This window comes from Sinohyriopsis cumingii, unplaced genomic scaffold (assembly GCF_028554795.1).
Source record: "Sinohyriopsis cumingii isolate HCF-2022 unplaced genomic scaffold, ASM2855479v2 utg001711l, whole genome shotgun sequence".
NCBI classification, from domain to species: domain Eukaryota; kingdom Metazoa; phylum Mollusca; class Bivalvia; order Unionida; family Unionidae; genus Sinohyriopsis; species Sinohyriopsis cumingii.
In genome coordinates this window covers 235,230-307,318 of record NW_028316038.1, presented here as the reverse complement: position 1 = coordinate 307,318, position 72,089 = coordinate 235,230, and the positions used below count along the sequence as shown (strand labels likewise).

General features: G+C 35.1%; 2 protein-coding genes across 8 annotated transcripts in view; one reads left to right on the top strand and one right to left on the bottom strand.

The window, feature by feature from the left end:
* The window catches only part of LOC149771697 (dual oxidase maturation factor 1-like), a 24,641-nt gene extending 3,588 nt beyond the window's left edge, over positions 1 to 21,053 (top strand). Inside the window, exons 2-10 of one of the 3 annotated variants that reach the window (XM_089948211.1) lie at positions 1,515 to 1,645; positions 10,934 to 11,096; positions 11,485 to 11,542; positions 12,254 to 12,388; positions 14,009 to 14,062; positions 14,689 to 14,842; positions 16,844 to 17,055; positions 17,635 to 17,789; positions 18,668 to 21,053. In XM_089948211.1, coding sequence (XP_089804337.1) covers positions 10,935 to 11,096; positions 11,485 to 11,542; positions 12,254 to 12,388; positions 14,009 to 14,062; positions 14,689 to 14,842; positions 16,844 to 17,055; positions 17,635 to 17,789; positions 18,668 to 19,138 — 1,401 coding nt within the window. In that variant the 5' untranslated portion in view covers positions 1,515 to 1,645; position 10,934 and the 3' untranslated portion in view covers positions 19,139 to 21,053. The other 2 variants (XM_089948213.1, XM_089948214.1) reach the window with 2 other exon arrangements.
* An 11,059-nt stretch (positions 21,054 to 32,112) lies between these two features.
* On the bottom strand, positions 32,113 to 61,001 carry LOC149771696 (glucose-6-phosphatase catalytic subunit 1-like). Of its 5 annotated transcripts, none has more exons than XM_089948206.1 (8): positions 60,914 to 61,001; positions 59,374 to 59,446; positions 54,791 to 54,948; positions 52,077 to 52,174; positions 46,388 to 46,469; positions 41,302 to 41,420; positions 37,005 to 37,247; positions 32,113 to 33,373 (listed from the first exon to the last, which is right to left on the bottom strand). In XM_089948206.1, exons 2-8 carry the CDS (start codon positions 59,431 to 59,433, stop codon positions 33,114 to 33,116), a joined length of 1,020 nt encoding a protein of 339 aa, XP_089804332.1. In that variant the 5' UTR covers positions 59,434 to 59,446; positions 60,914 to 61,001; the 3' UTR covers positions 32,113 to 33,113. The 5 variants fall into 5 exon arrangements, with proteins under 5 accessions (XP_089804332.1, XP_089804333.1, XP_089804335.1 ...); XM_089948207.1 differs by having other exon boundaries at positions 59,374 to 59,411; positions 60,914 to 60,981; XM_089948209.1 differs by having other exon boundaries at positions 54,802 to 54,948; positions 59,374 to 59,411; positions 60,914 to 60,981.
* Positions 61,002 to 72,089: the final 11,088 nt, after the last annotated feature.

The window sequence follows — 72,089 nt, the reverse complement described above, 5'->3', positions numbered from 1 at the left end:
AACAATCATCATTTTAGTCGTTATCGTTAATGGAGTCGTCATCGTCGTCGACTGATCACTATCATTATTATCGTTATCATTATCATCACCATTACTACAAGCACCTCATTGCGACACATCAAATACATCTGTAACGATTCAAAGCTAAACACCATACCTTTGATGTTTGGAATGCATGTTTACATACATCGCATTTGTTCATAGAGGCAACAAACACGGTTCAAAATTATTTGGGGATGCGATACACAAAGCACGTAGAGATTTTAGATAAGTAAATGTAAATAGCCTTTGAGCATCTGAAGGGATGAAAGCCTAACAAGCTCTAATGGCTTCAACAGAAATTTAAAAACTGAAATAGAAAGTTGGTAATGAAACCGCGGTTATAGTAATAATTTATATAAGTGTATACGATTAGCTAAGAGGATGAACATTCATTCATTCATTCATTCATTCGCACGTTCTTTATTTATTTCATCTTCCAGACATTCACAATATTTCATTGCATTCTTATTTTTACTTTAAATGCATTTTCAGAATTAGAAGTGATGTTTTAAGATGAACATATTGGGTTTATCAAAATCTTATCAAACAAAATTTATCGGAGAAACGTTGGCTGCACTGGTATAAATAAGATGTAATAGCTTAAAATATGAGAGAGAGAGAGAGAGAGAGAGAGAGAGAGATGTTACCACACGTAAAACAGTACAAGTCTGTGATTCATAAACTCATATAGGAAGGTGTTGTGTTTCATTGCACACTCCATAACCCCCAACTCACACATCTGTTTTGATTAAAGCACAGCAAGTGTGCGCCTCCGAATGAGGCTCAGTGATAAATATTTTGAGAAATTATGACGTGTGAAATCGTCAAATATTAGATTTGATTTCAAAGCATGTGCCCATTAGAAGTTAGCTGTAAACAAAATAAGTTTGTCGTTTGTGGAGAAATCAAATCAATGAAAAATGTACACTGAACTTATATTTACCGCCCATTGCACAGCAGATGTTTATATATTTAAATGAAACAGACGCCGGATGTGTTGAGCCTCACCGAGAGAGAGAGCAATAAAATATAGACAAAAATTTGCTGGATTGCAAAGTGTCAAATGTTACCCAGATCTTGTATTTCACCAAAGGCTCTGCATGATTACACTGTCACACTTCTCTTCATCTGTGTACCATATCGCCTAGAATTAATCAACTTTTGCGGTGTTATGGGCTTTACTACGTTCTTTATATTTTCGTTGCTGTATACACTGATTCTAAGTACATCTTCCTGATCTTCTTTGTTTTCCTCGTATATTCATAATAATTATTTTTTTGATTTCATGCTATTGAACACGCTTATGTAAAAAAAGAAAAAAAAAACCCACAAAAAAACGTGCTATTGCTTGTGTATATGAATCAGCCGCACTCAGCGGGATTCATGTTACGACAACCATAAACGGGTCTAGATTATCACCGAATTGCGCCACTTACAAGATCGTTTCCTCATTACTGATGTTAACATTACAGTTACCGCAAGCGATGGAGATCAGTTGTGATGCGACTGAGCCAAGTTGAAAATGGAGCATACTGGGGAAAAGGGAGATTGATGATTTTCTAGTCGAGACCAGGATAACAACTGTCTCGCATCTTGATTCTAGGTTTGGTTTCTTACGTTTTCTTATATGACTCATCCTCTCCAATACATACTCATTCTTAAAATTAAGTTATCTTTCCAGTTTTCATTTCAGTTTTTCGAACTTTTTAACAGTTGACAAACTCAATGCAGGAATTAAAAGTGCAAAACTTCCTGTCGGGTGTGACAGTACATTTAATTATTTTGCTAAGATATTTCTAATCAAATTTGCTAAGGCAAAACATACATTTGTATAGCTGTTAAAACTAGGTTGTACATAAGGTTTAGCAAACGTATCTCACTATTAAAGATATAGCAAATATCAAAGGAAGGATTACAAATACTTTTTACGCAGATGATTTGAGTAATCAAGAAAAACATTTTTTTTTTATTCCAATTTAATTAGCTTAGTGTATTTTATATTAATTGTTTAAGTTTGGTTTAATTATTTTGAATGTTTTAGAGTACTATCAATCAGTAACATCGCTTTATTTTTAATATTATACGTGCTTTCACGCATACCAGGAACTCCAATGCACCCCTAGCCTCAAATGTTGGCCGCTAAATTTCAGGGCTCGTGTCCATTGTATGCAGAGTGGACATTTCAGTACGTTAGAATACTTGCTTGCCATTGTCAATGTCTCCTTAAACGTAATCTCTTGGCGCATGCGTAATGCTTAATTTTAAGCGGGGAAAAGTCCATTACTCAAGATTACATCTGTGTTTACCTGCATCATAGAAAGATACCGTGTCACCATAGTGGGACTTTTATCGGTGAGTTTCTTTTTTTTGTGTATTCGTAGTGCGTTTCAAAAATAGCTCATTCTCAGCTTTAGATGTATTATAATGGGTGTTGGAACTTAAAACCGCGCATTCGGAACTCTAAATACATTTTAATATTGTTTGAACTTACTTAAAAACAGCGCATTCAGAACCTTATGTGTATTTTAATAGCACTGGGACTCGCTTCAAGTTCATGTGCAGTTTAAGACATTAATTCTCTTTCCGATCTAAACTTAATAGTTCCATTCATGTGAATTCCACATGTCGTAATATCCAAATCATTTGCAGACATAGGATCTTCAGGTTAAAATATCCAATTAATGCTGATCTTGCAAAACAAATTATTTGATTAATATGGCTTTTGATCCTCCTAGGTGTTTCTTTGCTTAATAATGGTTAAGAAGTGTTTGTTTACCATATATACTCATAAAATAACAAAATAATGTGCACGGTTCATAAAGGAAACACAAACTATTACAAACATGCAGGTATTGACAGTTCTAAACAAGAACTATAAAAAAAAAATGTATGTTATTATATGCGCTAATTGAGAAACGTATTGATATTTTGGCCTTTTTTTCTTCTTATGTGTTCTGCCGTATAAAGTTGACATCTGACTAATAAATCTATTTACAGTTGTAAACAGTGCTATGTCATATTTCAAGTCGATGATTGATGTTGTGTCCAGTTATGTACATAATTGTATTATACAAATAAATTGGTTCTATGCGTTGAGATAATCAGTTTGGCGATTTGTGCTGTTGTAACTTAGATCAGTCGACGGGACCCCGAGTGGCCGAGTGGTCTAAAGCGCTCTCCGTTACGGATCACTGCCATCTCACCTCTGTCTACGTGGGTTCGAGTCTCGGATTCGGCTAATGTTGGTATGTGAGAAAGCTTGCCAGTAGCTTCTCGTGGGTCGGTGGTTCTTTCCGGGGTTTTTCCGGGTTCTTCCTCCACCATTAATACTGGCCGCCATGTATAGCCTATCGTGTGCTGAAAAATGGCGTTAAACCCTACAACAATAACAATAAGATCAGTCGACACGCGTACTTATGAATTCCTTAAAAGGTTATGCTAATTATTAATCCGTATGTTCACCGCAAACCTTAATTTGTTTTCAGTACGCGCACATTACCTCAAACAAAGCTTTATATATTTCGTGGCCGAAGGCTTATTTTCAGTGGCAATTTTATACATTCCTGATTTTTGCATATCACCTCTCTCTCTCTCTCTCTCTCTCTCTCTCTCTCTCTGTGCATATATCCTTCTTCTCTCTCAGAAAGTATTGTCATTTCATTATTGATATTGCTAATGATGCCATCATACCTCATCTGCCTGCATTAATGAAAACATCATTATCGTCATCATTCTCGTATTACCGTATCGTCCTTGTCAGACAACGTTGTCGTCGACATTGCCATAATCACCATCTTGTATGTGCTGAAACATGCATTTAAAAAAAATAAACTCGACACTCTCTAGGACATTTGAACGCGCCATGTTTAAAACACCCAAATACCGTGTATTCATTGAAACAAATGCTAAACTCTTTGACCCTGAGGATTATTGTTTGTGTGGTTGTTTCGTTCTGTATTTTTCGGAGTAAACGGGCTTTTTGTTGGGCTTTGTGGTTATTGCGACCTAAATAATTGCAGAACATCAAACTCAGACTTTATTCACAGAACTGCAGCTTAACAGCAATTACTTCTGACTGAAATCTCAAACGTGAGGTGTGGGTTTAGGATGTGGTGTATGTGCATGTGTGTTAATAGCACTGATTTTGTTGTATGTACTAATTCTGAAAATTAATGTGCGGCAAATATTGCGTAATTAAAACATATATGAATAAACAAAGGTTACAGTTAAACAATGCTCATCTGAAGCAGTAGGGAAAATTGTGTCATTCAAACAAAGGTTATATCTATTTACTGCAAATTTTTGTTTTTATTTTCTCCATGGATAGTGTTAATTGTGTCATATAAGGACATCAGTGCTTCTAGCAACAGAGTGTAAAGAGAAGTGATATCCTGTAATGTCATTTCCCAATGTAATTAATTACACGGGTTAGTAGAAATATGTTACAAGTCACTTACTGTATATAAAACACGTTTGACACATAATCTAGGTTATTATCTAAACTTTTGATACGATAATAACTTTCCAACTTTTAAGTAGTAAATTAACATTAAATATAAACAATTAGAGGCCAAAGTCTTCTTGTCAAATCCGCAAATTTTGTTGTCTGACAGCTGTTTGTGTGTGCGTTTATGTATTTGTTTATGTATTTGTTTATGTTTATTTCCAAGAGATTTCTATATGGTTTTCTGTATTTATATATCTCATTTTGTAAACGCATTAGTTGACGATGTATATATCATGCTTGCGTTCTCGTCTATGATGTGTCTCATAATTCTATGATATGTATAATATGTATCTTAGCAACCTGATATACTCTTTGTTGTAGAGGTTACTAAGTCATTTAGACAGTCAGTCATAGATAAATGCATGCACGCACGCATACGCGCAAACAAGTATATATATGCATAAATACATGCGTCATATGAAGAAAAGAAACTACATATAGAATTACACTGTTATAAGTTTTACATTTCATTTTCTTTGCTATCTCGGACTTAACGTTAAGCACATAACACTATAGACGTATTAACTTTTCGAAATATTATCATCATCAAGCAACTGTTAAAAGATCAGTGCCATGCTCCGCCAAATGATTGCAGATTTGCATAATTGCAGGTATTGAGATATTTCGTTTTGTCAATACGGTAGCTTACACAGTATTACAATTGTATTACTACTGTATCTATGTCACTTTTCTGTTCTATTTTATGATCTTGTATTATTCTGAATTTGTTTAATCTGATGTAATCTCTTTTTAAAGAGGAAATAAAGTCAGTCAGTCAGTCAGTCAGTCAGTCATACATACATATCATATCATGTTGGTGACCGCAAACAGGATAGCTTAATTCTACAATAAAATGTGTGCCCTACTATCAACTAACATGCCCTAACATGATATTAAAAGTAAGTAGTAAATTAACATTAAATATAAACAATTAAAGGCCAAAGTCTTCTTGTCAAATCCGCAAATTTTGTTGCATGACAGCTGTTTGTGTGTGTTTATGTATTTGTTTATGTATTTGTTTATGTTTATTTCCAAGAGATTTCTATATGGTTTTCTGTATTTATATATCTCATTTTGTAAATGCATTAGTTGACGATGTATATATATATCATGCTTGCGTTCTCGTCTATGATGTGTCTCATAATCCTATGATATGTATAATATGTATCTTAGCAACCTGATATACTCTTTGTTGAAGAGGTAACTAAGTCATTTAGACAGTCAGTCATAGATAAATGCATGCACGCACGCATACGCGCAAACAAGTATATATATGCATAAATACATGCGTCATATGAAAAAAAAAAACTACATATAGAATTACACTGTTATAAGTTTTCCATTTCATTTTCGTTACTATCTCGAACTTAATGTTAAGCACATAACACTATAGACGTATTAACTTTTCGAAATATTATCATCATCAAGCAACTGTTAAAAGATTAGTGCCTTGCTCCGCCAAATGACTGCAGATTTGCATAATTGCAGGCATTGAGATATTTCGTTTTGTCAATACGGTAGCTGACACAGTATTACTATTGTATTTTTGTCAATTTTCTGTTTTATTTTATGATCTTGTATTATCATGAATTTGTTTATTCTGATGTAATCTCTTTTTAAAGAGGAAATAAAGTCAGTCAGTCAGTCAGTCAGTCAGTCATACATACATAACATGCATGCTTTTGTTTGGGATTTAAAGGTACTTTTCAAAACCATTATTAGCTATATCATGCCAAGGATACATCTAAGCAAATGTGATTGCGTGTGTGCGTATGTGCGTGAGTGCGTGTGTGTGCGCGCGCGCGCGTGTTTGTGTGTGATTTGCATTTTAACGGCGCTTTAAAAAAGCTTCAGTCACATCGCTACGTCTGCAATGTGGCAGTTTATAGTGATGTCTAGCACTGGGGTATCATGCCGCAGACTTGTAGCATCATGTCCCATCCAGTTACATTATCCTGAAACCAGGCCAACCAGTCCTAAAACTAACCTCGTAACGCTGAGCGCCAAGTGAGACCGAAGTTATTACCATTTTTGATATAACTCGGCTTGGGTTCTAACCCGCGACCTCTCGCATCTGAAGCGGACTCCCTAACCACTGGACCACCGGAGCGGTCCCGTTTACCTCGTTCTTTTATGCATAATTTACAAATTCCATTAAGATTTTTATTTTAAAGCCTCTAATTCAACATTTATCTAGAGCAGTTAAATATACATAGAACAAGCTGTCAGATTTTACTTTGATATATATATATATATATATATATATATATATATATATATATATATATATATGGTACACTTTCTACTTACGTACGAAACGTTTTCGGTACTATTTCGTCTACATGGATTGATATGCATGCGCAGTCAGCTCTTCCCTCCATCCTTCGTTCATAGAATTGTCATAGGAAAGATCGCAGGAACAACTGATAAAATCACTGTCTTAGATTTTATTGCTGACAATTTTGTTGATAAATAGTATTGGAAATATGAGCACGCAATTATTTATCGGTAAAGAACCCTTTTACAATTTCTTAGAAAGAAGTCGGGGTGGAGGGGGGGCAAGGATCAAAATAATTGTCGATCAGTACTGATCAGGAGATCGCACCTTTCGTTACTAAAACATAATTAGTGAACACCATTGAAGAAGAAATAGGTCTGGTCTAAGCATTTGTTAATTATTTGCAAAATACGAATGTTACATGTTATTGTCAGTTGTCTGCCGGTTTATTATTGTTTAACACGGGGCGGGAGATATTTTTCCAGTATGAAAACAAACAAACAAACAAAAAAAAAAAAACAAGACGGAGCTGGAAAGATTACTCCAGTACGTAAATACACGGGGCGCGAGAGCTTCTTTCCCATATGGAAAACACACGGAAAATTGCGGGTATGGAGATATTTTCCAATATAGAAAAAAACGGAGCTGGAAATGTTTTTCCAGTACGGAGAAACACGGGGCTAGAAAGATTTTTCTAAAAAGAGAATACATTCAGTTTCTTCTTGTCTCACCGGTCATCGTGTCTTGCCTTATTTCAATGACTGTCGAATTTCTCATTATCAAGAATGGAAAAACGATAGCAATAAATATTATTGTTCTAATAACTGTATATTTAATACCTAAAGAAAAAAAAAAAAAAAGAAAAAACAATAACAAAAAAAAGACAACAACAGCAACATAAAATTTGAAATCTGGAGGAATTTATGATCCAGGTTAAAGCAATGAAAGCGATTAAAAAAAAAAAACAAGTTAAAATTATATATTCATGATTTCCGCGACCGCTTTGGATTGGTAATTGATTGCATGCCAATAATAACTTAATGGTAATGTTGTTATATTTTGCTTCGAAATTTGAAGAACTTTCCTTTTGAAAATATGTAATGCATGATGGAACCAGCTGCATCTAAAGTAAAAGCTAGTTATTGACTTGCCTTTTTGCTTCAGATATTTAGAAATGTTTCGTTTTGAACGTCTTGAATGAATCAACATTGTTTTGGAAAGATTTGTTTTTATCCGCAATACTAGTTCTTGACTTGCATGTTGTTAATGGTTTGTACGGCACATTTAACACATTCACTGTATCGTGGAGAATAAATGGGAGCTACGTGTCTTGGCATAGCTCCGAAACACCCATACAATCACGTGTGGGTCGGGGGTGAGGGTGGGGGGGCTGACTCATAGTGGGATCAAAGTATAATGAGTGATAACATATTAGGCGAAATGTTGAATCTTCATTTTTAAATAAAATGATCTTGCCGACTCGGCAAGTTTTACTTATGCCAAATATAGAATCAACTTCCGTCCGAGGTACACGAAAATAATAATCATCATTACACTGCTAGAACAGTGGTAGCGGAAATGTCTTTGCACAGTACAACGTGACGGTTTGCTTCTTTAGTGATATATACATAAACATGAAATGTAATTGTGCATATATATATATATATATATATATATATATATATATATATATATATATATATATATATAAATTGTGCATTGTTTGTTAGCTTTGTATATATTATATGCTATGTTTTTATATGAAATTGTATTCTGTAGCTAATCTTGTCCTAAATCAGTTAATTTTCTACCTGACCAATCATTGTTCTTTTTATTTTGTAAACAGCTAATATATTATAATATTTTTTCTATAAGTTTAGATTTAATGTTAGGATCATTATTAGAAAAAGTAAACATTTATCTTGGCCTGAGTCAAGGACATTATGTTTACCATGTACTTTATTATAATTTGAGTAAATTTATCTTGGTCTGAGTCAAGGACATTATGTTTACCATGTTCTTTATTACTGTTTTAGTAAATTTATCTTGGTCCGAGTCAAGGACATTATGTTTACCATGTTTTTTTTTTAAATCAATGTTAGTAACAGACCCTGTCTAATTGCAGCATGGATTGTGCTGGAAATGAACTTTTGTCCTACATCCTGGCTCTTCTTTTGCGTCTTAGTTTTTATATAATCTTGGTTATTTAGAAATTATCCATTTGTGCTCTACGATCGTGAGGCAGAATCATTCGATGTGTTCAGTGTTTGAATTGGGCTGAAAATATCAAATTCAGATTATTCTTCTCTGAAAATACAAAGTGCTCTTTAATATTCTTGCAAAGAGACTTAACTGGGAATTACAGTGAATTCGAACAAGGACAATTTTGATTGTTTTACTGTGATTCATCAAAAGACTGTTGGCTTATGATTGCAATTCAGACAATTGGTACATTATTACAATAGTGACTACAGACCGTTACAGGCATTAATTCGCAATACCGTAAGTTTCTTTTCACATTTTCACTTTCAATTCTAGCAAACTACATTATTTGTTGAATTTTACAATGTATGTATGTATGTATGTATGTATGTATGTATGTATGTATGTATGTATGTGTGTGTGTGTGCGTGAGTGCGTGTGCGCGCGCGTGTGTGTGTGTGTGTGTGTGTGTGTAACATGTTATATCGAAGTGAGCCTGTGAAAGTTTACAGGATATTCTGAAAGAAATGATGTTAAACACATGAGGAGGTTGTGTCTCTAGAAAAATATAATCATTCTAGTGTAATGACAACTGAAATAAACCTAACGCGATGTGGAGTAACCTCAAGTAAATAGCGGACACATGGGCATGTAATAAGGCTTTAATTAATAAAATATTATTAAATCAGTCAATCAATGAATCAATCAATCATTCAATCAATCAATTAATGAATCATCAGTTTAATTAAAGTTATTCAGCTAACAACACGGCGTAGACATCAATCGCATCATTGCCATAAATTAAAGGCAACGCGTGCACATATATGTTGTATACGTGAGTTTTATCACTCCGAGAGTAGAAAACTGCTTAATATGGAGCCCTATCAGTCATTTGCGATACATTTACTTGGCATTTCATTTTGGAAACGACTTCATCAAAATCATGGATAGTATGTGCATTAGTGTAAGCTTCGATTTGCATTAATGTGACATTTTACGAAGGCGTGATTTCTGTGTTTGAAACCTACAGCTTTCAGATCTAAGCGTGAAACAGGTGTGATTCGTAAATTATGACACCTGTGGGCTCTCACCGGGTAAGATGGTTTATATTATTTAAGGCACAACCTTTAAAACTACATAAATCAACTTTAGTCTCTGTATTGCTTGTTTTGTTGTTATTGTTGTTGTCTGTCGACCTGCGTGAGTAATGCCGACGCTTTTAAATTGCACCAAAAATTGAGACAGACAATGAAACAGTTAAAAGATAGACTGGATGAGACCGACACATAAGCATGTGCATCGTAAATTATCACACAGGTTGGCTCTCATCTGCTAAGATGGTTTATATTATTTAGGGCACAACCTTTAACTTTAGTCATTTTATTGCTTGTTTTTTGTTGTTGTCTTTCGACCTGCGTGAGTAATGCCGAAGCTCTTAAATTGCCAAAACAATTGAGACAGGCAATTAAACAATTAAAAGGTAGACTTAATGAGACAGACAGACAGATAAACATGTGGATAAAGACAGCCTTGGTGGATCTGTGACCAGAATTGAGCGGATTCGAGTCGAACAACAGAATCAGTCCTAATCGGTTACCGTGGTTTGTCCTTGGGCAAGGTACTTTACCATGTTCACCATGGTACGATATAGCCTTAATGTGTTGCTGTGACGTACACAGCAAAATCAAAACAAAACAGACAACGAGGACGATAAAAGTCAGATAGAGGTATAAGCCACAAAGAGACGGACAGTAGACAAACGGACAAAATACGGAGACTTTTTTAATACAGAAACTGAAGTTGAACAAAAATATTGCTGACATTTAAAAGTCTTCTGACAATAAAGCTTTGAAAAGGACAAACACAAAAGGTACTTTACATTTGTTTTCTTTTTGTTTATTTAGAATGGCGTGGTTCAGTGCGTTCAGAAATGAATTTGGTTACGCGAACTATGGTGAACAGCGGATGCCAGTTATAGTGGATGTTCCCTTAACTGTAGCCGTCTACGTTTGCTTGTGCATATCGGTTGCCTTTCTGATAGCCGCTGCTGGAATACGAGGAAAAGAGGTTATTTAACCGTATAGACACCAAAAAAAAAAACCAAAAAAAAAAACAAAAGAAACCAAACAAACAAACAAACAACGACAAAGCAACTAGCTAAGCAATCCACAAGACAACTTAGCACACATTGCAACCAAGCAACCTACCCTACCGATCAATCTATCTACTAAATTACCTAATAATGTGTACAAGTAACATAACAATGGAGGCTAATATCATAATATTTTACATTGATTTTTTTATGTGTAGGCATCTAAACTGTCATATTAAAATAAAATATTCACCTAAAGGTATATTTGTAGAGAACATTTGATATATTAATATTCTGATATCCTAAATTCATTGATCTTTGGGTATGACATGTGTTTGTGTATAAATAAAATTTTTATTGCAGAGATGGTACACTTTGATTCGCGTAGCATTCAGTTTGCTGATTGGATCAATCATTTTTGGTAACTCTCTCTCTCTCTCTCTCTTCTCTCTTCTCTCTCTCTCTCTCTCTCTCTCTCTCTAAAAGCAGGACCTCTTTCCATGATGATTGTGATTTTACTTTGTATAATCACTGGTATTACAACGACACTATTCACTTTAACTCAATATATTTCCAGAAGCTATGAAGCAGACAAGATGGAACAAGATCCAATTACGTTCAATCTCAGAAAAAAATCGATTCAAACCGAATGCTTTTGGCAAAATCTATGTAAGCAGCATTTTAATTGGTTGAATGATTTTGTTATGCTTTAAAATATTGTCATCTTTATCAGCATACTTTTCTTTTACCTCGTCTGTTTCTATTATTATTATTATTATTATTACTATAATAAGGGGCCCGAGTGGCCGAGTGGTCTAAAGCGCTCTCCGTTATGGATCACTGCCATCTCACCTCTGTCTGCATGGGTTCGAGTCTCTGATTCGGCCAATGTAGGTATGTGAGAAAGCTTGCCAGTAGCTTCTCGTGGGTCGGTGGTTCTTCCTGGGGTTTTCCGGTTTCTTCTTCCACTATTAATACTGGCCGCCATGTATAGCCTATCGTGTGCTGAAAAATGGCATTAAACCCCACAACAACAACAACAATATTATTATTTATATTATTATTGTTATTATTATTATTATTTTATTTTATTATTATTATTATTATTATTATTATTATTATTATTATCCAGTGAGCATTCATGGGTACTGCTGGCAGATTACATATAAAGATATCAAAGCACCGTACATCTACAGATCGGATAGCTATATTGACGGCAAGATTGGCATCAGGATTGGTCTTTATACAGTCAACATAACTCTCTCAGGTACATTTAATTGTGTGCACGTAATACATTTGTTTGTTACATATTTAATTTTATATATATTGAACATCACTGTAACGCGGTTTGTTGCTACACTCATTCCGGTATAACGCGATCAGACTCAGCTATATAGAAATATAGTACTGTTTATAGCTAATGTGTGTCATTACATATTGAGTTAGTGGTATTGTTACCAGCTAGTGCATAATAACGTGTATGTTTGAATTAGAGGTATTATTACCAGCTATGGTGTGTTAGTGTGCATGTTTCAGTTAAAGGCATTAATTTTTAGTTATTTCGTGTTATCACGTATGTTCAGGTTGGAGATATTGTAATAGGTTACTGTATGCTAATGCGTGATTTTTGTTAGAACCATTAACTTCCCTCGGTTCGGTGGTCCCTGCTGGGGTTTTTCTCGGTTCTTATTCCTCCACCAGTTGTGTTGTCCGCCACTATATCTATCTATCTATCTATCCATCTAGAGTATATATATATATATATATATATATATATATATATATATATATATATATATATATATATATATAGAGAGAGAGAGAGAGAGAGAGAGAGAGAGAGAGAGAGAGAGGGGGGGTTCTGCTGTGCAATCGGTTCTTGAACATGTGGGGACCCCCTCTCTTGAAGTGTTACAGCGCTGACCCGCAACGCTTTATTTGTGTGTGACGATTCAGTTGTTCAGAAACATCCCGAAACCGATTAGCTCCTTCTTCGCTCCTCTCTCTTCCGCCAAATTCAGTTTGTGGCTTCCGCGGCCAGTTTGATAACCTTTGTAACTAAACTAATGAGGCTATTCCCTGTAATCGCGATGCAAACCACGGCATCCTATTTCCATCGGTAGATTCCATGCCTTCCATAACAGTCTGCTGGCACGTATTAGTGACTGATACTTGTCCAATTTCCTGTCATGGGCCTCCTCTATTCTGGATTCCCATAGTACCTTCTGACTAGGGTATAATATTCTGTCTAATTGTTGGTGTCACAAGCCATTTCACTCTTACATTCTGCAGAATAAGCTCTCGTTTACCGCTACAGCCCTTAACCGAACATCTAGCTCTTGTCGCCCGCTCAAGTCCATCGCAGCATCTCTATTCCTCTATTATCCATGTTGTTGCTGAACTCTTTCAGCTTTAAGCGCATGGAGGACTTTGCACACTGTAGCACGCATTATGGTCCAGCCTTTCCTCCGTATCACAAGGTTACACACTGTAGCACGGATTATGGTCCAGCCTTTCCTTCGTATCACCAGCTTTCACCGTGCGTTGTACTAGATTTAGGATCCGAGTTCAGCCCATCTTGGTATGGTATAGTTAAATCCCCATCTCGTTTTCACATTTTCACCACGTGTATGACCACGTGATATGACCGTTTAGTCGATCAACCTCCCCTGCTCGTGCACGACCTTAAGGGTATCTCAGAACGTAGGCCTATATATCCATAACGAAGTTGTAGGTTTATCCTTTAAAGGAGCTGTACGCAGAATAAAACATTCTTTTTCAACCAACCATCATTTAAGTTACCTACAAAGGATATAAAATAGTAAAAGCTACAAAATAACAATTATCATTCTACCGGCAAAAATTAATTGGAACTTTAATTTTGCAGGTAATTTTGAAGGAAACAAAGTAGATTATAACGAAGAATATTTATTAGAGGACAGTAAGTATAACTAGTTCTTATCATTTTACTGACACAATAAAACTTATATAATCTTCAGGGTCATTTATTGTCCCAAAACTTCAACAGTCATTCAAATTAATTGGAATTCATCACCTTCATAAGTTGCTGTTTATATAATTCTGTTAGAAACAAATAATGTTCTTCAGTTCGAAAATATCTTGTAGGGTTGGATTTTGGTGAATTTTCATTTATTTGTTATGCCTGCTCTGCGACGAGATGCTTAACATTCAAAATCAGGTCCCACGTCATGTAGTGTGACCTATTTGAAATGACGTATTTACATGGGAGCAAGGATCCATAATAAATATATACCAGTCTGGAATCAAATCAAGTATAAAATTGCTGGTTCAGTCCTTTATACCGCGTTTTAACAAGTGCATGACGGGATTGATATATAGTCTATTCAAATGTTTCTTTTTTCCATTGCGCTTGTTCTTTTACTTGTATTATCACTGGTGTGTAATAATATATATATATATATATATATATATATATATATATATATATATATATATATATATATATATATATTTGAGGGCAAAATACGAATACGTAATAGGGTTTTCGTTTCTTATGTAAACAACAAGTTTATCATATACTTGCAGTTAGTGGACCTGCGATAGAACTGCACCATGCGCTAGACCGTGGTCTCCCTCACCCAATTCTGATGGTCTTACAGCATTTCAATATGGACGATGGCGGTCTCAGATTCGGCCGGAACTGCAGATTTGCTGGATATTTTGCTGGAATTCTTTTATGGTTAATATTTCAAGTACCCTTTCTTAATTCGGTCGCTGTTCTTTAATTCTAAATTTAAAAAAAAAAAAAATATTAATTGAAGGGTCACTAGCGTTACAGTCGCGGCACCTCACAGACGTGTGTGTGAACTACAGTGCAGTCTCGTATGACAATCATTCTTCGATCTTTATACGGCAAATGTTGATATACTTCGGACAATGTGCGTATTATGTTATCAGAGTAACGAAACCAATATAGTTTCACTCAGTTTAGCCTTCTTATAGCCTGTTTTTGGCTTTAAAATGATTCAGTTTGATTCTGTTTCAAATGTTTAATGTTTAAACTGAGAAAGTTAAGATTTTGTTGTTGGTTTTTGTTGTTGGTTTTTTTATATAAAGTAAAATCATCTCCACTCTTCAAAATGTATAAGAAAACGAGTCAAATGCGACCATTTACATAACAATCATGTGTGCATTTTCAAACAGAGTATAATCTGCAGGCTGTTGAAGTAACGGTCAGCAGATTCTTATGAAGTTAATCATAGTAAGAAATAGGGCTTAAACACAGCGTTGTGTAATCTGGCATGAAACGAGTTGCTCGTGCTTATCCCAATTCAACGGAATTTATATCAAGAATGACAAGAGAAATATGGGAAATACACAAGAAGCTAACCACGGATTCTTATTTCTACTTCATGTTCCAGATGGTTTTCGCTTATTTTGTAACATTAACTAGCTTTTAGTTTTGGAAAATCACGTTCCGATTGAAAACAATTTGTATATTAAAAATACATTCTTGGTGCAAACAAAGTTTTAAAAACTTTGGGAGATTGGTTATGTAACTACAACGATATCTCATGGTTTACACATGTTCACAATATTTGCCACAACAGAAGGCAATATTTTAATCCAATTTAATGGACGGTCGAGAATTATTAAAATGTGACAAGTAACATATATAAGGAAAATGTTGGTCAAGTTTCCCATTTGAGTTAGGCAGTTTTAAAACACCAATGCCGTCGTTTTGATAAATTTCATCATTTTATCCATATTAACTAAAGTTTGTAAGGAAAGAAATTATTTGTAAAAAAAAAAAATAAAAATACTTGACATTAACCTTTCTTTGAAAGAATCAAGGTATTGGGTTTAATCGACGTTCAGATATTCAGTTTAGAAGAAACGACACCTATGATTTCCATCGCCGACGTTAGCTTGTAATTCCGTTCTTCTGCGGGAGTGCTCCAAAAGTGGTGACGTCATGCATTTGACAAATTCCGCTAGTGTCTAATCTAATAATACCAACATTTGCACATGGCGGATACACTGATTCGAAAGGGAAATAAGAGAGCTATACTCGCTTTTTTAAGTGGATCTGAAAAGTTTGAATTAGATAAGTTTGTTTACATATCATAAACTATGACAATATGCTTGAACTTTTTCCTTCATTTCATATGCAATTTATTTATATTTGGAACAAAATAGTCAACATTGACATTACATAGGGATCGCCATCCGTTTTCGACAAAACGGGTGTTGGATTCTTATGTTAACAACGGTGACGTTATAAATTGTTGTGTTTCTCTTTTCGACTGAAATCGGATGACCCACGGATGTCGCATATCAACGTCGGATTAATTCGCAGGCATGTGAAAAATTTCATTTCGAGGGAGAAATTACATTGCTCATACTGCACTATTTCGTCAATATTATCTAGTTTTAATTTCACCCAACGATATTTAAGAGCAATATTTTTTCAAGATTCAGTATTATTCAGGTGATTGGGCATATACTACCTTTTGCACGGAGGGCGGCATTTGGGACTTTAAGAAGGGCCTCAAATGACATTGCTGATAAAGAATGTTACTTAGTTTAGAAATAAAACGTTCGGACTAACGAAATGAACGCGCATTTGTGGGATTTGACCAGTGTGTAATTTTCCCCCTGAAGTATGAACCAATATAAATTTGATGAAAAATTTTCGCATTAGAGCAAACTTTAACAAAGTATATTTTCTTTACTTCAGGACGGCTTTCGCATTTTGGATCGCATCAAACATAATTCTTTGTAGCGTAGTTTGGCATGGAGCAGTTTGTTTCACCGTATCGGGCGTGTGTATGATTCTGGCTACAGTAGTGTACCAATATCTGAGCCTATCCTTGGGGTTCAGGCTGCCAGGATCCCAGGGGGAGGTGCAGTTACGTCACGGTTGGTGTCTCTGGTGTAATTTGACCTTAGGTAAATAACATACTTCTTATTTTCTCGATTAGCCGATGGACTGGTCAGTTTTTATGTGACAGATTGATCAAATGATTGCATGATTGAATAGGTTACTAACTAAATAATTATTCCTTGGAATGGTTGATCTATTTTCATCAGTCAAGTTATTATATTATTTATGGTTTGTTTGTTTGTCGGAGTAATTTACTGACTGAGAGATCGGTCGGCTGATTGATGGGTTGGTTACATTATGGATGGATGGACGGACAGACAGATGGAGGGACGAATGAACGAAAAGATAAATCGACGGACCCGCAGCTTCACATTCCATCAGTTTATTGTTTTTGTTCTGATAAGTGTATACATCAAAAGTAAATAATTAACCAGGTGGTAGAGTGACATTGACTGACAACTGATTGAATCAAATAAAACAATATATAATACATTTCTTTGCAGATAGTTGCCTACTTTTCACTCATTGAAAGATATTACCTATCATAAAGGGTACATCATGAGAAAGACAAAGTGTAACATGCTATTAAATGTCAACTATTTCACACTATATAATCTATCTTGTGTTTTTCTCCTCTTTTTCAGGCATCTTAACCACGTTGTTGGGAATCATAATAATTATGGCAGATTACAAGTACCCCAAACAAGTCGCTGCTTTCTTTTTGCTGGAAACGGCTTTAGAAGATTGCAGTAAAGATTATTCTTACAGATACAGTGCCTCTCTAGTGCAAGATAACAAGGTAGGCAGATATTTTTGCCCCTCTACTGCCTGATAACAAAGCAGGCATACAATGTGCAAAATAACAGGATATGCAGATAATTTACACCTCTAGTGTAACATAACAAGGGAGGCAAATACTCTAGATAACAAACCAGGCAGATACACTGCCACTCCAGTGCATGATAACAAGGTAGGCAGATACTCTACCACTCTAGTGCAAGATAACAATGTAGGCAGATACACTGCAACTCTAGTGCAAGATAACAAAGCACGCGGGGAATGAGTATTTGGACAAGTAAAAATCGGATTAAAATCAATATATCCAATGTCGGGTCAAGTTCTGCTGACATTTGGAATCACCGTTATTTTCCATTAGTTTTAGCAGCAGTGTTAAAAAAAATTATTGACTAAACTGGAACTTAGTGTCTCTTCCAAGGACAAAGCTTGGCAGGCCTCGGTCGGTACCGAACGCGTGACCCAAAAATACGAGTACGATACTCAACCATGAGGTAGCGCGGCTCCGTTCAGCAAAGTATAGCGCCCATCTCTCGATTATAGATTTCATCTTTTTAAAAGTGAAAAAGAAACTTCATTCGCACCATATTACTAACAGTCACTCTTAAACAAAATGATCTTACACGGTGTTGTGCGGGTATGGAGATAAGATATTGGGGGATGGGGTCTGATGCGGGGTTGTATATTTGAAATAGACTATTATATCGTGTGAAGTAATTCAAAATGCAAAATGCCACCCAACAGTTGCAATAAATATTTGCATCTCATTTATTCGTGTTTACCACTCGCCAAAAAACTATTTAACAAATAAGTCATTGCCATTTAAGACCATTATTTTGCTCTAATCCCATTTCATTATTATTATTATTATTATTATTCCAGAATAACGACATGCGCCATACAGCGACATCAAATCGATATCTGAAATACAGCTTCGATTCCAGTTCAAGCCAAAAGAAAAACCCTATTTTCGGAGGTTCAAATAGCGATCTGTCGACCATAAACGGAAGTGATAGTGTTTGTACTTCCGATGGGCGGTTATCCAGAACTGGAAATGACTCAAGTTCGGTAAATTCTACCAGCTACGTTGTGCAAAGAAATAACACATTCAATGAAAAACGAACGGACTCCTCACTGAACATGCTAAATGAGATTTGTGTAGATGTAGAATTAAACGGCAATGATATGAATACAAACAAATCTTCTGCCATGGATACATATGTGGATGTTACAAGTAAAGACACTATACCTGCTATTGTCCATGCAGAAAATAATAATCAAATAAACAATGGTACAGAGGACACGCATTTTAAGACGTTTACAGACGAGTGTGAAGACAGAGATGAGAGTTAAACAGCTATCGAAATGACGTCAGGAATGACGCGTTTATTCACGACAATTTTGAAGTCATCAAGGATGACATGAATTCCAGTGAAAATCTACAAAAAAAGATTATAGTAGTTTTGAACATTTGATTTAAACATATTCTACTTTAGGAAAATGCTAGTGTCTGTGTATTCACATGAACTATATCTGCAATACGTTTCCGTCCAGAATGAAAACAAAACCCAAAACAAATGAAAGAACAAAGCAGAAGACGTACTACATGAAAATCTGCTACAGATGTCATGTGCTTCCAGGTCTCGGGTCGAGGGCTACCATAGTCTTTCATGTTTTCCAGTGCGGAAGGTGACTCCTCTTTTCCATGCAGTATCCATATTTCTTGCACTTGAAATACATTGTTAATATATAATCATAAATTTTTGCTTTCCTTGGATGTAAACTACGTCATTGTAAATGTCATGGAAATGTTTAGTGATCATTATATATAGCTTTATATTTTCTCATTGCTTCTTCGTCTTCTAGTTTTGTTAGTTTTGTTAATTTACACTGTTATTGTGCAGATGATAAATTAGTGTAAGGAGCTGTAGAACTGGATTAGGTTTCGTTTTGTTACATAGATACATTAGACAAATCAAATATTTCATGTTTTACATACATGTCCTCATTAGTGTTTAAAAAAGACTTTATTTTTTTCTATCAATAGACTAGAATCTTGAGTTATGGGCAAAAATAATATATTTCATTAGTTGTTCTGTTTTTATGGTTCGAACATATATGGAATAGTTTTTTGTTCCTGCGTTTTCTTGTGGAAATCTGTTAAATGTGTGTTTGTGTTTGTGCATGTTTGTGTTTGTGCGTGTGTGTGTGTGTTTGTGTTTGTGTGTGTGTGTGTGTGTGTGTGTTTCTTTATCTAAAGAAGGAATGCAATATTCACTAAAGTCCTTTGAGAGATGAAAGAATTACACAGTCCAATAAATGTATAGAGTACGCAATTACACGGTTATTGACAAGGTTTAGATATTCCATACATTCCTAGCATATTTAAATATCTTGTCAAGGAAAGTGATATATGTAGCAATATGTATGTGTTGTTGCTTGAACATAAGGATTTTACTCCTTTATAAGGTAAATGAGAACACGATTTTTTATAGTCAATAATGAAACACCAGAACCTATTTTCAAACTTAAATTTAAGCTTATCATGTCATCAAAAGTTTGATGGTTTCAAATTATAGTTTTACATAAAATATCAACAAAAACATGTGACTAAAATTGGTATATCTGAAAATAATAGTTGTAAACTGATATTGAAAACATGACACATCTATTTTGAGTTTGTCCTTATATATATATATATATATATATATATATATATATATATATATATATATATATATATAATCTGGACTTTTAGACTCTTCAAAAGCCGATTTTTGAATTTGAATTATAAAGTTACTGTGTATAAGACAATACATACATCATTGTATAATAAATCGAAAGCGTTTACATATGCAGCAAGCATTTTAAGCTTTGGAGTCCTTAGAGTCATAAAACAGCAAAATCTATTTCTTTTATAAACTGTGAGTTGAATATATTTAGTATGATATTCTAAATTGTGTACTAAGCCGTGTTTCTTGGCTTCGTTTACTAGTATCCAGTATGCATGTCGTTCTTTCAATCAGATCCTAACTGTGTGGCTGAGCTGTTTTCAATATGTTAGGACATTTCTTGTCTACAATATTTGTTTCTCTTCACCGTCTTTGTAAATATAATGGGCTTTGCAACTTTGTTTTTTTTTATGTATATATGTATGTCACACATTATTTGTTTGATATCTTCTAACTTTATGTACGGCTGCCGTGGGATGGCTCTCCGACCCATGACCAGCCTATGACGGGGATAATAAATTTTTGAAAAAAGTTAATACCTGAATAAAGTTTCACCCGTATGTCTCGGAAGACAGAAATGACGAGTGTGAATGAAATCCTGAACTATTCACTCATGACATGACATAGAAGATAGGATGCTTAATAAGATATGTAACAAGCTGATAACGTTGTATTGGTGGTATGTTTGCAATACGTTTTTAAACCTTTCAAAATTTAACTTTATTTCGCACCATGCTGAGCTTCCGTAAAACAATACCTCATACATATACTTTGATGTGTTACAATAATCTTGTGCGCGTATTTATGCCACGTACTTACTTGCGAGATACCAAATTAGGTCAACCGTTTTTAAGAACTCCTTAACAAACCTTGAAAAAGATGCCGGTGTCATGTCCAAGGAAAACGATTGAAAAAGAGGGATCTAGAGGGACCATAATTATGTAGACATTCCTGATTTGGAGAAAACTGAAATTCATAGCTAGTCAACAGACAGCAAACGGAACATAACTATAACAAATCTCGAACATAACGTAGAACCAGACTGAAATTTTGACAAAATTTGCCAATTACATCTATTCAAAACACGAAATATGTTTTTACAAAAGTAAATGAATAAATATATAGATAATGAAATGACAATTTCAAATCTTTGAAAATAAACTTGTTATGTGATACATTATATTTTATTTAATTCTCTCACCACGGCGTTCTTGGGCGAGACATGCGAATATGGCTCTTGACACGAGAACAATGTTTTGTGGTCCCTCTCTAATGTCACAAACATGTTCGAAGAACCGACAATAACCTCGGTTTTTGGATAAGGACCCGCACCACTTCTGAAGCGCAAGCAGGCAAAAACAAATATGGTGGATCTTTATTAGTTGATGCTGCATCATAATATTTTTGCACCGCGCAGCATCAGCCTTTTTATTATTATATTTTTTTTAAAGAAAAAATATGTCTGTACTAGTCTTTAAAAGATTACAAATTGGTTTTATGAGTATTTGGCAGTAGTGATTAGTGATTGGTGTAATGAATTCCAGTCTTTTGTTGTTTTGGGGGAAAAGTTATATTTTTTGCTATCAGTTCTTGCGTAGTCGGGTATCATATACCGGTTTGTATGTTTTGTTGATTTCAACTGGCTCGTTTTGGCCTGGTTAAGTTGTGGCACGGTATTTGTGCTTTGATTTTCAGGCCTTTGTAGAAAAGAATTAATCAATTTTCCAGTCTCCTATTTTTGAAAGGATTTACAAGAGAACGTATTCAATATTGAGGTCATATTTTGTGGTCTAGGTGACAGGTTGCGTCTTATAACAGTTAAGAACGGGTTGCTTTTGGTATATATTTCTTGAATTTGAAGGTTGTGAACGCTAGTGATTGAAAGCACTAAACATTTTTTAATTGTTTTCTACAGAAATACCTTCCAATCAATATGACATACTGGTTTTATGGCATGTCTTTATTGTCATTTGGATGATGTTCCCGTTTTAGGTTGAAATCTCACGCTCTACTGTCGCGCCCACTGTTTTATCATGCTAATATGATTTTGTAATATGTAAGGATCCTGCCCGGCTTTGATTGATTTGTAGCACACACAGTCATCTGCCAAGAGGCGAATTTCCGGGTTAGTTTTAATCATAATTTCACTGATGTGCAAGGAAAATAATAAATAAAAAACCACCGACCCAAGTACTGAGCTTTGAGGCACTCCCGATGCTACTTTTGGGCCAAACATATTTGGAACCATCTGTCATCACACATCTTTGTCAAGAACATAAAAGTTGTCTATCTACAGTTCTGTAACGAAATACTATACTTTTTAACAATTCTAGGTGGTCAGCGTCAACAGTTTTTCAAAGTCTAATGTAAAAATGTCTACTTGGTCCTTTTGATCTAAACGTTTAGCCCAATTATCATTAATGCAACAATGCTGTGTTCCGCAGCTCTGTAATTTCCAGGAGGAATTTTTTTCATATTTTGTTTTATCGCATATGATTGAATAATATTCATTCAAAAGCGTCATAATGTTAGAATGGACAATTTGCTCAAGCACCTTGCAGAGAACACTGGTGAGTCACATGAGATCAGACAATAATTACTGGCCACTTCGTGGTCATCTTTGGGCATATCTTTGCTAGAGACCAATCCTTTGGGATGTCCACAGATTATTGCTTAGCGTTGATCTACCATGTAGTTTGTTCTGAGATAACCTCGAATTTGTTAGCGTAACCACTCGGAACGCGTTCTTGGTATTTGTGCAAAATACTAAATTAGGGTCCTCGAAGTGTTCTCCTCGGACATCCACAAGCAGCGCAGAACTTGCGGGTGCTTCCCTTGCTATTAATAGTGGAACAGTACGTGTACAAAGACACGTTATCAACAACAAAAGTAGGAACTGACTGTCTTCACATAATTTGTTTTGCCTTTTCATTTCTTCCCATGAATCAGTTAAATTAAAAGAAATAAAATGCAAAATCTTAACATCTATTTTATTTAAAAGACAAAAACGCGTGAACAACAATACCAAACTTGTGAACGGAAACGCTTAAATGTATTGAAACTGAGGAGGGAAACAATTTTTGTTGGGGGCAGAGAGTAAATTTGATGGAGGAAGATCCGGGAAGTTACTGGCAAGCTATGTATGTCACACCCGACGTTGGTCTAGCTGAGACAGATACCCATGCAGACAGAACATACCATATATATATATATATATATATATATATATATATATATATATATATATATATATATATATATATATTAGTTCCTGGCACAAAAATTTCCGGAGGTTTGTTTTTATTTAACTTTACTTAGAAACCACTACTATTTCCACCTCAAGTAGCCCCAGTGGTTCAGTGGTTAAGACATCGGACTTATGGCAGTAACGGTGTGGGTCTGATTGACACTGTTCATCAATCAGGAACTTTATTTCTAAAGTTTTATTTTATTGTTTTATTTATTTATTATTTTAAAACCAGGGATTTCTCTGTGGGTAGCAATTATACCTAGAATTTAGGCAGAATGCATACTTCTACGTGGTTTTTCTTTTTCAAAATACAATGAAAGTTAAAAGTACCATACATAAATTATTTTTAAAAATGCGAGACTAATGATATTGACTATTTGAAATGCCCTAAACTATGGCATATGCATGAAGACAAAAACAAATACATGTCTAGTACATGGAAGCTTTGTTACTTCATTTTGTTGGGCAATGACTACTGGTCTATACTGGACACAAGATTAACGCTTTGTTTGAGCTAACCCTGCTTTAATGTCTTTGCCTAGTGTTTTTGGCTAATTGTTGTTCGACAGTAAGATTACGGGCATGCATAAAATGCACACAAACAATGGCTGGAAATGTTGGGACACGTGTGCTTTAAGCTAATTTGCCACACACACACACAAATACAACAAACTATTGTTGTGCATTGTTAGGCGGCTATCTCATCTTCCTCTTTTGGTGTCAACTATTGTTTCTCTTCTGGAACTTCTTTGTCAGTATATTGGCACTCTGGAGTTGCTTCTGAAGTTTGTTGACTTTGTGTGCAGTAGTCTTGCTTTCAGATATCTTCAGTCATGGATTTTCATCCAGGTCCTAAGTGTTGGCTACTTGCTGGTGGTCCAGGGCTTGAAGCCCAGCATCTCTTCGCTTTTTTCAACATTGATCTCCAATACTGAATTCAATTTGGATTGCATTCCTAAATCTGCAAAAGCAGTTTCCATCAGATTGGGTAGTGCGATGACTGTTCAGGACTTATGTGATGAACCCTGATTTCACCATTTGAATGTAGAGCTTGTAAATGTCAATCATTCCACACTCACTATTGTTTAATAGTGTAGTGAAAAGACAGTGAATTAAATTATGATACATCAGGCCCTATGCTTTTGTTAATATTATATCATGGTGTCGTTTGTAATATCATGAGATGTTATCACATATGCGGCATGATTTTATTCAGTAAAACTGCAGTGTAGTGAAATGGGACTGAAACACGTGATAATGTTGCAGGCATTATGTTTATGTTTATACTAAATCGTGATGTTTTTTATCAAGTTATGAGATGTTATCACAAGATTTGATGTTTAAAATATATTACATCTATAAAGACAGCAGTCTATCAAAGGTTAAAAATGTTAATCTTTGTGACAGAAAATTGACATATTTTATATACCGATCAAGTCTTCAATTAAAAAACAAAAAAATACGTTTTTAATATGGCGATGATACAGACATTTTATACATACATGTTTGTACAATTTTTAAATTGTGGTATTCCTATCTGTTTCATCCATTATTTTCTGCATTTTTCTCCCCGCCCCCCCCAAAAAAACCCCAAAATTAAAAACAGGAAGAAAATAATTTTCATGATTAAAGATAGGACCATATATTCAGCACTGAAAACCGTCCCTGATATTCTTCCGCAAATACAAGATTTCCAAGATGGCCTTCATGGTCGCCTTATTTGATTATCACGATTTTCATTTAGGGCCAACTAGACATTGTACGAAGTGTTCTGGTGAAAATACATTGTTGACAAGACAATCCCTTTGGTAGAATGAAGAAGCAATAAACAAATTTTAAGACTGCTGTTATGATGACCAATAGCTGGTGTGTTGGTCATACTGACTAACTAATCAGGAAAATTTTCATTTAGGGGCAACCAGACATCACTAGAAGTCTTTTAGTGAAAACATGTTGAAATGACCTTCATTCAAGAGAAAGCAGCAACATTAATATTGTCATATTAGATATTTTAGCAAAGCATTAACATTTTCATTTTTCGCACCTACTAGACCGTAAGATAAATGCATGTATGAAGTTTCATGGCATTCCTCCAAACAGTTCAGCAGAAGTACTGAAAATGATCTTGTACTAATGAATGGAGAGATGATTGACGGATGACAGGTTATAGATGATGGGTAACAGTCGTACCAAATCTCCCCTGACTTAAGTAGCATATCTGAACATTTTCCTGTTGTCCGATATGAACAATAGGTACATTTTGATATTAAAATGAGTAAGGTTACACTAACTTGTTATGTAATTTAAAATAGTTGTTTTAAGGAAGTGTGTGTGTGTGTGATTTGGATTTTTAACGCAGCTTTAACAATTTTTCAGTCATATCGCTACGATGTCTGCAGTGTGACAGTTTATAGTGATGTCTAGCACTGGGGCATTATGCCACAGACATGTAGCATGATGTCCCACCCAGTCACATTAATCAGACACCAGGTCGACCAGTCATAACACTAACCTCTTAATGCTGCGAGCCAAGCGAGGAAGCTGTTAGTACCAATTTTTTAAGTCTTTGGTATGACTCGGCCGGGGAGCGATCCCACGACCTCCCGCATCCGAGGCGGTCGCTCCAACCACTAGGCCACAGGAGCGGTGCGTTTTAAGGAAGAGGGAATACTAGAAACAAGTATATATTGTTAAGGAATTTAAGAAGTGGTGATGGGAAGGAATTTAGATTCTGGAATTTCTGGAACTTTTTTTTGGTCTCCTTGATTATGTATGATACATCTCAGCATTTGTGCAACATGCCATATAAAAAAATTCTTAAGAATATTTTGAAATTCATGAACTAATCCTCCAACCATCTTTACCATAAACACTCTCAGACTATCAGAATAACGTCATCATCAGACACCTAAGACAGTCACACGATCTTTATCATAAACACACTCTCTTTCAGACTGTCAGAACATCTTTATCATAAACACACTCCTTCAGACTATCAGACCATCTTTATCAAAAACACTCTCTTTCAGCTGTCAGATCTGATTGTTTTCTTTGCAATGATGATCACTGTTGAACTTCCATCAATATAATTTCATTTTTAATAATGATAAACGGTATGAATTGCATCACTTTGTACTTGCATCAGATAACAGTAATATGTGCTCATTTCAAATGGCATGAAGTACTTACACACATAGTCTTAGACAATACTAATATTTATTAATTTCAAATGGCATGAAGTACGTACACACACCATCTTGCACCATACTGATATTTATTCATTTCAAATGGCATGAAGTACCTACACACATTGTCTTACACCATACTAATATTTATTCATTTCCAATGGCATGACAAAGTACCCCCACACACTTACACCATAATGATATTTATTCATTTCAAATGGCATGAAGTACCCACACACAATGTCTTACACCATACTGATATTTATTAATTTCAAATGGCATGACAAAGTACCTACACACACAGTCTTACTACATACTAATATTTATTAATTTCAAGCGACATGAAGTACCCACACACACTGTCATACACCATACACATATTTATTCATTTCAAATGGCATGAAGTACCCACACACAATGTCTTACACCATACTAATATTTATTAATTTCAAATGGCATGAAGAACCTACACACACTGTCTTACACCGTACAAATATTTATTCATTTCAAATGGCATGAAGTACCTACACACATTGTCTTACACCGTACAAATATTTATTCATTTCAAATGGCATGAAGTACCTACAAACACACTGTCTTACACCATACCAATATTTATTCATTTCAAATGGCATGAAGTACCTACACACACTGTCTTACACCATAGTAATATGTATTCATTTCAAATGGCATGACAAAGTACCTACACACTGTCTTACACCAAACTGATATTTATTCATTTCATTAATAGCACAAAGTACCTACACACATTGTCTTACACCATACCAATATTTATTAATTTCAAATGGCACAAAGTACCAACACACACTGTCTTACAACATAGTAATATAATATTTATTAATTTCAAATAGCACGAAGTACCTACACACACTGTCTTACATCATACTGATATTTATTAATTTCAAATGGCATGAAGTACTTACACACACTGTCCTACACCATACTGATATTTATTCATTTCAAATGGCATGAAGTACCTACACACACTGTCTTACACCATACTGATATTTATTCATTTCAAATGGCATGAAGTACTTACACACACTGTCCTACACCATACTGATATTTATTCATTTCAAATGGCATGAAGTACCTACACACACTGTCTTACACCATACTGATATTTATTCATTTCAAATGGCATGAAGTACCTACACACACTGTCTTACACCATACTGATATTTATTCATTTCAAATGGCATGAAGTACCTACACACACTGTCTTACACCATACTGATATTTATTCATTTCAAATGGCATGAAGTACTTACACACACTGTCCTACACCATACTGATATTTATTCATTTCAAATGGCATGAAGTACCTACACACACTGTCTTACACCATACTGATATTTATTCATTTCAAATGGCATGAAGTACCTACACACACTGTCTTACACCATACCAATATTTATTAATTATAAATGGCATAAAGTACCTACACACACTGTCTTACACCATACTGATATTTATTCATTTCAAATGGCATGAAGTACCTAAATACATTGTCTCTGATCAAATTAATATTTTTTCCATTTTAAATGGCACAAAGGAGTACCAACACATATTGTTCTGGGTGATGCTAAGATTACTTCTAAAATGAAACCAATTCATCTTAAACACAACAACCTATATCAGATCACATTCTTTTCAAGAAAAGAAAATGATGTTTGAAAGTAAAATCTCGGCAAATAATCACGTCTTATCATCTGAAAAACAACCCTGCAATTTCCAAATACTTTATCTAAAGTATTAAACTTTTTCTTAAGTATGTTTTAACTTTTACTACATGCAATATCATCTTAAATAGAACAGGAATTTTAAAATTTTAATATACCTTTAAATGTGTCTGTACCACAATGAAATAATTAATCTGGTAAGTGTCTGCACCACCATGAAATAATATATGTGGGAACATGTCTGTACCACCATGAAAATATAAATCTCTGAATGTGTCTGTACCACCAAGAACTAACAAAGCCTGGGAACGTGTCCAAACCACCATGAAATAAATAAATCTAGAATGTGTCCGTACCACAATGAAACAATAAATCTGGGAATGAGCCTGTACCACCATGAAATAATAAATGTCAGAACATGCCTGTACCAACATGAAATAATAAATGTCAGATTATGCCTGTGTCACCATGAAAAAATAAATGTTGGAACATGCCTGTACCACCAAAAATAAATCTGGGAACTTGTCTGTACCATCATGAAATAAATAAATCTAGGAATGTGTCTGTACTACCAAGAAATAGTAAATCTGAGAAATTGTCTGTAAAACCATAAAATAATACATGTGGGAATGTGTCTGTGCCATGAAATAATAAATCTGGGAACATGTCTATAAAACCATAAAATAATGCATCTGGGAATGTGTCTGTGCCATGAAATAATAAATCTGGCAACATGTCTGTAAAACAATAAAATAATGCATCTGGGAATGTGTCTGTGCCATGAAATAATAAATCTGGGAACATGACTGTAAAACCATAAAATAATGCATCTGGGAATGTGTCTGTCCTACCACAGAATAATAATTTTGGGAATGTTTCAATATCACCATGAAATAATAAATCTGGGAACATGTCTGTAAAACCATAAAATAATGCATCTGGGAATGTGTCTGTACCATGAAATAGTAAATAAGGGAATGTGTCTGTACCACAATATAATAATCATTCTGGGAACGTTTCAGTATCACCATGAAATAATAAATATGGGTAGTTACCTGACTCACTAGCCTATGAAGAGGTTATAGGAATACATGAATGGTCTCATATAACTGTCATGGTCTCTAGCCTTTCATAAAACACACACCTTGTTAATTTGTTAAATAATTAAAAAGTTAATATTTTTTTCACACCATTTGCCCTGAAGTGAATCCCACAAGGTCTGTAGGCTTCCACCAAAAATATAACATCTTATTTCATTAATTACAAATCTAATTTTTCTTTTTCCACTGTTACATATGAAGTAGATTATTTGGGACGGCATAAACTTGTGAATAAATCTTTGAAACTAGAAATGTGTTCAGTGATGGTTGGTTGTAAATATGGAGGAGTTACAAGGGTAACACTACAAGCTGCTGTTACTGATTTGGTTTAATGCCATTTTTTTTGCTCATGATAGGCAATGTATGACAGCCAGTATAATTGTTGGACGAGGAACACAGTAAAACCTGGTTAAATCTAATGACAAATGGGCAGCTACAGGCAAGCTTTCTCACACACCCAAACCAGTTGAGCTCAACACATGAACCAACATGGTCAGCTGTGAAATGGCATTGATCAATAAAGGCAAGCACTTTAGAACACCTGTCACCTGGGGCTGCCAACATTACAAGTAGCTATTAGTAACCAGGTTGTTCGGAAATGTAAATTTACTACATTGTTTCTGGAGTGATTGTATAGAAACTGTTGATGACAATGTAGGTGCATATATATTCACAACTGCAACATTTTGTGGAATAAGCGGCCTAGTAAACTCCATTTACTGACAGTCTACACTGTGTCAATACATATACTGACAGTGTACACTGTCAATACATTTACTGACAGTCTACAATGTGTCAATACATTTACTGACAGTCTACACTGTCAATACATTTACTGACAGTCTACACCGTATCACTGCATTTACTGACAGTTTACACTGTCATTAAATTTACTGAATCTACACTGCATCACTGCATTTACTGAGTCTACAGTGTCAATGCATTTACTGACAGTCTACACTGTCAATGCATTTACTGACAGTTTACACTGTCAATACATTTACTCTCAGTCTAAACTTTACCACTGCATTTACTGAGTCTACACTGTGTCAATGCATTTAATAACAATCTACACTGTATCACTGCATTTAGTGATAGTCTACACTGTCAATACATTTACAAACAGTCTACACTGTATCACTGCATTTATTGTTAGCAGTATCACTGCATTTACTGATAGTTTACACTGTCAATACATTTACTGACAGTCTACAATATGTCAATATTTACTTACAGTCTACACTGTATCCCTGCATTTACGGACATTCATCAATGTGTCAATTCATTTACTGACAGTGTACACTGTATCACACCATTTACTGACAATCTACAGTGTCACTGCATTCACTGACAAAGTCAGTACTGTGTCACTGCATTTGCTGACATTCTATACTGTCACTGAATCTACTAACAGTCTACACCCTGTTACTGCATTTAAGGGCAGTCTACATTGTGCCACCATGAAATACTGTATCTGGGAACGTGTCTGTACTGCCATGAAATAATATATCTGGGACCATGTCTGTAAAACCATGAAATACAAAATCTGGGAACCATGTGTTATGTATATTTATTTTACATTGTTTGATAGTTTTTTTTTATTCCATTACATGCTACTGTAACTTAACATTGTATGTTGGACTTGACCTTGTCCAAAATTGAGTTTATTTCTGTTTGACTTGACTTTTTTATTTTATTGTGTGTAAACAACTAATATATAGGAAAGTTATTCTCAGTGTGTATGGAAAAAAATCAGTATTATTGTTAATAGAAGCAAATATGTTTATTTGGGCCTAGGTCTAGGTTTTGGGCGTTCCTTAGTGTATCTTATATAATCCAGGTTATATTTTTATTTTGTAAACATCAAGATCGTTCTAGAAGGTTATGTTCCATGGGGTAATGTGTTAATTTTAGAAAATGCTAATTGTGACTTAGGTCAAGCAGAGAACTATATGATCTTGTAACTGAGAGGATTTTTCAGTTGTGCTTTAAGATCTAGCACTTTTAAGTTGCATTATATGTTGTGTCCAGTATTTCATCTTTGGGCTGGAAATTTTATTACTTCAAATTATTGAATTCAAGTGATTATTTTCTCTAGAAATAAAAAGTGTTCTGATAATGTTATTGGATAGAGACATTCACTAGAATTTATAGTGAACTCAAACCTGGAATTATATTACATTGATTCAACAAAATTGTTGGCACATCAGCCTCTACAAGCTACCAAAGACATATTATTGCTGTCATTTTTTTATATTTATTCTGCACTTGAACTAAATTTTATTCAGGACTTTAATTTATTAGGACTTGTGTTTGTAATTCTTGGAATATCTGGAGATTTAATTCACAATACCATCTTTTCTTCTCATTTTCACTTTGTATTCCAGGGAAATAAATTATTTGTTAAATTTTACAAAGCTTGTTGTATTTCACTCTTTTCTGTTACTTAAAGAGCACAGACTTGTAACACATGAAATAGTAAATCTGGGAACATGTCTGCACCACCGAGTCAAATGGAGTTAGCTTGAACCAGACATACCAGTTATAAAAATGAACAAATCAATTTGCCATATCAGCAACCTGCAGCTGCAGGCATGAAACTTGACAAATATCTAATTGTTTTCTATGAGCCCATCATTGTACAATTATATTCCAATCCTGAATAGATAGCTGACCAGTCTCCTCCCAGGATATGCTTAAATCATTACATTTCATGTTCTTCAGTACAAACTTCATCTATTCTTCCAAATGGTTATTTATCTAAATATTTTCTCCATTCAAATTAAAATTCCACTATTTTCTGTCAATAATCATCAAATTTTCACTATAAAACTGTATGTATGTATGTATGTATGTATTCAATAGATTTTTAGCATATCAACAGAACACTGACTATCAAGCGTCAAGGAAGTATAGGTATCCCAAATAGACAAACAAAAATAAAGTTAAAAAAGAGAGAGAAACCATCAAACAAAAGTCCAATTCTGATATAAACTGCACTGTCTTAAAATGTTAAAGACCTCAGCTGGAACGCTGTCATGGGATATATCCAGAGGGAAAATAACGTTGCCTCTTTTAGTTTCCTTCAGAGACATATAGGAAAGCATATCCAGTCTACATACCTAAGCCTACATAATCATCGTCAATACAAATTTAACTCTAATGACCGCAATCAAATGATAAAAAAGTGCAAACAAGCTTTATATTCTTTATTCATGTCCTGGTTTATTCATGTTGGTCCCTGAATATTTGTTTGCACCAGAAAAACCCAAGAATGACACCAACAAAAAAATGCCACTTATAATTTTCCAGATCAAAAATATCACTTACATCAATCTCACCTAATAAAACATAAACATCAGCTATTTTTGGCACAATTAATTTTACTGTTACGTCTGCTTAATAGGACAGGAATCAAACAAATTATATAAACAAGAAAACCAAATTTTACAAATGTTATCAAGTAATACATTTCTGTTGAGACTTTGGGTTTTATATTTTCAAATACCTGTGCAATTAGTAAAGACAAAATTATATGGACTAGTTTGAATAAATTTGAGCTGTCACCACTCTGAAATGTTTGACTTGTTCTTGCAATACAAATGAAGATACCGTAGCCTGGAAAAAAAATAACAAAAAATGAATAACAACCAAAATGAGTATGATGCTGTTGATGTTGAAGATTTGGAGCAAAAGACAGAGGTTTACAAATATAAATAATGTCTGCTTCGATCAAATGTTTCAGGTTTGTAAAATGCAAATGTTTCTCAATAACAAAAACAAGCAAATTACTGTATTTTTCATTTGCATTTCTTATAATTATTTTTCTGCACAAAATATTCTTTACAATATTATAAACAAGCAAAGATCAGCTGGAACCCCATCTAACAACCAAAAATAATCTTTCTTATTATTAATCTTGCTGAACAAATAAAAAATTAAAAAAATTAAAAAGCCTTGCCATTCTTGTGGCAGTCATAAACTGACTTATACCTGTTGGCTGATATAAAGATAGAATGAATCATTTTCCAGATGCTACATAAATATACATTCCAAGATCTGCCTAATGGCTGAACAATCCATGTAAGAATAGCAGTCATCTTACTGACTTAAAACATGAATGCAACCTTTACAAACCGATTCCCAGCATGCAGATATTTTAACAAATTACATGTTGACAAGTATCAAGGAACCATTAATCAATGGGGAGCTCGGTGAAGTTCTGACCACTAGCATTGCTTACATATGCAAACATCTGTATGTCTTGATCACATCTAGGCTGGTATGACTTCTAAAACCTGAACAGATGTTACAGTATCATTCTGAAGGTGGTATAATGACAAGAGACCCATGTGGACTTGATGTAACTCAAGTGGAATATATCTTATATAACTCATGTGGCAGACATCTGATATAACTCATGTGGCATACATCTGATATAATTCATGTGGCATTCATCTGATATAATTCATGTGGCAAACATCTTATGTAATTCATGTGGCATACAACTGATTTAACTATGTGGCATACATCTGATATAATTCATGTGGCATTCATCTGATATAATTCATGTGGCATACAACTGATATAACTATGTGGCATACATCTGATATAATTCATGTGGCATACAACTGATATAACTCATGTGGCATACATCTGATATAATTCATGTGGCATACATCTGATATAATTCATGTGGCATACAACTGATATAACTATGTGGCATACATCTGATATAATTCATGTGGCATACAACTGATATAACTCATGTGGCATACATCTGATATAATTCATGTAGCATTCATCTGATATAATTCATGTGGCAAACATCTTATGTAATTCATGTGGCATACAACTGATATAACTATGTGGCATAATCTAATATAACTCATGCATCGTACATCTAATATAACTCATGTGGCACACATCAATTACAACTCATCTGGCATTTTCACTTCGTATTCTAGGGAAATAAATTATTTAAATTTTCCAAAGCCTGTTGTCTTTCACTCTTTTCTGTTACTTATTTTAAGAACATAGACTCATAACACTATGCCATTTCATTCAATGTATAAAATAAAATTTAAACACTTATAATCTGATTTGCCACCCCCCATTATAGTAAAGTTGTCAAAAATATAAATCTTTCTGTTGAATCACCCAATACTTTCTGCATTCTGAATTATTCAGAATCAGACTTCATCCCAAGATCTTTTAATTATTTGAAAAACAAATCTAAATAATACAGTATGTGACAGCTTTTTGTTTCAACAGGTATTTTCTTTCCCAATATCGGGTGGGGGGGGGGGGTGCTTTTTTGGACATTTTAATATATACAATTTTCAGCAAGTTAAATGAACATCTTTTATCATGTAAAAATCTTTCAAAATGACTTGCTCAGAATAAAAAAGGAAGGAACATAATTAATTGTTTCATCACAGTGTTTATCAGTCTTGAATATAAGTCAATTTGTACTGGATCTATTTATAACTTGAATGAAGCTGGTTTTATATCAAATATATTTTTTTAAAATTCTGTAGCTAAAGTAAAGGTACACATGAATCCTGGAAGTGCTTTAATTATCACTGAAAACATTTTGAGCAACAATTAAAATAATATTTTATTTTGATTTTGATTAAATACTAGATAGGAACTACGTTGTAAAGAGAATGTTTACATTGTCTAGTAATTATGTTAAGGAATTGCTGCTTTTAGTAACAGATCTTTAAGACTTTGTCAGCTGGTACTCTGGATAACTGGTCTTTAGATTTAGATATCCAATGCTCTGTATAACTGGTCTTTAGATTTAGATATCTGGTGCTCTGGATAACTGGTCTTTAGATTTAGACATCTGGTGCTCTGGATAACTTGTCTTTAGATTTAGACATCTGGTGCTCTGGATAACTGGTCTTTAGATTTAGACACCTGGTGCTCTGGATAAATGGTCTTTAGATTTAGAGATCTGGTGCTCTGGATAGCTTGTCTTTAGATTTAGACATCTGATGCTCTGGATAACTGGTCTTTAGATTTAGATATCTAGTGCCCAGAATAACTGGTCTTTAGTTTGGGATATCTTTAGCTCTGGAAAGCTGGTCTTTAGATTTAGACATGTGGTGCTCTTAGTAAAATGTCTGAATATAATTTTCACTGTATACTTCAATTTATGATATATGTATGATACATCTAAGAATAAAACAAACAAAAAACTTGCTTTTAATTTTTTTCAATGCAAATTTTGTGCATGAGTTATGTTGTTTTATTATGAAATAAGTAAATACCACAATTTCTGGCAAATGAAACCAGGTAGAAAATTGAGGCCCCTTGATGTTGAATCTTAACCCCATGACCAGTTGTTTGATAATTATCACCTTTATATATCATTATAGCAAAAACAGCATTTATTTTAAGTCTAATTGGATTTTAATTTTGAATATCCAGTTGCCTTTCAGTATGCAGTTTCCCTTACCCAGCAGACTTTCAGTATGCACCTTCCTTTACCTAGTAGACTTTCAGTATGCACTTTCCCTTACCCAGTAGACTTTCAGTATGCACCATCCCTTACCTAGTAGACCTTCAGTATGCACTTTCCCTTACCCAGTAGATTTTCAGTATGCACCTTCCCTTACCTAGTATACTTTCAGTATGCACTTTCCCTACCCAGTAGACTTTCAGTATGCACCTTTCGTTACCTAGTAGACTTTCAGTATGCACTTTCCCTTACCTAGTAGACTTTCAGTATGCACTTTCCCTACCCAGTAGACTTTCAGTATGCACTTTCCCTTACCTAGTAGACTTTCAGTATGCACTTTCCCTACCCAGTAGACTTTCAGTATGCACTTTTCCCTACCTAGCAGAATTTCAGTATGCATTTTCCCTTACCTAGTAGGCTTTCAGCATGCAGTTCCCCTTACCCAATAGCCTTTCAGCAGACAATCAAACATACCAAGCAGATTTTTAGGAACTCTAAGGACAGCATTATATGGCTCTGTATACAGGCTGATTTTATTGTGATTTTGCACATTTAACAGAATTAGTGTACTTCCAATGTGTATTATCGCTTACATAGCAGATTTTCAGCATGAATTTACAATCGCCCAGTAGACTCCCAGCACCCTTCTGCACTACGTTTTATCACTGTGTATAAAAGCCAATTTCATTTTGATTTTTATACATGTACCAGCATGTGTGTACTTCCAAGGATTAATATCACTTAATATCCAGAAGATTTTCAGCATTAATTTACACTCACCCAGTAGACTCCCAGCATCTCTCTGCACTGCATTATATGGCTGTGTGTCTGGATGAACCCAGTGAGATTTGGCACACCATTTCACAGCTTTTGCAATTGACCAGTCCGGGTCAAGACCAATCATACGTATAAATGCACTAGTCAAAACGGAAGAAACTGGTACAAATATTACCAAAAGTATGTATGTCTTCAAGGAAACATCCTCCAAAGTAACTCTGAAGAAAATTAAAGCCATAGCTACACCTGAAATTAGAACAAATGATGCATGTGAGAATTAATTTTTTTCACAGACATTTTATGTAAACTGGAAAGAAGATACAGACAAGCAAATGATGTGCCTGGAATTGAGATATTTAAGTTCAATTAACCAGGTCTGAATATGTAAAGAAGAAAGTAAAATATTATGGCTAATAAATACAAACATATAACCTGGTATTCTTTGTCTTGTAAATGATTTTACAATCAAGCATCAAAGTTCATTTTGATTCCATTTCAAATAAATAGCATAAAAGTGTCAAACAATGAAATAAACAAAAGATATATGCCAAAGAAAATAAAGATGCCACCATTATAAATTATCAGAAAGTAAATTTCTGAGTAAATTATATTTCACCAAGAATACTGACCTAATGATGATAATGGTAGGAAATAAATACCACTACCTCTTGATTCCAGACCTCTCCATAAAGCAATATCCAGACCTCTCCATAAAGCAATATCCAGACCTCTCCATAAAGCAATATGCAGACCTCTCCATAAAGCAATATCCAGACCTCTCCATAAAGCAATATGCAGACCTCTCCATAAAGCAATATGCAGACCTCTCCATAAAGCAATATCCAGACCTCTCCATAAAGCAATATCCAGACCTCTCCATAAAGCAATATGCTGACCTCTCCATAAAGCAATATCCAGACCTCTCCATAAAGCAATATCCAGACCTCTCCATAAAGCAATATGCAGACCTCTCCATAAAGCAATATGCAGACCTCTCCATAAAGCAATATCCAGACCTCTCCATAAAGCAATATCCAGACCTCTCCATAAAGCAATATGCAGACCTCTCCATAAAGCAATATCCAGAACTCTCCATAAAGCAATATCCAGACCTCTCCATAAAGCAATATCCAGACCTCTCCATAAAGCAATATCCAGACCTCTCCATAAAGCAATATCCAGACCTCTCCATAAAGCAATATGCAGCCCTCCCAGAATTACAAAACTTTTGTCTATCCCAATTATGTAGCATGTATAAAAAAAGGAATAAACTCTTCCAAGTTACTTCCCATTTGTAGGGGGTTAATTTTGTACCTGATGTTTCTTTGTTGAAGCTCAAGTTAGACATCAACGAAAATACTGACACTGCGCAGAGGTGTGGACAGTCTTAATAGCAATGTGAATGGGTAAATATTTTTGGAAAAAGCAAATATTTTTTAAAAAAGTAAATTATGATATTCAGTGAATGCTTGCCAAATTATAATAACATCAGAAAATAATCTCATTAATTTTTCAAGCCCAGCTCTCTTGAGATAATTTGCATCTTTCCTACCATTAGACCATACAAAGGGAAGAAACTCTTACTCATTACCTCCCTTCTACTTGGCGTCTACCCATCAAACAGATGTCTACCAGTTTTAGGTCTGTGATAGAACACTGAGAATGCTTCAATTTATTTGAAGATGTGGGAGGGTTTAATTGATAATGAGAAAATAAAATTAACTTTCTCCATTGATTACATTCCCTCATGACATTAATGTAAGGGAAACTAATAATATGTTGATAAAATGCATGAGCATCCAACCTCTACCAGTGTTGCACCTATTATCCTAAAGACAAGGGACAATGTGCCCACACCCTCCAATTTGAAGATGCACACAATTTGAAAGTGACAAAATGTTTTGAAAATAAATATAAATTGCTATCTTACAGTTTTTATCACCTTTAGCAACTCTGGCTCTTGCAAACACCAACATAAAGTTTGGCGGATATCCACTAAAGAAACATTGTGGGCAAATCTTTTTTTATTTTTGCTGATGAAAAAGCATGCGAAAGTGAGTGCAAAGACTCAACATTTGGGGGACATAGGAAAAAAATTGTGGGAAAGTCCACAATCCTGTGTTCAATGTGCAATAATGTTCTACTATGAGTACCCTTAGTTGCAAATATGTTGTTGTAGTAGAGTTTAATGCCATTTTTCAGCACAAGATAGGCAATACATGGCAGCCAGTATAACTAGTGGAGGAAGAACCCTGGAAAACCCCGGGAAGAACCACCGACCCACGAGAAGCTACTGGCAAGCTTTCTCATGTAACCACGTTAGCCACGCCTTAATACAAATGTGTCTTGTGTCCCTAATATATGAAGCATAAACAGCTCCCCTAACATGAAGACAGCACAATGGATGGCCATGCCATGTGATGTCAATACATGGATAATGAGAAAAAGTTACATTTTCTTACCCTGAGAAGAGGTTGAGATGATTAAACCAGGATTTGTCCCATCTGAGAGGGTCTATCAGAACAGCCCTACTGCTTTGGCCCCCTATTGTTTTGATTACTCTGACCAACCATGGTGAAGAGGAGCAGCAGGTCAGCTCCCCTAATAAACCAGCTGGCATCCCTGCAAACACGAATCTCTGTTTGGGATTTCTCCAGAGATTCTTGAGCAGCCATTTTGTATCAATTAACACAATGATCTAGACAACTCGTAATGGGCGGCCACTAAGACAGTAGCATCATCTGCAGAGGGAACATGAAATTGATATCATAAGTAGCGATTTCATGAAAAACTCATGTCAATATCACTTTCATCAAATGTAGCAATAGTAGGATCTTCAAAATGACTACCATGCTGGCCATACTGAATGTAAGATTTGGCACCAGTTTCATTTAGAACCAACCTGATGTCATAAGAAGTCTTTAACTGAAAACCCCATGACTTTCCATTCCAGATTTTCCAGATGGCTATTGTGACCACAATATTGGACTTTATTTAAATTTTAATTTAGAACCAACCAGACATCATTAAATGCCAGGACTTGAAATCAGCGGTAGTCTGCTAGCCTGGTGTTAGTCAATTTCCTGTAAATTTTAGTAAAGTTTCAGAGTTTTTGCCAATTGCTGTTTGTGGAAAGGACTAGTGACGATTCAGCAGGACTAGCAAATTTCTAAATCTACCAGTCCTTCTGGCTATAAAGAAATTTATAACCAATTCTAAGCCTGAAGATGTGTAGGTCCACTGCTGGATAGAACTTGAAATTGCAATCTACAATCATTCAACAAAGAAATAACCAGGACCCATGTTCTCTAACTCTCAAGCATGAAACTCAAACTTGGGCAAAAATTCCTAAACTTTTTGTCTGGACCATGCTAAAATATATAAAAAAATAAAGCAGTCTACTTTTTTCAGAATTCTAAATATTAGAACCTGTTACAAATTGATTTACCGATGGTCCAAAAATGTGAACAAAAAGCAAATGACCTTTGTGCTCATGTTGGCTTGTTGGTGAAAGTCTCTCTAATAAAAGAAAGCAAATTTCAACACGCGTTGGTAGATGTTTGGCTGCCACTGACGAAAGATGCACTCAAATTCAATTTAACTAGGGTACTATCTGATTCAATCAATGATAGAAGCTAGACATCTGAATATTACCCACCAATTTTAACTAAACACTTGCCTTTAGCTTATGTCTTCATGCACCACAAAACTGGCTAATTTTGTTACGTTTTTCACATTTTGTTTGATTTATATAAATCATTATTTTCTTAATAATTATAATTAATAATTATTTTTAATTATATTAAAAATTATTAATTACTTCTTTACAGATTTGATAACAAAGTTCCACCTGCATGACCACTCCGAGCATGTATGTTATCTGCCTACTTTTGCTTCTTGCGACTGCTCCAGTGACCTAGTGGTTAGAGCATCTGCCTTGCATGCAGGAGATCATGGGTTTGAACCCTGGCCAAGTCATATAAAAAATCTATACAACTGATACTAGCAGCTGCCTGCTTGGTGCTCAGCTTTAAGAGGTTAGTGTTAGGACTGGTTAGCCTGGTGTCAGGATAGTGTAAGTGGGTGAGATTTGATGCTATGTCTGTGGCTTGATGCACCAGTGCTAGACATCACTATAACCTGTCACACTGCAAACATCATAGTTATATGACTGAAAAACTGTTAAAGCTATGTTAAAAATCCAAAACAAACACACATATACACTCTGCCTCTGGCCATCCAAAATGGTCTGAAATTATTTTAGCCTTTAAGAACATGGAACTAAAGCTGAGTCACTCACCTGTAAGTGTGCCTGCCACTACCTGATGAGGAAAATGAGTAGCAATATAACACCTGGATACGCTTGCAGCCAGCAACATAAAGGCAAAACAGATCCAGCAACACCAGGGCTTATACCATCTGGAAAATTGAAATATTCCATTTTATTTTAGCTCAAGAGGAAGAATTTTGCTTTCATGGTCTTTAGGAAGACTCTGCTCTCCAATGGATCACAGCTAAATAGCTATTCTAATGAAAGGCTCAATGAACAGGACATTCATGGCAAGTTTTACATTAATTTAAGATATCATTAGGTCAACTATCCAAGGAACTGGGAGGTTGCAATACTGCTAGCCAATGGTCATCAATCCTCTGAGTTTAATATGATACATGTAGCTATCCAAAACAGTGATTTCCACACGTGCCCTCTTGTATGTAAAAGAGTTATTGCCCTTAGCAAGATAAATCAACCCACCAATTAAAAGATCATTTCACATGTTGGATGTCCAAAATGACAATTTTCATGATGAGAAAATATTAATTTTCTGATATAAACTTTAGAAACCATATGACATATAGTGTCATTCATAGAGACCATGATGATTATTCGCAACTTTTTCCCTATGCAAACAGAATTTTCAGTCTTACTAACCAGTTTCTTTCAGTCAGCTGCATGATATACCCAGTATAGTGCTGATATGCTTATTCCCAACACAAATGTTTCCTGAAATTTTTTGTCCCAAGTACTCTGAGTCTTGACTCTCGGCATGCCCACACCTCTCTGTGCATGCAATATCATCAGATAAAATACCCATGTAACTTTTCATTAGTTGAAGACCATCCATGTCTCTGTTGGTCCTAGCAATGGCAAAGTAACAAAAGGTGATAAAAACTTTAAGATGGCAATGAATATCTATTTTAAAGCAATGTCTCTGGCAATGAAACATTCAAGGTTTGTGGTAGGCGGCCAAGTTGCAATAAGAAGTGTCTGAATGTGGTTAGTGTATACCACCCAAAAAGAAAGCAAGATTTAATTTGTTTTGAGGTTAAAATAATGACAAAAGAGACCAAACTAATGCCAGTGCACAATTTATTCATTTAATTAATGATTTGTCAGTTTGGAAAGAGCAGTAATTCAAAATTTTAATAAACGCTGGCAGGTAATGAGTATACAATGTGAGCATGATAGGCAACAGAAAACTCCATGGTGCATCTCATTTCATGTTAGTCATATATTCAAACAGGAATTAAATGAGCATGTGATAAAACTCTAATTGCAATAACACAAGTGTTGAATGAAAATGTGAGAGACTAGTACAGTGCAGATCTTATAGTTAAGGTGGCAAAACTCTTACAGCAAATAAGATAAACTTATTTTTATAGCAATATTAGTGCATTATCTGCTATTTCTTTGTCCTTCTAAAATATTGTTTACCCTCAAATCTGGTGGGTGTGGTATACAGTGTCCCCTGCCAATCTGATTGTATATGCAACACTGTCTTCATACATTTTCTTTCAGCAACATCCAATCAAGTAATGGAGTGGAATATAGTGTCTGACTAGCTAAACATGCCAAAGTCCAATGTGGAACAATGTGGCTCCACTAATCTTGGTGAAGACAGAGAAGCTGAAGCAAGCATCACTGTCCTCTTTGTTTAACTGTCTAGAGTTCGATTGTGAAATTAAATTAAATCAAAATTTATCACCATACATGTAATAACTTGTCTATATCTATTTTTTTCTTCTAAAACATAACTAGCCAAAATTAAATCTCCATTGTTCAAATAAATCACTAAATGTTACAAGTGTGAAAAATATACAGTATTTGAAATTATTCCCACACTGTACTATCAGTGATGCAATATTATCATTCATCTGTCCAGTCATCCTATCATACATGATATTATCCCCACTCTCTACCATCATTTCATTCATTCGTTTATTAGTTTTCTGCAATACTGTTGGTTTGCAGCATTAATCTTTTCCATTCTTCTCTTCACGTTGCTGTATGTTCATCACTTCATATTTATTGTCATTGGTGCTGTGTTATCATTCATCTATCCATTCATTCTATCATACATATTATCCCCACACTGCACTGAGTGATGATATGCTATCATTTTTTCATTTATCCAGTCAACCTTTCATACTTGACATTATCCACATACTGCACTGTGAATGATGCTATGCTATCATTTATCTATCCAGTCATCCTTCCATACATGATAGTATCCCCACACTGCACTGTGAGTGATACTATGCTATCATTTATCTATCCAGTCAGCTTTCCATTCATGACATTATCCCCACACTGCACTGTGAGTGATACCAGCTATCATTCATATATCCAGTCATCCTTCCATTCATGACATTATCCCATCACTGCACTGTGAGTGATACTATGCTATCATTCATATATCCAGTCATCCTTTCATACATCACATTATCCCCCACTGCACTGTAGGTGATGCACTTATCATTCATCTATACAGTCATTCTTCCATACATGATGTTATCCTCATTTAACACTGTGAGTGAAGACCGCTCTGGTGGCCCTGTGGTTAGAGCATCCACCTCGGATGCTGGCAGTCGTGGGATCAATCCCAGGCCGAGTCAAACCAAAGACTTATAAAAATGGTACTGACAGCTGCCTTGCTTGGTGCTCAGCATTAAGAGGTTAGTGTTAGGACTGCTCAGTGTCAGGATAATGTGACTGGGTGGGACATCATGTTACATGTCTGTGATATATGATGCCCCAGTGCTAAACATCACTATAAACTGCCACACTTCAGACATCGTAGCAAGTTTTTATGGGCTGGTGGCAAATCCGGTGAAAGATGACTGGTCCTACATGAGGATGCAGTTGTGTTAGAAGTGGCATGGTCTGGGGACTGTCTAATAAGCAGTCACATGACCAACTAGATTCAACTCTGTTTTGTCAGGCCATCTCATGCACATTTTTAACAAGGACACTGCACTGAAAGGCAAGGCTCATGAAAATGGCTTGTATTCCATGAGCAGAAATGCTCATCAGACATACCTTATCATGTGATGGATTGCAGCAAAGTGACTGGATGACTCCCTTTAGCCAGAATGATAACTCTTGTGGGATTATGCCCCGTTACCCTGGTTTTTGTGGGAGGAAAAGCCTCTGGCATCTGGACCAGACATGCTACATGCACTTCAGATAAATTTGGAAAGCATTAACTCCTGAATCAGAACTAGTGGGGCAAGACATAGGCCCAGATTCCCTCCAAATTGAATGAAGTGGCATCGACTGCCCATGCATTTCAGACATGGGAATGGGGAGATGAAGGTGGGCAGCTGGCTGTTTGCCATTCTGGTTGACAATTGGTCAAACCAACAGCCTGCACACTCTTTGTAAGATAGATGGATAGAAGGATAATCTGTGTGCACTAGCTGTCCCCTCCTTGACAGAGAATATGATTGAACATTAAGCCTTCTTGGATTGTGTCATATTGGTAACACCACCAAAGTAGTCCCAATTCAACATGCAATGTTGTGATGACTTCATTCCACCTGTTTCTGAAGTTAACTGACCACCAATAAATTATCTGACATGAGCCATAGCATGATGGGCCATCCTGTTAATGACTAGAGATGTGACCGACCATATCCCAAACTTGAGCATTTTCTGCCTTCTCCCCCACCTGAATGTGCTTTCTATTTACACTCATTAGATTTGGCCTCTCTCTTAGTGTATGGCAGTGGAATAATTGTTTTGGATAGTACATATTTGTGTGATAGGTGTTAATGTGCAATCTGTACCATAATGGTGAAGAGGTGGCTGGAAGTTAATTTCCCAAAGACAAAGGCCTCATTATTACCATGATCACTGATTTTTTCCCCATAGGCAACCAGCTATTTCTGCAATCTTCAGTGATTGGGCTGAAATTCTGAAGGACAGATGTACATCACCTTTATCCTTATCAACCAAAGCCATGACTGTGTAATCTGCATTTGTAATAGGTGGGGGGGCTATCCATAGAGGCTATGACATACAATGATTTTGTCTATGGCCACATTGAAACTGAATTCAGTTCATTCCATGGTAAGATCTGAATTATCAGAAGACTCTAAGCTAGAATAGTTGTTGACTTGAGGATCCTCTTCCTCCAGTGGGTTATGTCCGAGGATGTGTGATACCATATGTTAAAAATGACACCATCTTATCAGCATGCACTGCTGAAAATCCTCCACACTTGAAGGCTACAAAAGGTGGTTTTGTGACATTCCAGACCACATGTACACTAATAAGACAACCTTGCATGGCTAGCTATGATGGAACCGATGAGTATGTCAGAAAGGCAAGCCAGCTTGGCTGGTTAGACCGCTATAGCATGAAAAGAGTATCAACATTATGTAGTCATCAGCTGATTTTTTTTAAGCGTATGACATTTCACGAGCCACACCATGACCATGTTATATTCAAATTCATACACAATCTCACCCAAAAATGAAAATAAACTTTTTATAGATTATTTCTTGTATTTGAAAAAAAATCATGAAATTTTGGGAACAATGCCACAATTATGTTATGTCTGAATTCATTTTATAATGGAACATGCTATAGCAGGGTCACATTTATGTCATGATAAATTATAACTGGGCAAACTGATCAAGGTGAAACGGTTAAGACAAACAAAACACTCTTTTAAATTATATATTTTTGCAAATGCAAGCATTTTATCTTTTCTCACTTTTCCATGTGTAAGTTTTGTTGCTTATGTGTCTCTTTAAAATTTTTCGGATAAGTGTGGCTCTGACACAAAACAAATCTTAAACCATTTTTATACTTTACCACAATCTATGACTTCAAAGCTGTTCCAATTATGGACCCTGGGAAGGCATTCAAAATTTTTAGATGTCACCCAGATTCAACTGATAAGTCTGTATCACTGGTTTAGAGTAACCATGGTAACATCACACATGTAAACATTTAACTCTTCTTTTAAATTGCCTTGTGGAGGTTCCATATATTTTAAATGAAAACATCATGTTCTTTTATGTCAAACTACATCAATGATTCAAGGAATGCTGAAACAGCAAACAAACAAACAAACAAACAAATAAATAGTTTTGAATACCTGGCCTTTGAAAGTCTGATGTAAGCCAACACCACTGTGCACAACACAGCTGCAGTTACCATTGCATGTCCTGATGGACTCCCTGCAAAATAATCTATAATTCTAGAATGCACAGTTTTAGCTTTTCTGTTAAAGAACAACATTATTATTATTATTATTATTATTATTATTATTAATTATTATTATTATTATTATAGTAATTATCATTAAAGGTATTCCATTTTTGTTCAGTTTGTATTTTAACATTCTGTTACAAATGTCTTAGGAACCTTACATTACTAAAGGGATTGAACATTCACTGGATCCCAAGGGGTTGGTGAAGTCTTAGGCCTGAGACAGAATGGCAAAGATTTCTACACACTTGAGTGATTTACAAATGTTGATACTAGAGAATAATAATGTATCTGTCCAGCTGAATTTTTCCTTAGTAAAGGTGCTGATCCAGTATGTTGCTTTGACTCTATCCTTTCTCACAGTGAAGATGCTTCCATTCAGCCATGCAAATGGTCATTTTACAAAAGCATCTCACCAGAGAGCAAACTTTAAATGTCTCAGGGAAGAAGATATAGTAGGGCAAGAGAACATGGCTTATCTTTTCTTCTCAGAAAGGTGCTCTCCTCTCTGATACTATAGAAGATAAAAGATCTTTACTTTTTCAGTCAATACAAACATGATGTGTGATTCATTCTGGTAGCAGCCCAGAAGGATATGGATAACAACAGCACACCAGCTACTGATGATGTAGCCACATTCATTGTTTAGCAGTACTAAGGATGTATTTTTATGTAAAATATACGGATAATTTGTGCTTTTTTCTGCTATAAACAAAATCTATTGAAAAATAGCCACTTTTGAAATTTGTTCAGCATAATATGTTGTTTCTGTGGAATGAAGCAACTAACATAAACGGGGTGGGAAGTTTCACAGAATCTCATCGGTAGTTTGATTGTTACACAAATGAAAATACACATCATCAACTGTTAACTGAATACAGAACTCAACTTAGAACTTAATAAGTAAAGTCTTGTGAAGAAACTAATAAAAAATCAATGAGTGATTTGGAGAATTACAATAGAAATTATTTTTAATTTCAACTTTTTTTTTAACCAAATTATAAGAATTTGGTCAGTTGAAAGGAAATCTTTTAGTAAGTTATGTTTCTCCAAAACTACTGACCCAATCACATTAATATTAGGAATTAATCTCTACTACCTCAAAATCAGTGCCCTAAGTGACCAATGAAAAAACATCGTTCTGTTTAGATAGATCATATAGACAAAGAGAAACAACTCTTACAGATTAACTCCTCCTGTTCCCACTAGGTGGCTACCAGCATCATGGATGTGGAATCAGGTCACAATTAGTACTTCCAGTTCAGTACCCACGAATGTAGTTCTAGTCTATTTTTAGAACATTTTTTTACTCTCTCATTTTGGTGTTGACAGAAGAGTTTTATGTATGCATTTTGGTAGGGATTTAAAGGTAATTGTTTATTCCTGATAATATGAGCTCAGTGTGTTGTTATCTGCATTTCGGCGACAGTGCACAGTGAGTAATAAGGCCTTGGTGATGATCCGGAAATGAAATCTGTGTTCTGTTTACATGCTGCTCTGTTGACAGTCCAGCATCTCAAAAAAGAGCAGGTCAACCTTTGACAAGAACTTCACTGTGAAGTCATCTCTGAAGGCATTTTAGATTAACATATGATTTGCAATGACTGTCACCCAGTGGAAAGGTCAGTAATGAGAAACAAATGTAGAGAACTATGGTAAAATTTATTGTATTCTATGTCCATGTAACCAGATTAAGCTTAATAAAAAATTCAAACATAATGCTTGCATTTGCAATGAAGTATGATTGGGATTGACACTACCATGACTGTGTATTTTTGGCAAAATGTAATATGTTGTTGTTGTTGTAGGGTTTAACGCCATTTTTCAGCACACGATAGGCTATACATGGCGGCCAGTATTAATGGTGGAGGAAGAACCCAGGAAAATCCCGGAAAGAACCACTGACCCACGAGAAGCTACTGGCAAGCTTTCTAACATACCCACATTGGCTGAATCTGAGACTCGAACCCACACAGTCAGAGGTGAGATGGCAGTGATCCGTAACGGAGAGCGCTTTAGACCACTCGGCCATTCGGGGCCCCGCAAAATGTGATAAACAATTTTCTTTTTCTGTTGAATACATTACACAATAATACTGAGAGTAACAGAATAGGTAAGTGGAAGAAATGTTTGAGCATCCATGAGATTAACAGAACAAAGATCATGTGTTTATATATGTACTTAGGTAATCCCTATGTTGACATTTATTAAGTGGCAGTTGTCATGGCAGCAGAACCAACTTTCTTGATATGATTTGTTGAATATTGTTCTTTCTGGACAGATTATTTCCAGATCATTGAGGCCTGTTTTATAGTAATTTGATACTTTTATAGTAATTCGACAAAAAAGGGACTTCTGGATTAATCAAGCAAATTAACATTTAGGATTTCTGTTATGTTTAAGAATTCTGTTCCCATTGAACTACGTATGTCCAGACAGCAAAGTTTCCAGATAAACAGATTAACAAGGAGGACCCTCTGTACCTTCTTTCCTTAGCCAATACAATGAGATTTTGATGTGGACATTATCCAAACACTTCTGATAACTGTTGTGGGCACACATTTGGCCCTTCCACTTCACCTCCCTTAACAGATCAATAGAGCCAAGAGAGAGAGAGAAGATAGTTATTTGTGCTATTAGCATGTCTGTCTGCCATTTAAATGCAACTGCTCTAAGTTAGGATCCACAGGAAACAAAATGTGCAGCATTTTTAAATCAATTAATTTCTGTAATTGCTAATCGTTATTAAAGTAACTCTCACAACTAAACATTCTTCTAATTTTGAGGCAATGATTTATAAAATTTAAAAATAAAGCAGCAAAGACATGTACATGGCTTGGCAGTGTTGTCACTCAATCAGTTGACTAGTGAATAATGTTGTCCATTCCTGATAAATCTGACCCCACTACTGACTGACAATCATTCTTTGTAATCATGCAAGCAAGATGTCAAGATGTTAGTTAGTGGGTATTTTACAATCGATAACAGTACACAGAAACAAAAAACATTTACTATTAAAGAGATGCCTGAAGCTCTGGACAGGATTAAACTCTGTGGTAAACAAACACAGCTCAAGATTTAGGTGTTCACGAGTCAACCATTATGGAAGAGTAAATGAAAATCAATTTATTTTATTTAAAAAAAACTAAAACAACAGATTTTTGTGATCTGCAGCAGAAAAAGTCTAGCATGAAATTTATACTTATACCATTTATCGACCTGCATACTTTGTGAATCGCAAATGTGCTTCATCTTTCCTTACATAATTTTGCTATTTTCTTTTACTGAATTAGACACACAATGAATGACCTGTCACAAAATTACTAAATATTATACTTTAGTGCGCATATTTTCAATGGAATTATTATAGATTCACTCTCATGCATACCATGAGATCAACTTTTGAGTACACAGTGTAGATACTGTAACTATTCATGCTATATACATGTATTAGACATGTATATTTATGTACCAATACATAGTTCTCTGTATTTCTCATTTAATATGCACTGTGCATATGAAGCAAATAGTTTTGCACAACTTTTATTACCCCAACACCATGTTTTGGATGCATGCATCATTTTCTTCAACTATCTAACTTGGTTCTTTATAAGATGATTTGGTACACAGTAACATTTTGTGGACCCTGACCATCGTGTTATAACAGGGTTACCATGTACATGGATGTGAGCAAGAACATTTTGTGCAGACCAGGTGTGTCTCATGGTTGTCATCTATCACTTTAAATTGTTTAGATCATTATCACATAGACAATAACAATTAGTAAAACAAGAATCCCTTGAATGGACTGATGCTCTTCTAGGCAAATATAATTTACAGGAATTCAACATAAGACCATTTATTCCTTTTAGCTACTGAGTGTTGAAACCATCTCTGATATTCTTCAGTGATAACAAGAGTTTTTAATTTGCTGCTGTGCTAGTCATACTGGATGCCAGATTGCCAACATTTTCACCAAAATACATCATTAAGATTCTTTTCCTGAAAATGCCATACCATAATGACATTCCATTCAGAGCAAGTAATAAGGACAAAAGTTTTAAGACAGCTATAGTGGCAGTCGTATTGGATATACAATTATAAACATTTTTATTCAGGACCAATGACGTTATCATGTGATGTCTTTGACAACCTCATGTCGATATAGCAATCAGTTTGAGAGGAGTAGACATAATATTTTCAAGGTAGTCACAATGGCGGCCAATATTAAGTGTTTGTCATTTTCATTTAGGACCAAACAGATATCATGGGAACTATTCTAATAAAACTCCATTTCTAAATTACTTTCCATTTCAGAGGAGTAGTTCTTCAAGATAGCCACATACTGGATGTTAGATCAGTACCATTTTGATTTAGGATTAAAGAAATATGACACCATGTCTTTTAGCAAAAATCCCATTAAAATATTCAGGATATATTAATAATAACAAGATTTTCAAGCTGGTAATTGTAGCAAGCATAACAGACATTGTCCGATCATTTTCACTGAGGACTAACAAAATATCATTATAAGTCTTCTGGGGAAACAACATCTCAATATGACTTTCTGTTTACGAGAAGTTGCAATATTAAGATTTTCAAGATGGCTGATGTGGCAGCCATATTTTGGACATCAGATCAGCATCACTTCGTTTTAGGACCAACCAGAGATCATAAGAAATCTTTCAGTGAAAACCCTATGTTATAATGACCATCCACCTGGTAAATAAACAGTAATAAGATTTTCAAGAAAGCTGCCAATATGACCATATTGGACATCAGATTGGCACCATTTTTATATAGGACCAACCAGACCTCATAAGAAGCCTTTTAGTGAAAACCACATGTTGATATGACAATCCATTTAAGAGTAGTGATAACAAGATTGTCAAGATGGCTGCCATTATGGTCAGAATGTCACCATTTTCATTCAGGATCAAACAGACATCATAAGAAGATTTTATCTGAAAACTCCATGTTGATATGACCAATAATTCAAGGAGTGGTGATAACAAGATTTTCAAGATAACAATTGTGGTGGTCATATTAGATATTCCAACAACTCCATTTCATTCAGGACCAACTAGAATGTTGAATATGGAATGTGTGTGTGTAAAGTTTAGTGCAATCATCTAGACAGTTTAGGCAGATTAGTGACAACAAACTTACCAGCCCCTTAAACTCTTGTGGTCTATGACCAGCAGAGCTAAAAATTCATAAATACACATTAAATTGCTGGAAAACTTTAGAATTACTGCACCAAAAACAAAACATGCTGGATAGGCAAAACTAATAATAAATTGTCATTTTCGAAGGCACTATTTACAGTTGCAAGTGAAAGTTTTGACTGGTTACATCTGGGATACATGTGGCCTCGGAGTCTTGAATGCTGAGTCAATCTGTAAGAGTTACTTCCCTTTGTCTACATGCTATGTAGATAGGAAGACACTACATTTTCTCATCTTTCAAAGAGACCTGGATTTGGAGGTAGCAGAAAGTAGTTTCCTAGTAGTAATGTGCATGGGTAATGTATTTGATATAGAAGTGAGAAGCTAAAATATTTCAATTATGCATACCAGGTCCTGTTTCACAGGTAAGCCTGTACTGGTTAAGGCTTGGTAATGTGTTGTCTGATTCTTTAATCCACCAATAAGGTCTTTCCCCATGAAGTATCCTGAAATGCAGATAATGGTTTTATATTGTCAAATAAAAGCATCTTTTCCCAAAATTTTTTATAAGTTATCATAAATTTAAAAAATATCCTTAGATAATAAGCCAAATAAAGTAACAAGCAACAAATACTTATCATTTGACATTTCTAATAGCACAGTACTATTTTTGATGCATTTATTTCTGCTTTGTATAGTTTTATCATTACCAGTCAATCATATATTGAAATTTAAAATGGACAAGCTAAAAGTAATCTAACTTGCAGAAATTTTCTTATGAACTGTGACTTAATTACATTGGAGGTTATGTCCAAACAACCTTCAACTTGCCAATCCAAACAGCCACATTAGAGGTTATGTCCAACTGATCTTTGACTTGTGAATTCAAACAGTGACACTGGAAATTATGTCCAAATGACCTATCACCTTGCCTATTTCAAACAGTCACATCAGATGTTATGTCCAAATGACCTTCCAATTCGTCCATTCAAACAGTTACCTTGAGGTTTGTCCAAACAACCTTCTAACTTTATCAATCACATTGAGGCTTTGTCCAAATAACCTTCTGACTTATCAATTCAAAAAGTAAATTTTCAATAGTTAATTTATTTATGATCTTGTGGAAAAAATCCTAAGGTTATCTAAGGTTCAGCATTTGAAAAAAGTAAACTGTGTGTGAAACATGAATTTAAACAGATTAAATAACTTTGGAATATGAATTAATGCTGGGATATTTAAGTTTCTAACAAGGTCGATAGACTGTTAGGATCTGATTTTAATTAGCTTTCAACTTTAATAAATCTACCTTTACTAAAACACTCCACTTTTATGAACACTTTCAGCCTTTTAAGAACACTAAGTAACATTTTTAATTACAGATGCTATCATTTTGTCAAAGTGGGATTTAACATGATATTGTACACTTCATGCTAGTTATGCTGTCTATGTAAGTGTGATTTAATGTGATATTGTACAATCCATGATATCTATCCTGTATACGCAAGTGTGATTTAATGTGATATTGTACAATCCATGATATCTATCCTGTATACGCAAGTGTGATTTAATGTGATATTGTACATTTCATGCTAGTTATGCTGTCTATGTAAGTGTGATTTAATGTGATATTGTACAATCCATATCTATCCTGTCTATGCAAGTGTGATTTAATGTGATATTGTACAATCCATATCTATCCTGTCTATGCAAGTGTGATTTAATGTGATATTGTACAATCCATGATATCTATCCTGTCTACACAAGTGTGATTTAATGTGATATTGTACATTTCATGCTAGTTATGCTGTCTATGCAAGTGTGATTTAATGTGGTATTGTACAATCCATGATATCTATCCTGTATATGCAAGTGTGATTTAATGTGATATTGTACAATACGTGATATCTATCTTGCTGTCTACGCAAGTGTGATTTAACATGATATTGTACAATCCATGCTAGTTATTCTGTCTATGCAAGTGTGATTTAATGTGATATTGACATTCCATGCTAGTTATGCTGTCTATGCAAGTGTGATTTAATGTGATATTGCACATTCCATGCTATCTATCATGCTGTCTATGTAAGTTTGATTTAATGTAATATTATATGTTCATGCTAGTTATGATGTTTATTCAAATGTGATTAATAAGATATTGTACATTCCATGCTAGTTAGCATGCTTGTCTATGAAAGTGTGTCTTAATGTGATATTGTAGATTTACCCCGCTACATAAGGGATTTTTTCAGAGTCAAACAGACCAACCTCAACTGATACCAAAACCATCAAAATGATCACCCTCCGGTAGTACCCAAGCAGTCAAAGAAACCAACCTCAGCTGATACCTTAGCCATCAAAAAGACCAACCACAGGTAATACTCAAGCTGTCAAGGAAACCAACCTCAAATGACAATAAAACCATCAAAAAGACCAACCTCAGGTAATACTTGTTGTCAAAGAAACCAACCTCAGCTGATATCTAAGCCATCAAAGAGACCAATCTTGAGGGATAAAATAAGCCATCAAAAGTTCCCAGGATTATGGAAACTTTGTTAATCAAAATGCTTTATTCCCATCCATTTTGTGATGATTTCTTAAATTAATCACACTAACAAATGTCTTTATGAAAATCATCAGAAATCTTTTCAAAAAACCGTTACCCAGATACCAGGATGAGCACACAGGAAAAACACTTGTCCACTCATCCAAACTGGGTACAAACTGGCTGGGCTGAATAAACATTATTTGTCCATGGACCAAGTATATGCAGAATTGCCTTTTGAGAATAAATATGAATACATTTTCTACCCTTATGAAGCACCAAAGTTCCACATGGCTTGACATTTCTCTTATACACAGTTCATGCCTAATCTATCTACTTGTTGTCTAAAACATGTTTTAAAGAATTACTTCATAATGTTACACAGGTATCTGATACCTGGGTTCTGAGTTATTTTAATGTTCTTTCTGCTACTTCAAAATATACTGCACAGAGTTTAGAATAAGTCATAATTATGTGGTAACTGGTTCCATGAATCAGCTGGTGCAGACCCTTTAAAACATACAACAGAAAAATAGACAAAAAACGATAATAAGCAAGAATTTGCACACAAAGTCAGAACCATTTCAGTACAGCATTGATCCACTCTGAAAGGCAGGCAATCCACAGAACCTTTTCCCCTGTAGGCTTGTGAAGGCAGTAGGCGATAGGGAAGTAGATGAGAAATGCATTTCTTGGATCTCCTAGATGAGATGCAATCAGCATCCATTCACTTTGATCCTGAATAATAAAATGACAGAAATGTCTTAGTTTTCAGGCTTGATGACAAAAGCTAATGAAGTTGTCCTTGGTGACAAAATATATAAAAATTATTTTCTAATTGTGAATTTACAGAAAATGCAGAATAATTTGACCCGAGGGTCATGAAACTCATAAATTTCAGGTTTGTTTTGACCTATCAGAAATCCAATTTGTTTTGACTTATCAGAAGTCAGATTTGTTTTGACCTATCAGAAGTCAGATTTGTTTTGACCTATCAAAAGCAATGTTACATTTGAAAGATCACTCTCACTGGCTGATAGTGGAAAGTCAAAGTAAAGCACAACATTATGATCTCAAAGCCGAGGATTACATCTAACCTTCAGAGAAAGGGACCATATATTTAATAATTCCAGTATATGTTACTGTACTCCTTTGAAAGTGACAATGAGCTAAATAGGTCAAAGATCAAACAGTAGTCTATCCATATCTTTACAACTTTATTGGGATGAAAAAAGTGTAGGTGTTAACTGACACCATCTGTCTTTTCAATCAAAGGGGGAATTACAATTTTTCAGTTATGGTGTAGAACTAAAACTTAACACAATCATATCTGTTATTTTCATTGGAGTATGTTTTCTTCATGACTATGTAAGACAGTCTTGGAGGAAATCAAATGTAGGGAAACATTTTCTCAGCACCACCATCTTACTCTTGGACTGACAACAAGAATCAGTGAAAGAACTCTGACAAAATGCATACCTGTATTAAAGACAGAACAAATTTAGACAAGAGAGTGGCTACCAGACATTCCTGTCATCAAGTAATCTTTGTAAAATTGTAAAATCTCAACCCAAATATGGTCCACCTCTGAATGGTTTTGTCTAGTGTAAAACATCAATGTAAATAGCATCCAACTGTGAAGACTTTTGACTAGTGTAACTAGAAATAGTGCTGAGGTGACATCATTTATGGGAATGAATTACTGTAAGAACTTCACCAATTTAAACACAAAGAAAATATAACATATATTCTGTTTCACTTTTCAAGTTTAAAAAAATTCTGATATTCAAATTTTTCAGAAAGAAAACATTATGATCACAGAACTTCTCTAGAATCCAAGCACATGAAAATGAGAGATATCAATTTATATTTTCCCTGGTAATTTTAAAATGTAATTATCATAACCTAAATGAAGGATAACACAAGTGACAGATTATCACATCTTTAATGAAGGATAACACAGCTTTAATGAAGGATGACACAAGTGACAGATTATCACATCTTTAATGAAGGATAACACAGCTTTAATGAAGGATAACACAAGTGACAGATTATCACATCTTTAATGAAGGATAACACAGCTTTAATGAAGGATACAAGTGACAGATTATCACAGCCATAATGATAATTCTGATCCTTTTGTTCTTGAATATTAAGTCCATCATAAACATTACCTAAGGTTTTTGATCTGCTGTATATACAATTCACTTTCTCAACTGGCACAATGCTTGCCAAATTTTTTAGTCAGGTAATTAATCATGACTCTCAAATGAACCTATTGTATGCAAATATATTAAACTACTGTGAATGAGCCAATCTGACAAAATGACCCTAATCTGACAAAATGAGCCTAATGTGACAAAATGAGCATGATGCAACAAAATGAGCCTAATGTGACAAAATGAGCCTAATGCGACAAAATGAGCCTAACATAAGCTACAAAATGAGCATAATGTGACAAAATGAGCATGATGCAACAAAATGAGCCTAATGCGACAAAATGAGCCTAACATAAGCTACAAAATGAGCCTATCATATACAACAAAAAAATTGATTATATGCCACCTTAATTTATCCATCATATAAGCTGGCCACTCCTCTTTTCTTAAATGTCATATGCCTGGCTAGAAATCCGGTTCAAAAAATGTATTCATTGTTCAAAATTCTAGTAAATAATTGTGTTTAATCATTTTTTTCATGTTTTTCTTAGTCAATCCTTCAAGCAGTATATGCTGGTTTTAAAAAGAATAAAAGTCACTTGTATACTGCACCTGTATCAGCAACCCCTGTATTAACAGCCTTAAGCAAAATATAGAAAGTACAACCCAATGACTGATAGGTGACCATATTTTCAAAGACATGCCGTAGGTTGTGGTAAACAGAAACATTAACCGAATGGCTGACAGGTACCCTTTTTAAAGACATAGTTAAGGCTATCCAATGTACACAAGTTCTGGTCAACTCATGTATATGTATCTTACCTTAAACAACTTGCAGTGCTTTTTGAAAAAAAATATTAAATGAACATCTTCAATGGATAAATAACTGTTATGCTGGTATATTTTCTTTTTTTGGATTAAACTTACTAATTGATAGATTAAACATCCCCATATATCTGGAAACAAACTAGATATCTTGTAATGTACAACAATCCTTGCTCATAACATATCAATGTACATATAGATTTCTGCCAACATTTCCATAATTTCATTTGTTTTTCTTTACATACATCCTATATAATATACCTTCTCTTAAAATTTGATTTGTTTCATGAAAGTGAACCTTACCCCACTAGGTGGAAAGGCGGGGGACATCAAAGGTCATCACATATTTTTTACATACTTTGAAAGAAGTCAAGGTACATGTGTAAAGATTGACTGATGCAACTATCTTTTAGGCATTTATGTAAGTAATAATGCAAAAGTTGTTGTTGCTGTTGTGGTTTTAATGCCATTTCTTCAGCACACAATAGGCTATACATGGCAATTTAACTGTTGGAGGAATAATCCAGGAAAACCCTGGCAAGAATCCCCAACTCATGGGAAGCTACTGGCAAGCTTCCAAGCATACCTAATTAGCCGAATCTGACACTTGAATCCATGCAGACAGAGGTGAGATGGCAGTGATTGGTAAAGGCAAGTGCTAAGGCCACTTGGCCAACTGGGACCACTACTGCATTAAATAGTCACCTTAGTTTGTTTTAAACCAATATTCCCCCTTCCATTACACCAGTGTCTATCCTAAACAACTATTGAAATCTCCAATCTATAACCCAGGAGTCTCAAACTCAAATCACCATGACAGGCACATGAGAACAGTATACTGGTCCAAGGGCCACATACTTAAAAAAAACATTTGCATTATTATATTTTATAAATTTCAGATGTTGCTGTGGACCACAGGAAATAATTCCAAGAACCATGTTCTGCTGTAGGCTGAATGAAGACCCTTGCTATAACCTGTATGTGATTTCTCCCTGCTCCTTGGTGACTGGCTTCAGCTCAGAAATTGTTTAACCCCACTTTAGCAAATATCAACTCTTGGTATCTTTTTTTTTTACTGTTGAAAGAGCAAACTAAAACCATTTAAACAATGTATTCATGCTTTCTGATCAACCTTTGACTCAATTAAATGTTTATGTTTTTAATTATGTTTCATTGAATGAGAGTCCCACCAATACATCACACATGAAGCAAAAGAGAATCAGATTATAAATGCAACTTAAGCCCAATCACACAACAATTATGAATCCTGTTGAGGGTTTTAGTCTTTTTGCATGCATGGTATTGTGCATGCAATGAGAAACAAGTTTTTTCACATTTCATCTTTTAATAATGAGAAGAAGAATTCCAATCTTGATATCTTTCATCAATTTTCAGCCATTACTTATTTTCAGGTTACCATTATTTTAACTAAACAACACTTTTGTTCAGTCAAAGAAAGAAAGACTTTAAAATGTTTAATAAAGTTTCACAGCTATTTCTTTTGTTTTATATTACTTGTTTCAAAGGTATAGTAAAATATCTGTTTTCAAAGAACTGTTTTCAATAGCTTCTTCCTAACTTCCCATTAACTGACCTAATTATGGCAGCGGTAGAAGTCACTTTACCCTAAATCTGAGATGTGTAGACCCTGCAAAATGAAAATTCATAAGATTTCACATTAAAATTTGACTTTTCTAAGCTTATTACATTAAGTATGTTATGCTATTTATTATATTAGGAATGTTGTGCCATTTATCACAGGGGTCCCTGAGTGGTCGAGTGGCCTGAAGCGCTCTCCGTTACGAATCACTGCCATCTCACCTCTGTCTGTGTGGGGTTGAGTCTTGGATTTGGCCAATGTGGGTATATGAGAAAGCTTGCCAGTAGCTTCTCGAGGGTTGATGGTTCTTTCCGGGGATTTTCTGGGTTCTTCCACCACCATTAATACTGGCTGCCATGTACAGCCTATCGTGTACTGAAAAATGGTGTTAAACCCTACAACAACAACCATTTATCACAAAAATAGTCTCAAACAAGTCAGGTTAATATCTGCAATTAAGTATCACCAGTTCACAAATGATGCTACTGTGTATTTTGAGCAAAGTGCATTCTCATGCATCCCAAAAGAGACAAACCAAATAATACCATAGATACCCCCACTATGAGGGCACATAAATACCTTAAAGGTGGTCTGCAGCCAGTGTATTGCTTGAACACCTGTAATATGCAAGACATCCATAGCTGTATTAACTCTGAAATAGTAATAATAATGATGGTGATAAATAATAATAATAATAATAATATTAATAGTAATAATAATAGGTATAAGGATGATAAAACTGAGGATCTTGAAACTTATCACTTATGAAGATCTAGATTTTACTTTGTTAACTTAACTAGGATTCCTCAGTGAAATATGTAAGATATAGGTCACAAGATTCAATTCACCTTCAGGTCAGTTATCTACTGAAATGTCTCCAGCTTTGGTTGTGTAATTTGCCAATTATCAGACTAGTACAATCTCATAACAAAAGTGACCTCTCATTCCCAAGTGATATGGGGCAAAACCAATAAAATTTGCTCCCCAATTAAGAAAATGTTGTACTATTTTCAGATTGCAATTTGTCATTTGCATGAAATTATAAATATTCAGACTGTTAACTGTAAAAAGCATTTCAACTTTTCCAATGAAAATTAATGTAAAATCTTGCAAATGCAGTTTCATTTAGATGATTTAGTGAAGGGAATGGCAAAACTGGTTCTTATCCATGAAAAACAGTGATACAAAGTTAACAAAACCACGACTCTTGTAACTGACCTATTATCTGTAAATGACATTATAGTGTTGGTTAGGTAATGACAAGACATGACATTCTAAAATTGTTTTATTCTAAACATTTTCCCTTAAAATTATTATAGTCATTGCAGACAGCCCGTTTCTTTGGCTGATGTGCACCATGAACTGTAAGGACAGAAATATACTACTACACCCTGACCATCGTATTTTAAATTTTGCAGTTACACTATATCTGACATGACGACACCCACAAGTATCAAGGGATAAAATGTTAAAAGTGGGACATCCTCCCCACCCCCTCGTAATTATGTCAGTGAAATTTGAAAGATGTTTTGATGCCTGTTTGTTCATGGTTCCACATTGTTCCAATCTTTATTAGGTATAAAACAAAAATGTATGGTTTGTATTAGCCTATTGCCATTTCCGTGCATGTTATTTTGTTGTCATACCATAAAATTCACTTTTATTTATTGTATGGTGGGCAGGGTCCTATGTCAGAACGGGTCATGGAAGTAATTAGCTACGATGTCGTAGCCTCAACTTGATTTGCTGTGGTCGAGTCCACGAGGTAGGAGTAAGGGTACTAATACTAGTACTAGGAGGTAATCTGGTCAATTTGTAATTCTGTATGATTTTTTTTCTCCAGGATATTGCTTTTTAACTTTTAATATAGCTAAACGTTAGTCCTACATGTAAAACCTCGACGCTGATATTTATGTTTTAGCACCAAAACGATAACAATATGTGCTATGTATTATATTGTAGGACTAAGTTAAACGTCAGCCACTTGTGAACACAGTACGGTAGATTCGTACCGTTGTTTAATAATTATAACATGTAGCGCCTAGACAAGCTAAATTGTAAGCAACGATACGAGCCGGAGAAATGAGAAACATGGCCATATTGCAACGAAATTACATACATTTTTTATATTTACGCTTTTGCTAATTGTGATTGCTCGACTCACACTCGTGACAAAACTATCACGTGTACCGGAAGTTGATATGTGGAGAACCTTTGGAAACGATAATTGCAAAATCAAATGTTCCGGTTTTCATCCAAGCACAGACATTTAACGATCACTTAGATGGATACGGAATAGTTTACGTTCTCCTCGTAAACTCTTTAAAGATACTAATTAATGACAGTAATGGTTAATTTCATTTAAAGAACAATATAACAAAGATTATCAAAAGGAAAATAAGAACACTGTATTGGATACTATCTGCCTGATACAGACTACTTTCCATTTTGTCTACAAACTCTTTAAAGAGACTTTATCATTAATGACATCCCATGCTTAATTTCATTTAAAGAACAAGATGACAAAGGTTAGCAAACTCAAACAACATCTATAAGTATACTATTCACCTTCTCACTCTTAAAAAATGTAAAACTTATTTTGTCTCCAATTAGCCAATGCAGCATTCACAAACTGCAAATCATGTTTTGCCATTTCTTACAATGCATTGCCACATGACTCAAATTTCGCAGCCAACATTTGTATTAATTGTAAAAGTCAGGGGATCACAGGAGCTTTAAATGAATCTTTATTGTATCACTAGCAATGAAATTATACAAAGTCTTTTTTGTGTATGCTAATTCTGTTTTCAAACAAATTGTCATTGGGCAAAAATCTGGAATAAAGCTCTTCTTGTGAAATTGCATGCCAGAAGTTGGAATTCTGAAATGCCATGATCTTGCTCTAGAAAATTTAAGCTCAGGTTTTTGGTTTGTTTTCAAGTGAAACGTTAACAGAAAATATCTTCAGATATTTACATTTGTGTTAAGATAAATTATTCATCACAAAATATAAATTTGCACCTTTAAACAGATGAAAATGCTGACATGTTTTATTTTATTTAATTTTGGTGGAGGAGGAGTTAATGGCAATCCATTTTTTTCCCAGGGCAAAGTCCATCATGTTACATAATCACCATCCTCAGCCTGTTTTAAAATTTTAATATGTATGCTATCTTCTGAGTTTACATTAAATATAAGGACCAATAAGCTTTCTAAAACAAATCTTATTTAGAAGCCATCTAAATACAGTGATGCATCTAGAAAGTCAGAGAACCAGACTCTGGTCTGATCTAGCAAATACTTGTCAGATGATGTAAGTTAACTGTTTGGATGATATGTATCCTTTATGACAATAGCATGCCTTGAGTCACTGGGAATTATGTACTATACCTTGGATCAGTATATTAAAAGCTCTTTTTATACAATTTCTTCAGTAGCTTTGTTATATTGTAATGTTTGCTTCTAATAAACCTTTCATATATTGGTATGAACTAAATACAGTTATTTGCATCTTAAAAATTGTCTGTTACTTTTTCATGAATTAAAAAGCATGACCTCTTTTGGAGACTTAAGTGTTTTAATATTATAAGTTTGAATTAGATGAATTACAACCAATTTCAATAGCCCAAATATGTCTGAATTTAACATTTATAAAAGATGACATCATTCTAAAAAAGGAATGAATTTTAAGATTTCTTAATTTGCCAGAGATAAGAAAAAAAACTTTTTTTAAAAGTATTTAAATTTAATAAATCTAGTGAAATTGTTATCTACAAATATATGAAGTATACTATCATGACAGCCATATTATAGTAAACATTGTCAAGTTTCTCACTATCTATATCTAAGCTTTGTCCTTTTTGTATTGTTGTAACTATTGGGGCTTATGTTTTTCTTTCTGCATTTATAATTGTACCGTTTTATTTACACCTTATTTCATGTCTGTGAAGAGCATCTTCCATGTTATTTTGAACTTGTTTTCACTTTACTTGGTGTAGTGTCATCTGCTTGGAGGTCAGTGGAAGAAACTGAGTTTCCTATCTTAAAACGTAAGTTTTTAATAAATAGAATGAGTAAATGATAAAGCCATTTTGTACTCCTCAATTATTTTTATTCTTTCAGATTGGTGATCATTTAAAGATACTTTTTTTCATACTATCTGTTGACATAGAGGTAAACCAGTCAAGGGAGTTTTCATTTGTTTCAAGGAGTAGCATGGTATACAAGGTCAACATTAACAGTGTTCAAATACTTGAAAAAATAATGTACATATTCATCTAGAATAATAGAGATTGATATGTGGTTATTTCCATTCTTCTTTATTCCACCTTTATTTAATGGAGTTTTCTTGGTAGTTCTCCAAGACTGTATACATTTATGAGTTATTCCTCTGCTTGCAACATTATACAGGGTATCACAATATAGAATGTGGCCTGTACTTGTGGTTACCTTTTGCATACCCACCAACCTTGCAGACAGCTGTCAAATTTACTCAGCCAGTTCATAAGTCATGTATAAACTAACGTATTAGTACAAGCCATGGTTGCTGTCTAAACATTGCCGCAGGCTCGAGTTAATCTCTTACGCAAGGTTACTGTGACCAGAGAGAAGATCCAGCATCTTGAATCAGCTCAGGCATTAGATAGCACAATTTCCCACCTAGGTGTAACAGCTTTGTCCTAAGATCAGAGGATCCGCGAAGAACCGGGACGTGTTCTAAATCCATCCACACGTGGACAGACAGCAAGAAGGACATTGTCTGCTAAGCTTGATTGGATCAGGTCACAGTGACATCATATTCCGAATTGAGATAGAGGGTGTGGTAACAATTTCCATCCAAATTATGACTTCTAACCAGCAAGTGAAAATGTAGTCTCACCTAGGAAGATTAATGAGCAATATAGGGTTACTCCCAGAGGGCCACTCATAATTTGGCAGTAGAACTTAGAGAGGAGATTCTAAGGAAAGACAAAGCTTCATAAAGGTTAGTAAGTCATTTGCTCAATTTTTGCAGAATATTACTGCACTGTACAGTGGTTCCTTGACTTATGAGTGTCCCAACTAATGAGTTTTCCGAGATACGAGCAATCTCTCGGCCGATTTTTTGCTCTGAGTTGAGAGCTAAAATTCGGGTTACGAGCCAGCTTCAGATACCCCACCGCTAGTTGGCGCAGCAAACGCCAAAGTGAACGTCGCAACATCCGCCCAGCATCCTGTGTCTCACTCGTTCACTTTAAGCGGTTAGCTCACAGTGGAAGCATCAGTGTTGTGCTCGCATTTGTGCTTGCAGTTATTTTGCAAAACTTCATTTTTCCAACCATGGATCCAAAGTGAGTGCGAAGGACAATGCTGAGAAGAAGAAGCGGATGATGTGCATTGAATTAAAGAAAGAAATTATCGAGAAACATGACCAAGGTGTGTGTGTAGTCGACTTGGCGAAGCAGTACGAACGTAGCACTTCTACGATCTGCACCATACTGAAGCAAAAGGAGTCGATAAAGGCTATAACGCCAGCCATGGACCTTAAAATAATTTCTAAACAGCGGACATCTATCCATGAAAATATGGAGAAGCTGCTGATAGTGTGGTTGACGGAGAAGCAGCTCCCAGGAGATACCGTGACGGAGGCTATAATCTGCGAGAAGGCACGAGCTATTTACACTGATTTGTTGCAGCAGACCCCAGGCACTTCGACTGATGAGGCATCGGGCGAGCAGTTTAAAGCCAGTCGGGGCTGGTTCGAGAATTTTAAAAAGAGGACCGGCATTCACTCCGTTATCAGGCATAGTGAGGCAGCGAGCACGGATATGAAGGCAGCTGAGGATTACCTCAAAACTTTTGCTGAAATTATAGCAGTAGAAGGATACATACCCCAGCATGTCTTCAACTGTGATGAGACAGGACTCTTCTGGAAGAAGATGCCAAGGAGGACTTATATAACGGCAGAAGAGAAGAGGATGCCAGGCCACAAACCCATGAAGGATAGGCTAACCCTCGCACTGTGCGCCAATGCGAGCGGCGACTGCAAGATTAAGCCGCTGCTCGTTTATCATTCGGAAAACCCCAGAGCCTTTAAGTCACATAAAATTCTGAAAGAAAAACTGCAGGTTATGTGGAGGGCAAACCCAAGGGCGTGGGTCACCAGGCTGTTCTTTGTGGAGTGGGTGAATTTGGTCTTTGGTCCTGACGTTAAGAAATATCTCCAGGAAAATAACCTACCCCTGCAAGCCCTTCTCATCCTGGACAATGCACCTGCTCACCCACCTAACCTCGAAGATGACATCCTCGAAGAGTTCAAGTTTATAAAGGTTCTCTACCTTCCACCCAACACCACCCCTATCCTGCAGCCCATGGACCAGCAGGTGATTTTTAATTTCAAGAAGCTCTTCACCAAGCACCTGTTCCGCCGCTGCTTTGAGGTGACGAAGAGCACAAACCTCACCCTTCAAGAGTTTGGAAGGACCACTATAACATCGTGATATGCCTCAGAATTATCAATATGGCCTGGCAGGGTGTTACAAAGAGGACCTTGACCTCTGCGTGGAAGAAGCTGTGGCCTGAGGTTGTGTCTGAAATGGACTTTGAAAGAATCGAACCTGAAGCAGCAGTGGTGGAGGAGATTGTATCTCTCGGTAAGTCCATGGGCCTGGACATGGATGAAGGTGACATCAACAAGCTCATCGAGGAGCACTCCGAGGAACTGACAACGGAGGAGCTAAAGGAGCTACAGACGCAGCAGCACACGGAGGTTTTGCAGGAAATAGGTGACGCGGAGGAGGCGGATGAGGTTATCTCTACAAGTGAGATAAAGGAAATGTTGGGAATGTGGGAGAAACTTTCAGACTTTATTCAAAAGAAACACCCAGAAAAAGTTGCAACTGGGCGTGCGACAGCGCTATTTAATGACACTTGCCTAACTCATTTCAGAAACATTCTGAAACAGAGGATGAAACAAATCTCATTGGACAGGTTTTTATCGAAAACCCCTGCAGATGAAAGTGAGGAAAGCATGGCGAAAAGGGCAAAAATCAGTGAATAAGATTCGGTTATTCACTTCAGCCTTTCTCCTCCACCTCCATCAGCATCTTCAAGTCGTCTGATCTCCAAGGTAAATGATGTACATTATACTTAATAAAACCAGTTTATTGCAGTACATTCTATTGTATTGTGTTTTTATACAATATTCGTTATTTATAAGTACATTTTTCTTATTCAAAAACATGTATCAAAAAAATGGCATTTCAATTCATTTCAATGGGGAAAATTGATTTGACATACGAATAATCTGAGTTACGAGCTCTGTCAAGGAACGAATTAAACTTTTAAGTCAAGGAACCACTGTAATTGTAATTATGTGTAGTATGTATACTTAATTAATAGGATCATTTAGTACATAGAATTACCTTTGTAGTGTTTAATTTACATACATATTTGAGAAATGAGCTTGAGTATGGTGTAGAGAATCATGTAGATTGTTAGCTTGTGGTCAGAATTAATTTTGTAATTCATTATTAGGTTACTTTGTAATAAACTAGTGCATTTATTCATGTGGGATATTAGATTTTGCACATGCCTGAATTGTGAATTTGGAAAATGGTTGAAGTAAGATTAGTTAATATGGATGTATGGATATATCAGAGTTTGGATATTTTAATATTTGTGTACTTTGTATGAGTCGTAATGTAAAGAAATGAATGTGTCTGATTGCTGTGATATTGGTTAGTATAATGGGATTAGGAATATATAATAATAATAATAATAATGAGGACTTTGTATAGCGCCTAATCTTTAGAAGCTCTAAGTGCTTTACAACATTAGACAACACCTATAAGATAAAAAAGACATATATAATGATATGATTACAAACACAAACACCATGAAATTAGACAACATAGATAGAAAAAAAACGAAAAAAAAAACAACATGCTGAAAATATTTAAGGCAGGAAACAATATTAGGTCTTTAAGTTTGTTCTTGCAGTTGAAATAAGTGAGTTTTGAGAGCACTCTTGAATGGGATCACTGTGTCTTTGTGTCTAAGTTCAGTGGGCAATTCATTCCACGTTGCTGGGCCCTGGTATGCAAAAGAACGCTGTTTTCATAGTGGGAATAATGAGTATGTGATTGTCAGAAGAGGAGCATAAGTATCTTGCTGGTGTGTAAACATGGGTGAGGTCGGATAGGTATGTTGGACTAGAGTCTGTCAGTGAAACGTAGCACAGAGAACAGATTTTGTGTTTGATTCTGGATCAAATGGATAGCCAGTGTAGGGTACAGAGCAGCAGGGAGGTGTGCTCTGATCGTGGTACTCTAAGTATGATCCGAGCAGCTGTGTTTTGAACATTTTGAAGTTTCTGGAGTAGATATTGAGATGAACCAGACAGAATTGAGTTACAATAGTCCAGTCTTGAAAGTACCAATGAACACACAAGTGTTTTAGTGACATCAGCTGAAAGATAATTGCGAATGGAGCTGATGCATCTCAGCTTAAGATATGCAGCCTTGCATATGTTCAAGACATGTTTGTGCAGTGTGAGATATAAGCATTTAAGTCAGCATTTCAGCATGCAAGCATTTAAGTCAGCATTTCAATATACTATCATTTAAGTCAGACTTTCAGTATAATAATAATAATAATAATAATAATGAGGACTTTGTATAGCGCCTAATCTTTAGAAGCTCTAAGTGCTTTACAACATTAGACAACACCTATAAGATAAGAAACATATAATGCTATGATTACAAAAACAAACACCATGAAATTAGAAAACATTAAAACACATGCTGAGAATATTTAAGGTAGGAAACATCATTTGGTCTTTAAGTTTGTTCTTGCAGTCGAAATAAGTGAGTTTTGAGAGCCCTCTTGAATGTGATCACTGTGTCTACGTTCAGTGGGCAATTCATTCCACGTTCCTGGGCCCTGGTATGCAAAAGAACGCTGTCCATATGACTTTGTTTTCATAGTGGGAATGAGTATACAATTGTCAGAAGAGAAGCGCAAGTATCTTGCTGGTGTGTACACATGGGGTGAGGTCGGATAGGTATGCTGGACTAGAGTCCAATAGTGAAACGTAGCACAGAGAACAAATTTTGTGTTTGATTCTGGATTGAATGGATAGCCAGTGTAGGGTACAGAGCAGCGGGGAGGTGTGCTCTGATCATGGTACTCCAAGTATGATCCGAGCAGCTGTGTTTTGACCTTTTTTTATTTTATATACTGATGTGAAGCAATTTATTGATGTTTGTATGAAAAGTAATTGATACTGTGCTTTTATTACGATGTTGTTTTACCAGTCAAGAACATATGAGTATTTCAATGTGAATGAATGTGTGATTGAAGAAATTTAATAACCATTTTCTGATGATAGGCTGGGTGTAGTGTGAGATGAGAGGGCTTGAGAAAATATTGTACTGTCCTTGTATTTTCACAGGAAGCTTTCTGGGGGACAGAACTTCCGGTTCAGTTAAGTCCAGAGTCTTATAAGAGGGAGACAGAAGTGAGACTAGCAGAGCAGTCGGAGTCGACAAGTTTAGTCGGGAGAGAGTCAAGGAAAAGGAAGTAAAGGAGTCGAGGAAGAGAATGTGGAGGAGAATGTGTATCAAGGAGTCAGTGGAGAGAAGAAGAATTTGGAGAAAGTTGGGAGGAAGAGAAGGAATAAGAGGAATAGGTGAGAAGAATACACAGATAAGTAAAATACAAGGACAAGTGGTAAGCTATCTCACACTACCAATCAAATGATGTAATCGGCTATCACAGGGTCGAGCAGAAGGAGAGTACATGGGAAATTTTAATCATTTGATTACTGAATTGTCATTAAATTGTTATTCGTTGAATTTCTCATTTTTGTGTATTCAATCACTTAACCGTCGGCACTGCTGACTGGGGGATCAGAGCTTTACATCAATCTTTCACTAATCTAACTTCCATCCAAAATCGAGCCTGGTTGGAATTCTATAATAATTTAAATAAAATATTGGAAGCACCCCACCCCACGCCAACCACAGTGACAGCATAACAACCCGTCATGCCACAACAGCATTGGTGGGTTTTGGAGACTAAAAGTATCTTGTGCATATGACATCAAATCATTAGATGGCAAGATTTTCATTAATTTAATAGACAGCTTCTAAACCAGTATGTATTGATATATATTTTACACATTTTAAGTGGATTGAAAACAAACTAAATGCAGTATTGCCAAAATTCCTTTTGTATTGTATCCTGGCTTGGAAATTACTGAGCAGTCTCAGCCTGGAAACATTAACATCAACAAGTTACAGTAAAATAATCTGCAATGAGGTAATTTTTCTCTGCCACAAAATTTGCAAACAATGTCTCTACAAGTGCCACTTTTGATAAAGTCTCAAACAAGACCTTCAAAGTATGAATGTTAAGAAGAATGCAGTGTTGTGTCCCCTCCATATACCTTTTTAATCCACTTTGCATGAAACATATAATGCAAACTAAAGACCTTTGATACACACATGCACACTCTTAAACTATAATTGCCTAGCATTGCTAAACTGGTAGTAATTTTTCTTCAAATACATTACACAATCATAATACCTTACAGGAACTATTATTACCTCGCAAATCCAGTCTAAAACAGTATGGCTAAAAGGCCAAAAGTTATCTGCCCACCTACGCGACAGCTAGAGTGCACTCCCTTGATACAGGAATTGGCACCAAATCCCATGAACACTTCAGTTGCTACTTCTGCTCATGCCAAGTTGCATGTTCTTGACAGAGAGGTTTCGCAATTGGTTCCCAGTTTTCTATAAGTTCCAGCTGGATTCTGCTTTGAATGGAAATATAATACCTGTATTTGGAACTTTTCTTTTTATCTCTGATGACAAAGTTCTGTCTTTGTGGTATTATCATTCGACAGTCATCGTGCAGTTAGGCATCCTGGATACATGCCTGCATGGATCTGATGTGTGATATAGAAAACTCAATAATATTGCATTATAACTTCCGCTATGGGCAGATACATGCATATTGTCTATACTAGATTTTGCAATCTATATTCCATGCTTCACTAAATGTACCTGTAAAAATTGATAGTATATCACCCATTTTGCAAATATCAAATTTGATGGTTCAGTACATACAGTGTATAGGCTGACATGCACAATTTTTACAGGTAAATGTGTTTTTATAGGGTATGAAGACACCATAAGTATCCATGCAGTCATGGCTTCAGTGCAGGGTGTACTTTCCTACAATATCCTGGTTCATCAGCCACGAAGCATCATAAGCCATCAAACTCATATATAGCTCCAGTTCCTCCTTCACCAACATAGCTCCAGTTCCTCCTTCACCAACACAGCAGGATAAACATTTACTGGCAGCACAAACAAGCTCATTCATCACATGGGTTCTATGCAATATTACTGGCTGTGCAGCAAGATAGAGATCAAAACAAAGTAATGAACAATACATGTGATCCAAAGAATAAAACGTGTAGTGAAAACTATTTATTGATATTTCAACATAACAGGAAATTGATTTAAAATGAATCTATTCAGTAGGAAACTGCTTCAAGTTGGTTACAAGTATGAATAGTCATCATTATCAATGGATACATGTGCTGTGTGAAGTAAAGAACACAAACTGTGCAATTTTGAATTAATTACTATGACATCAGAGTCATTTAATTAGAGCAGCATTTAAAACATTTTTCATTGTCATTAACTCATGTTCAATAAATTTTTATTGGTCATCTTCTATAAACAAATCACATATACTTACACACATACCAATGATAATAAATGCCAATTTTTTTTCAGATTTTAATACTAAAGTTTGCTTTTTAATCATCCATAACAGTGTCCTATTTAAATTGATGCCCTTCCTCATTGATGACTGAAGTGTAATAATATCTCCTAATGTTAAATTACTTACATGACACCAGCAATAAAAAGGAAGAATACAATATTACATACCTTCTGTGAATTATTTACAGTTGTTATCATTATTTTTAAACTAAACATATCACAAATAATGACTTAGAACCTGTTCAACCATACCTATTCAACAATAAAAAAGTCAATATTACAAGTTGGTGAAGTCATTAACACATCCTGTTGAAGTCAATATTATATGTTGGTGAAGTCATTATCACATCCTGTTGAAGTCAATATTACAAGCTAGTGAAGTCATTATCACATCCTGTTGAAGTCAATATTACAAGCTAGTGAAGTCATTATCACATCCTGTTGAAGTCAATATTACAAGCTAGTGAAGTCATTATCACATTCTGTTGAAGTCAATATTACAAGCTAGTGAAGTCATTATCACATCCTGTTGAAGTCAATATTACAAGCTAGTGAAGTCATTATCACATCCTGTTGAAGTCAATATTACATGTTGGTGAAGTCATTAACACATCCTGTTGAAGTCAATATTACATGTTGGTGAAGTCATTAACACATCCTGTTGAAGTCAATATTAAATTTGACAAAGGAGGCCAAGCATAAGTAAATGGTTTTATAAGATCACTTCAGTGACAGCAATATCTTCATCAACAATCTAGTGTAGAAAACAGAGCATGATTAAATGTCATTATCAATGAATTACTGACCACAGCAGTAACACATTTTGCTCTCATTTCTCATCTGCATAAGAAATCTACCAAACACTAATGATAGTCACAAACAACGACCATTAACAAAAAATTTACAATTTCAGAGGAGAATCTAGTTTTTAAACCAGACAAGGCCAAATCAAATGAGGAAGTAAACTGCAGGGATAGGTACTTGTCTATTATCTCCCTTTATCCAGTATCTGTATTAAGACTATGATCCCAATCACACATTATTTGTACTGTAATTTTAATTCTTTGGTGATTTGAAATGCTTTATAACAACTGTAACACATTTACTCTTATTTCTTTTTTGTCTAAGCAATCTAATGAATGCTAATGAAAGTCACTAACAATTGTGATTTGCGAAATGGTAACAATTCAAAGGAAACAATGCAATTCTATCATTCATAAGGTCAAGTCAAAAGTGGACGGAAATTCAAATGGAGTGGGATACCTGTCTATTATCTCCATTTGCCCAGAAAACTGCATGTAGCCAGATATGTGATTAAATCCAGAAACCATCTTACTTTCAGAAAAATGTTTTATTTTTTTAGGGTGTAAGCATTCATCATAAATTTAAATTGTAACAAAAAGTGACCATCTTTAAAGTTATATTTCACAACTTATAGATCAAAGATACATATACATGAACAGGTAAATTGAAACTAGAAACAAAATCACAGTTCCTGTTCAGCTTCAATTTCAC

Coding starts and splice junctions, on each gene's coding strand:
- LOC149771696 (XM_089948206.1), bottom strand. CDS start 59,433: ATGGATGTCTTGCATATTACAGGTGTTCAAGCAATACACTGGCTGCAG. Junction 46,470..52,076: donor TACCTGTGAAACAGGACCTG/GTATGCATAATT, acceptor ATTATTTTGCAG/GGAGTCCATCAGGACATGCA. Junction 41,421..46,387: donor ATCAGACTTTCAAAGGCCAG/GTATTCAAAACT, acceptor TCAATTTTCCAG/ATGGTATAAGCCCTGGTGTT.